Source organism: Galendromus occidentalis, unplaced genomic scaffold (assembly GCF_000255335.2).
Source record: "Galendromus occidentalis unplaced genomic scaffold, Mocc_1.1 scf7180000077442, whole genome shotgun sequence".
Taxonomy (NCBI): Eukaryota; Metazoa; Arthropoda; class Arachnida; order Mesostigmata; family Phytoseiidae; genus Galendromus; species Galendromus occidentalis.
This window is the reverse complement of record NW_003805430.1, coordinates 408,763-474,417: the sequence shown is the minus strand read 5'-3', so window position 1 is coordinate 474,417 and position 65,655 is coordinate 408,763. Positions and strand designations below refer to the sequence as shown.

Genomic DNA, 65,655 nt, shown 5'->3' with positions numbered 1-65,655 from the left:
CCGGAAGGCCGACTCGAGACAGCTTTCTGTGACACAGGTTTTCGGATGCGCTGATAGTAATCCTTAACAGCTTCAAGCGACAAGGTGGCGATTCGCGTAGCCCGACTTGGTGGCCAACGCTCTTTCATTTTTTGAGCCCTCGGTGACGTGGGCTTTCCTCCTTCCTCATCGAACGTCAAACGGCACTTCAGAGACGAATACGGAGTCAACAAGGAAGAAAGCGTTTCCTTTTCGCCGAATGAAGTTGCTGCCACGAATCAAGGAAGTTGACAAGGCGACGTAATTTACGGTTAGGCGTGACTATCTGTCAATCGTGCTCGACAGACCAGGGATCGCACTCGGAGGGCCGAAGCCCGCGTTCCGGAGGTGAGTGCCGCACACCGCCGTTTACGGATCGCCTTGACGGATTCCGGATCGGGCGCCTAATTTGGGACATCGGGTTTCAGTCGTGGGAGCAGTGAGCTACCACGGCTCCGAATGTTTCCGAGAGGTATTCAGGCTCATGGAATTCAAGTTGATAGAATGGCGCCCTTGCGTCGAAGCGTCTTTCAGTGGAAATCTCGGTACTTTCCAGATCCTACGACCATGGCGAGTTTATATCTGAGTACATGTCGAGCCCCCGTGAACATAGCCGTGATCAAGTACTGGGGCAAGGAAGACGAGCGTCTCATAATCCCAACTAACGACTCGTTGTCGCTCACTCTGTCCATCGACGATCTTTGCGCTACAACCACGATCGCCGCCTCCCCAGACTTCAGCAAGGACCGATTATGGCTCAATGGCAAGGTTCGGAATCGCACTGATCGAGACAAGGGATTCCCCTCTTTTCCGCCGGCAATGCGGACTCGCTCTAATAATCGAATTCTCTTCTCCATGTTTCAGGAAGAGTCCACGTCAACGGAGAGGATACAGAACTGTCTGCGCGCCATCCGGGAAGCTGCCGCTTCGAGGTCTTCATCACCAAACCCGGAATGGAAACTCAAGATAATCTCAGAAAACAATTTTCCAACGGCTGCGGGACTCGCGAGTTCAGCGGCGGGCTACGCCTGTCTGGTAGCGTCCCTGAAGAATCTCTACGGCTTAGAGGGAAACTACTCATCTGTGGCCCGGAAGGGTTCCGGATCTGCTTGTCGCAGCATGTTCGGCGGCTTCGTTCGCTGGCATAAAGGTTAGAGTCCATGTAGCTCTTGAACTCCCCTGAAATTCAATTTCCCCCGACCCAAACGTAGCATTTTGCTGTAGCTCGTGGTAATTCTTTCCCATGTTGGAGATTTCCTAAATCGAGATTCATTTTCTGAAGGGATTCAACCCGATGGCGAAGATTCGATAGCGGTGCAGGTAGCCCCATCCTCCTTCTGGCCTGAAATACGTGTGATCATTTGCGTTGTCAACGATGTTAAAAAAGACACCGGAAGCACGAGTGGAATGCAGAGGTGAACCTAGGACTCGACTAATTCCGCGGAATAATTTCTCGGGATCCTCCGGAATGCAACTTACGATATGTTAATCATGCTGTTTATTTCTATTCTAGGTCGGTAGAGACATCAGAATTGCTGAAGTACCGCATAGCAGAAGTGGTTCCGCGGCGAATAGAGTTCATGGCGAAAGCCATCGCTGAGAAAGATTTCGACACTTTCGCTCGGATAACAATGCAGGACTCGAATCAATTCCATGCAATCTGCCAAGACACTTATCCACCGATAAGATACATGAATCAGACATCGTGGGATATCGTTTCGATGGTTCACAAATACAACTCAAAGCACGGCAGTAACAAGCTGGCCTACACCTTCGACGCAGGTCCCAACGCCTTCTTATTCTGTTTAGAGGAAAATGTACCGGAAATTGTCGAGGTTAGCAATCGGAATCAATTTTGCGCTTGATGCCGGGGATCGGAATTGGGAGGGTTCCGACCTCCGCTCATCACCGTCCCACCACTATACCCAGAGAAAATTCCTCCCACAGGTTTTACGGACGCAGTTCCCGTCGGATAGCACCGACTTCATACGAGGAATGTACTCGGACGACATCGCTAGGAAAACGAATCTGAGCAGTGCCCTCGCTTGTGAACTCACCCCGCTCCCGCCAGGGAGCCTGAAATACGTCATCACGACTCGAGCTGGTGAGGGACCGACTCCTATACAAGAACATCTCACCATCGAATGACTGAGATCCGGCTCGTTGATACTCGAGAGACCGCACACCCAGAGTGTGCATTGAATTGACTTGTTGTGAAATGAAATATGGGGCGGCTTCCACAGTATTTACCCGTGTTGGAGCGATCTAGGATAATCACCGGATTTTATCATTCTCCGAACGACTCTATGCGTCGCCGGTGGTTATCCTTCATATCCATGTAAGCATTCGCTAGAAGACGTCATAAATAAACAGTACCCAGGTCGTCCCAGAGGACTCGTGAACTTCTTCTCTCTCAGATTTCTCGATTTCCTCATCAGCTCACGGGACAGAGAACATTGGGACGGTTATTGTCGGATTTGAGCCTACTGACCTTGCGAGAATCTCTTCTCGGTATCGTCGGAATCTGAGCCCGAAATTAATCGTGGAAAGGATATGTCCACGAACGAGGCGAAGACCATTCGGCACGATCCGATCAGTTCCGATGCCTATATGCCACATTTTGGGAGGGAACTCCGCCCCCATGGGCGCCAATGTAAAATCCCCTATCTGATAGTAGTGCCTAATATGCGGGACTCTGGAGTGCCTTTTCTTTCCAATGAGCGCGGATCCGCGGCATGCGACCGTTTCCGTACATAGGATGGCACCAACTCTATCAAATAATGACGGGATGCTCCTGAGATGAGCTCTTTCAGATGCCCTGTAGCTTTCCCCATTCGGGAAGAAGGAGGGGCAAGGTATATGTAGAGTTCTCGCTCAGGCTCCCGAGCTTCACAACTCCCCTCCGAAAGAGGATCTGACACCAACCGCATCCGTCGCCAACACTCTCCTGGACGACATCATTATCCGACTTTCGATCCATGCTTCAATTCGAGACTTCGCCGGTGCTGTGATTCAGAAAAGCTTCAGTGGCTGTTGGGAGCCTCATTTGGGCTGCGGGGAAACAGAGACGCGAAATGCATCTTGAGTGACACCCAGCAAACGTGACTCATTCAAGAATGCGTATGTCGCGGGAACCGCTCCATTCCATTGGCGTCCGCCAGAAAAATTCAGGAACCCGTCCGCGGAATAAATACTTTAATATTCTCATTGTTATACAATCTCTGGCGACAGCATGTGCGAATCGAACTCACACAGCTTGAGCATCAGATGGTGGCTTCCTGCGTCTCCGATCATTTTTCCGACTCTCCGGATCGTTTGCCTCAAGCCACGTCCACTCCTATATCCGTTGAATAAATTTCGACATGTGACTGACTGAGTCAGGAATTCACAAACCCAACTTATCCCGCACTAGGTCATGAGTCATGATTGTCATTCTCCGAAATGTGAAAAACGACTTCATTCTCACCCCGGAAGATCTCTGACCTCCGGCTTGCGAAGCTATGGGCGCGAGTTGACTCGCCACCTGAATTTCTTCCGTTTCCTCCGGTCGAAAGCTCCTTCGAGCGCTCCTTATAAACATGCGACTATTTCCTTATCGTTTTTGAGAGTTCTCGGGAACGCAAAGGTGGTGTAGCCGAGTAACGCTGTGATCAAGACGGTCTGAACGGCGCTGACAGCGACCGCAGTCTCGTACGTGAAGAAGTCGAGCAGTATGTTTGCGACTAGGGGACCAATCGTCCCACCAACTGCGGTCGCAGGGACGAAAATAGCTCCCAGAGCGGCGTGCGTTTCCTTGGTTTCCTTTTCATTCGATAGATATCTGAGGGAATGAAGGTAAGAGCACACGAAGGCAGGTCCGGCGCCCAAGCCCAAGAGCATCTGGGCCGCGATGACGATCTCCTTGGTTTGCTTAAGCGGAATCAAGGGTCCCTGGAGTACAAGGGCGAACAGGACGATCAACTGACACGGCAGAACCAGGTGTCTGGGATCGGATATCTTCTTCGAGGTAAAGCCAAGGAGCAAGCTGGACAGAGCGTACACCCCCCCGACGAATAAGAATAGGACGCCGGACTGGCTTGCACTCATCCCGAATTTGTGGTTCAATCGGAGAGCGAGCGTCGACTCGTTGAACGACAGCAGAACGAAAGAACTGATCGTACACAGGACGTTCACAATCACCGGGAACTTCAACGTTTTCCGTATGCCGCCATCCCCTACGGAGCATCCGTCGGCCTCGTTGATCTCCCTTGGTTGGGGGAAGAAGCACAGGCCGAGGGCCGCCAAGAGGAGCAAGGTGCTCCCCAGCACCCAGAACGGCAAGCAGAAGCCACCGATGTCGAAGAGGATTCCGCTGACTGCCGGACCCGCGACCACCGAAAATCCGTAGATGGTCTCTAGGACCGGTATGATGATGTGGCTGATTTCGCTCAATTCGAGCCCGGTGATCACGTACGGCATCACGAAGCCTACCGCGCATCCGAAGGCTTCGAGAAGTCGGATGGTCAGCGAACCAATGAAAAACGGCAATCCGGGTCCTAATTTGTAGACGAGGGATAAGGCGAGACAGAATGTCGCGTCGACCGTCCATGCGACCAACATGATGTTCTTATCCTTGAAGTATTTCATATCGACAATGTTCGCGGTGAGAGGCGACACGAATACCATGACGAAACAATTAGCTCCCATGATGACTCCGTATTCGGCCGACGACAGTCCTTTCACTTCGAGCGCGTATATGTTGAAGAACGAGGTCATGTGGGAATAGTTTGCTCCTTGGAGCAGGAAACCGAAGCACACGAACAACAGAACACAAGAGGCACGTTTCCAGGAAAGACCTTTCGGAGACGCTGGGACGTCCAATCCCGTCTCTGGCGAGGTATCGGTGATCATAGCCATTTTTCGGCTCGTTCCCTGTTACCGGAGCGTCGGTGGTCAACAATTGATTTTTCCTACCAGTTTCACATGGGTCGTTGGTATGTGGAATGAAATATGTTGCGGAAGGCGAGACTGGCGCTAGACCTTGAGACTGCTCCCATGAGAGACCGCTCAAATGGATTATGCGGGAAAGCGAACATGCGAATTCAGATATTAGAGCGCGGATGTTTTTGTGCAACTCTCGCAGAAGCTGTTTGATAGCTGACAGGAGGAGAACATCTGGCCAATCACATAGTTGATATACATATACAGCGAGGCTTTGATCCGATTTGAGAACAGTCGTAAAACACTCTCCACGGCCCCGGAGCGTCGACGCCCCTCGCGGGCTCCCAAAGTAGACTTCCTCTGAATCGAGCAATCCTTCGCATGCGTACAGGCCTCACTTGAGGCTGATGGGGGCTCGTTAAACTTCGCCGATATCCGGGCTTTGACGTCCAGGACCTGGGAGCTCCTCCGAATAGTCGCATAGCATAACTCCGGTGAGTCGAGTCTGCCTCCTCAAGATTCCGTTCAAGGGGGCCAATCGAAAGATGAGAGTGTCCTGAACGCACGCCCTCCAGAAAATCCACTCGGTGAATAGTTGTTCAGGAAAATTCCGTTCGCTATCGTGACTGGACAAGCGGTCTGCGCCGTATGTCCCGCGATGAATTCGCTTTTTGTGAATGCAGACCATCGGTAGATGGACGCGTTAGTACAGAACGTCGGAGTTCGCTCCTCACGACGTGAAACTGAACTTCCAATACCTTCGGGGTTCCCCAGACGGAGAGCCTGATATCGGGTTCTCCACTCACCTCTTGGGAGCTCGAGAACACGATTTCATCACCACCAGCCTGGAGTAATCTCCTCATCCGGCTTCAACCCGCTTCCCGGATCGGGGGTTTTCTGAATCGTTTTCTTCGCACGTCGCTCTAAGCTTCTCAGGATCTAAACGACTCCACCCCATCTCTCGATGAGACGATACGCATCCGAGAGCTCCTCGGAGAAACTCTCCAGGGCCGGAAGTGAGTCTGCAGGTCCAGCAAAATGTTCGCTCGAGCGCATTGTCAATAAGTTCAATCACCTCCTCTGACAGCATCACCGCGGATGGGCCAGCTGTCGAGTATTCTTTGACTCTGCCTTATACTGAGTTACGTGTATCTGAGAATCTGCGGTATGGGCACAGACCGCATCCCGAACGCACAAGCTCCCGTGCTTCCTTCTAGGATTCAGTCAAAAGTTCCAGAATAATCCGGGAATAGCATAGCGGAGCCAATCTCCTCCTCTACTTCAGCCCTTTGATGACTATCCCGGCAAGATTCAGTTGCGCGCTGATCCTCAAGTGGCAGAGAATCACTTTCAGCTCCTCTATCTTGAATGGCAATGCTGTGCCGAATTCACAAGCTCGGGCAGGAACAGCTCCGATCTGCTGGACGTCGGCCTAGTTCTGGCATCCTCTTACGATTGAGCAGTTCTGTGCTGAGAGACTCGGACGCGAGAGATCCTCCAAAAAAGGTACTCTGAACGGCTCATAGGAAGCCTCGACTCCAGCCGTCCAGCCAACAGGTTCTGACGCTTCCTACTCTCCTGTTGGTTCGAATACGTAAGTGCAACATCTGATTCATACCGAGAAAGCCGGCCGCATTGACACGAATTCTCAACACCGTAAGGCAGAGATTGATTCGACACCGGCGAACTCCGTGATCCGCGGGACTGAGAAGTTACTGTACGAGGGTCCGCTTCACTCGGCCCTCCGAAGCGAAAAGAGCTTCTTGGCTCGGAGACCTCCCTCGAGCTGCGAAGCTTTCATGCCTGTCCCCGACATCCGAGTCCCGTGGAAGGATAGGATGGTCGGAAGGAGCCCCGTGAAGTTTAGATGGGACAGCATATCCGACGAGTCTAATATTAAAATGAAGAAATTCTATCCATCCCAGCTTCGAGAGTCCTGCGTTGAGTTTACTGCTTGTCATTTATTACGATTGGCACATCAAGACTTATAAGTGGAGTCGGACATGTATAATTTGTTCATTACTCGCCTGATCTAATGGAATCCAAAACCCAGCCCTGGGTCCATCGACACCCGCAGAATATCTCAGTAAATGCGCCACGCCTTAGACTCCATCTCGGATAAGCTATCGTACAATTATTCGAGAACTGGCCTATTCCCAACGAACATTGGAGAGTACGCACGTCCAGAGCCTCTATGCTTCAATGATACAATATGTTTTCATTCAAAGTTCGAGTGCAAAAAAAACAGGAGACATCGTTCTGAGGAAGGAGCCAGGTTCTTGAATCGGTCGTACAATCCGGGCAATCCTGAAATCTGCAACGCGCGACATCGGTGGAGAGCCACCATCTGGAATGGATTCCCTCTAATCCGTAGTCGATTTTGGATGATTGCGCAAAGAAGGAAAGTTAGCTCAATTCCATCGCCGACCGAGGATCTGCTCTTTGTGAATGGAGATCAACAGATGCGCATTCCTCTGTGAGCTGCGGAGATCTGGCTCGCAGGAAGCGAGGTCATTAGACATCTGCACTCTTTTGGAAACTCCTAGGACCGAGACAAATCGTTCCCAGCAACAGAATCGTAGCTGCCGCCGCCTGTAGCGCACCGATAGCGACTGTAGTCTCGTATGAGGAATAATCGAGAGCGATGTTGCTGGCTATGGGTCCGATTACTCCACTGATCGCAAAAGCGGGAACGAAGATCGCGGCCAAGGCTGCATGCGTATCTTTCTTCTCCCCCCAGTCCGAGAGGAACCTCAAGGCATGCAAGTAACAGCAACCGAATGCGGGTCCCGCCCCCACTCCTAAGAGTATTTGAGCCAGGACGAGGGTCATTTCCGTTTGCTTGATCGAAATCAGAGGTCCCTGCAGCACCAGAGCGGCTAGCATAACCATTTGCCCGCCAAAAACAAAGTACCTGGGATCGGGCATTTTTTTCGAGAGAAACCCGGAGATCAAACTCGTCACGGCGTGCGCTCCTCCCACGGCGAAAAAGAGCAAGCCCGACTGGGTTGCATCATAACCGAACTTGACATTCAGGTGCTGGGCGAGCGTCGATTCGTTGAAGGTGATCAGTAGGTGAACACTCATCGTACAGAGTACGTCCACGATCACAGTGAAGTTGAGCACGAACCATAGGCTCCTACTCCGAGGTGCTTCAGTCCTTCGTTTGCGTGGCTCAGGCAGGAAACACACTGCGAGGAACGTCCAAACGAGCAGGGCTGTTCCCAGGACCCAGAAAGGTAGCGGAAAGCCTCCGATGTCGAAAAGCAAACCACTCATCACAGGACCCGCAACGACCGCCCAGCCGTAGACCGTATCCAATACGGGAACCATTATGTGACTCATCCCGTTGAGTTCAGACCCGCTGAACACGTACGGCATCACGAAGCCTATCGAGCAAGCGGATGCTTCGAGAATCCGAATGATGAGGGATCCGCAGAAGAACGGGCGGCCCGGCCTCAGTTTGTATACGGCAGACATCATAAGACAGAATAACGCATCGATAGTCCAGGCAGCGAGCAGAAGTGACTTGTCATTGACTAAGCGTAGACTGACGAGTTTGGCTGCGAGAGGCGACACGAACACCATGACGAAGTTATACGAACCCATGATAATCCCATATTGTGTCGAGGATAGCTTCTTCTCCTCGAGCGCGTAGACATTGAAGAATGAAGTGAGGTGAGAATAATTTGCGCTCTGCAGGAGAAGACCGAAGCCGATGAACGCAACTACGAGTAACGCACGCCTCGACTCAACACCGCGTGTAGCGGTCGGGGCTCCAGCCGCTGTGTCGATGGTCGGTGTCATCACAGAGTGGTTCTAGTCTGAGTGGGTATGGCCCTGGAGGAATAAGGGAACACCAAGCAGCTGCACTTGAGGGACTGGGTTACCCGAGACTCCCCTAGATGTCAGTCATTTGCGACCCTTGGACGAAATCAGGGTAGATTCTGCGCTCACTTTGAAGGGACAATTTGCACGGATCGAGCAAAAACGCAGAGCTCCATGAAATTGGCTGATCCGAATCTTTCAGCCCTGGGCCCTGGGAGAGTGCTCCAAAACGAGCAGATACCCGAAAAGAAAGTCATTCCGGTCTTGCGCGAAGCCTTTCGCTCGGAGTCTCGATGTCCCTCTGACCCTGCGGGAGGAGACAGTCGGGTCGAGTCGAGCCGTCATCGGTGAATCTTGATTCTGCCCGCGAAACGAGACAGAGTCTGACGTACCCATCAATTATTGTTGGTCGCCGTCTCTGCCCTGCAGCTTATCGATAGTCCGATAGTCATTAGACACAGGAGGAAGCAGTAGGATTATGAGCGGAACACGAACACTTGTGAATGGAATTGCAATCACCACGCATTCTTTCTCAGATTCGTCAGGAAAAGGGGGCGAGACCTCCATATCCTGGAAGCAAACTCTAGCCCTCAGCTGGCTGTCGTAGAACTCCTTTGGTCAATACCTGAATTCGGAAACAGCGAAGGGCAACAAAGTCCAATCCACAGATGAAGTCGGAGCAAGGCTCGGACTCAATCATGGGGAGAAACAAAGAACTTGGAAGAGCGTCGTCCGATCGTGACCAGAGCTGTGCGCCGCGCCCCGAGATCGCCATCGCCAAGCTCTGAGCACGGTGTCCTGCGGCGGAACGGCGCACCGTCATGATCCCCATGGTAAAAAGTCTGGAGACCTTTTGAAAGATTTTGGAAGACTTTCGGAGCGAATCGAGGGAATACAGAAGAAAGTGTTCATCAAAGTCAGAGAAAGAGAACCTGGGCCGAGCTCGATGCGCTCGCTTGATGATGAGAATCGTAGAAGACACCTCATCTCATCCGAGAATCGAGACGATTCATAACTTTTTCTGTCGACCCCTCGCCGCACATCAAGAGACGAAATAGGAATGACGAGCCTGCCGTCTCGTCTTTTCATACACGATAATCGATGAATCTTGCAGAATTAGTGACTTAAGAATAAATGAACCAAACTTGTGCTCGCTCTTCGATTCCTACTTTCGCCATTCCGAAGCTTACTCCTTTTTTCGTGCCCTAGCTCACTCCTTGGGATCTACTTTCCCCATGGAGGTCGCTCCGGGTAAGAGAGCACCGCGGCGCGCCGTGAGTCTCAAGTCCGCTGAAAAACGCCGCCCCCGCCTCTTTTTTCGCCTGTCGTCGCCGCCGCGAAAAATCAGATGGCGCATTGCACTGATCGTGACGCTTCCTGTATATACGCGGAGTTCAGTGCACAGAGCCGCGAAGCATCGCTTCCTCGCCGGTGATATTCTCTGGAGCCGGTGGGAATGGAGCAGTCAGGAATTCGGAAAGTTCTGCGCTCATTTTCCTCTCCGGGCGACGAACAGAGACTCGAGATGAGATGATAATTCCAAATCTCGGACAGTTACTCTCCGGAACGCTCTGTCAGTTCGCTGATGTTTCCGCTGCGATCACTATGTAATCGAGGCAAGGATTCGAATTACGATGATCCCACGTTCTGTTGTTCCATTTTAGGATCGGCTCCTCCTCGCATCCCCTCAGGATATTGGACAGGGAACCCGGGTTACCCCCGTTCAGGGTTTTGAGAGACAGTCCGGGTGCTCCCAAGGATCGGAGGGTACCACCCAGCAACAAACCACGTAGGTTTTGCTAGATTCACCTGTAGCTATGCGTCTGAGGCATTCTGGAGCGCTACTATCTCGATATGGCGGTGGTGCGTCGGGCTGTCGTCCCTCCTCCCATCCGGAGCTATCGAAATCATTCGATTCCATCCACCAGCCGAGCGATGGAAATCCCGAACGCGGAGGGTAATGGTACCCGCTTGGGGTAGGTTCTAACATCGGGCATCAAGGGAAAGGGAATTGCATCTCTTGTGTTAGGCATGAAGTATCACTGAACTGAACGCTTCCGAATCTGGAGCATTTCGCAATTTCAAGAGCGGGAAGGTCAAACGTCCCTGAATCTTCCCGAGGAGCGTGTGGGTTTCGGCTGGGCTTCTCTGTGCCATATCCGAAGCGAGGCATCCATTCTGAGAACAAGCTTGTGGAGATCAGATCACAGATGGCCAGCTGAAAGGCAGGCAGTCAGCAGTTCTCGCTTCAGGACATGAGACGGGAGTCATAATTTACGGTTACCGATGAGATCGGACTCCTTGTCGAGTGAGCTACTCCTAAAGCTTGGCTTATTGGATCAGTCGGAATTGTTCTGCCTGTGTGACAGTATTTCCCTATATTCTCCCGGCGGGAGAATCGGTCGGCAAGCACTTGTTGGCACAGAAGTGCCGCGAACAGCTTACCCACAACACGGGTAGTCCCAAACATTCGAGAAACCCTCTGAAGCAGAAATCTGATTTGAATATTCTTCCGTAGTCGACTTCATCCTTGGACTGCTTCGGATTTGAGTACGAATTAAATCCTCCTCTGCCTTCGCCGTCGAAAGAAGGGCTTCGATTGCATGCTCATCCTCTCCCTCGAGCAAGCCAACGCTCGTGTGGTGGAAATCCCCGTCTATGGGGGAAAGACTCGATCGCTTAGAGTTTGGAGATCGGCGATTGACGACGCCGAGAAAACATCGAAGGACTCGGGCCGCGGGATCCCATTACCGTCTACGGAAGGGATCCCCATCTATTCCCAAGCCTCCGAGAAGGATTGCCCGTCTGTCAGAGAAAGTCTGTGTTTCATTTTTTTTGTTCTCTAATCGAGTCCGAATACGGTCTCCCCAATATGAGAGCATATCAGAGCAGTTCCCGCCTGTGAGAGGGTGCCGTGCCGCTGGAGAATGCCAATGAATTGAAGGGAACGATCCATCCATTCCATACCATATATAAACGCCGCGCGTCTGTCACGTTGGGGTCTAGGGCAGCTACCCAAGGCAAGGGCAAGGCAAGGCATCCGAGCGCTCTTCATTGCCCCTCAGGCCAAATTTGGTTCTGAGGGGTTGCATCTCAGTGCCAGAATTCGCCCTCAGAAGTGCGGAACATGACGTCATCGAGTCCCCCTCGCCATACCACAGTGCCGGCGAGAGCGTTTCCCTTCCCACCCATGACTCGCCGCCGCGGCCAAAACCGTCGCAGATTCGCGCACTCAAGAATCACCGCGAGCAGATTCCGTCGCCGCGGCAAAAGGCGTCGTTTTTTCATGCTTCCGCCGCCGCGCACTCAGGGCTAACTGCGGATGACCGTGAAGCATGCGGTTCCTACCTTATTTTCCCTAGACATACTCCTTTGTATATCGTCCGCTCGCCGGGCATCCTCTATTACTTTTTCTTTTTACTTTTTAATTTCCTTTAGAAAAGCTTCCAAGTTTCTGATCGTTTCAACACGCAGTCAGAGCGCATATTCGAGGCCTAAATAAACTCCTAACGGTTAATCGAGCTCCTCCGACTCCAAGAATATTTTACTTTTGAGTGTACCCTAAAGTGTCTGTCTTGAGAATATTATTCTGTTCCGTGTTCCTCGAGAAGTTTGTGTTTCACAATGGATTCAGCGATTGAAGAACCGATCGCCTCTCGAACTCGCTCAGGTTCAAGATCTTTTCCGACGCAGGGAGAATTGAGGCAACGTCAACACAGAGGTACACTATCAGCGGACAACCGTGAACGGATTCGCGAAGCTGATCGCATGCAACATCGACAGAGAACACGTCAGAAGGGCAGAAGGGCACAGCAGCGGGCTCTCGAAGCGATCTCCGTCAATCGCCCTCCCTGCTGGGAGTAATCGCCCTACGCAACGTGTTCCGAAGTTCTCTGTTGACTTCCTCCGAGTGTTCGAATGTTCAATGCTTCACATTGCAAGGAATGCCCGAGACGGTGACACCGGGAGCAATGTATGCGCCAGCAGCGCGAGGGCGCGCCGAACGCTGGTGCATCAATATACGGGGCTAAGTCTACCAGATAGGTAGCCAAGGGCAGCTCCGAACTCGCCTCTGGAATAGAATGTGGCTCGCTGAGAGAAAAGTCTTTCATCAAGCATCGACGAATACCAGAACAACTTCGCACTTTATCCACAAATCAGCATGTGTTTTCAGAAAGGAGCGCTCTGCTCCGATGTGTATATATGATATGAGTTTAGAACACATGGTGGCTTTTTGAAACAGCTAGGCTCCTGGACATGAATAATAGAACGGAGGGCGCACAACCTGGCGGATGAAAGTGGTTTGCGCCAAACTTTGCCAAATATTTTCGTCGAGCGCCCTTTCCGGGGCCCGGAAACCGAGGGATTTCGTCATACCGACTTCTATCGAGAATTCTCTTCATGCTACTGGTAAATCGCTCCGAAGAACCATCCGACCAGGGCTCCGGATTCGATAGTCATGCATACCCGCTCTATAGATTCTGGGGAATGAAGGATATCGATCGAGAATCATGGCTGATATCTCAAGTCAACGTTTTATTCACGTTTTATTACAACCGTTCTATCCTACCGCTCTTCGTCCGTAGACTTTCCTCAACGGCGATAAGAGAATTCGTCGCTGGCGAGCTCATCGCGTCAAAACAAGACCCTGGATCGAAATCCTATGAGACCTCCCAGACGGGATCCGTTGAAAACTTGTCTCGGCTTTTCCCTTGTGCATCTTGCATCATCAGCTCAGCGGTCAAAGTCTTTTTGAATATTCTGTTCGACGACCGATCGCTTTTGATCTCACCCCAATGATATCTCAATAACTTTACTACTAGCTTCACTAAAATATCAATTGCATAACCACGGCTCAGACGAATAAATATATTTACATGCCGAGAAGATGAGGAGGCGATTCGTGGCGGATCCATCAGACGCGACAGCCATCCATACGTCCTAGAAATTGGGATCCGCCGGCGCCCTTGTTCCCTACAGGGTACCTTGCACGAAGACTAAGGATCGGTCTTCCGATCCGGACTCCACGATCAGTCCGCGTCTCCCTCCAGGAAATATTCGCTCTTCGTTTACAAGACGTGCTCACCAGGAGTAGATGAGGAGGGAGTAAATCCGATCCCTCAATTCCTTCGGGCGGATCCAGTACTATGGAAGGTCGCGAAGGCCAGTAAAGCTGTCACGAGCAAGGTCTGAACGGCGCTCACAGCTACCGCGGTCTCATACGACCAATAGTCGAGCAGGACGTTCGCCACGAGAGGTCCAATGGTGCCGCCTATCGCAGTGGCTGGAGTGAATATTGCTCCTAAAGCAGCATGCGTTTCTTTACTTTCGTCGCCATTCGAAATATACCTGAGAGAATGTAAATAAGAGCAAACGAACGCGGGTCCGGCGCCGAGTCCTAGGAGCATCTGAGCCAAGATGACAACGCCCCTCGTTTGCTCCACAGGAATCAAAGGTCCTTGAAGGAGGAGAGCGAACAGTATGATGACTTGACACGGGAGAACGAGATGACGTGGGTCTGAAATCCTTCTCGATATGTAACCAAGAAATAGACTCGAAAAGGCGTACAGCCCTCCCGCGTATAAGAAGAGCAGACCGCACTCGGTAGCGCTCATTCCGAACTTCGAATTGAGCCGCAAGGCGAGGGTCGACTCATTGAATGACAGCAAAACGAAAGAACTGACGGTGCACAGCACGTTCACCACGACGGGGAACTTCAAGACCCTCCTCAGACTACCCCCTCCGGACGTTTTCTCTTCGACGTCAGACCTCTCGTCGGGTTCGGGGAAAAAACATATGCCGAGAAACATCAAGGTCATCAACGCGCCGCCGAGAACCCGGAAGGGGAGAGGGAAACCCCCGAGATCGAATAGTATACCGCTGATCGCAGGACCAGCCACGACCGCCAGTCCGTATATTGTCTCCAAAACCGGAATGATTATATGATTGATCTCATTAAGTTCAAGCCCAGTGATCACATACGGCATCACAAAGCCCACCGCGGTCCCGAAGGCTTCGAGGATGCGAAGAGTCAGGGATCCGAAGAAAAATGGATATCCGGGACCAAGTTTGTACGCGAAGGAGAACAAGAAACAAAATACCGCGTCGATGGTCCATGCGACGAACATGATGTTTTTATCCTTGAAGTATCTCAGATCAACGAGTTTCGCTGTGACCGGTGAAACGAATATCATGACGAAGCAGTTGGCCCCCATGATGACACCGTATTGGGCCGATGATAGATCTTTCTCCTCGAGCGCGTACACATTGAAGAATGACGTCATGTGGGTATAGTTTGCACCTTGCAGAAGGAAACCTGTGCATATGAAGGCAAGAACACAGGAAGCCCTCCCCCGAGAAAGGCCCCGTGGCGACACAGGAACGGTCCCTTGGATGTGTTTGGGAATTTCGGGGGAGGTCGATCCGCTCGGATTCTCGAACACCTGAATTCCAGTTGTGTCGAGAGATCGTGAGTCGTTTTCCATGATGATTATCGCCCTTATTGAAGCACCGATCGCGAGGACTGTAACGAGAGAAGGAACGATCTGAACGAACGGCGTAGGCTTTACTCAGGTGCGGAAGATGCGATTCGGAGCTCTTATCGAAAGTCAAAGGCTGAGCTAGATGGGTACAGCATGTCGGACACGGCTTTCCGGCGATTTGCAGATCCCAAGTAGGGGAGAACAGCTCACGGATCGAGCTCCAAACGTTCTCGCTATGGGTGCACAATAGCCAGACGAGTCTATTTTTTGGGAAATCCTGTCGTGGTGGATCAAATTCGGTTTCATTCTTGTCACTGCGATACCCTATCGCCTGATGGCGCCCGCATATGAAGCAGACGATTCGCGCTGGCAAAACATCGAGAACACCACCTTATTCCCTGCCTCTTTGGAGAAAGCGCCAGGCGAATTCGGGGAAACCGAGGATGGTGTTCCGTAAGGTCGACGCTGATAGATACTCGAAATCTTTGAGGATCAAATAACCGTCATTCAATTCAGGACAATCGCTGGGTGTTCGCGTGCTGGGCTTCAGCTCTTTCAAATTTTCATCCTCAGGCAGACTGGAAACCGTTCGACTTGGTAGTCAGAGATCAGCCTCACGTTCAAGACTTGTGAGACGGAGTCTCACGGTCAGATATTGGACCGACCACAGAAAGAGGCCTTCGCTCTGCCGACTGGACTCGGAGTAGGCTCCCCCTTCACCGGAGCTCCGGTTCCCGCGTGCAGAGGCAAACGATCGGTATCTCAAGGCTCTGAGCGAATAATCCAGCCCGGTCCGATCGGGGAAAGGGACACTTCTTGACCAAAAATCTTGTTTCCTCTCTACAGCCTGAATATACCGACCGTCTTACTTTCCTTCTGCTCCTTCCGGAAGCATCCTTCGCCAGAGGCTCCGGACATACGGTGAAGGAATCCGCTAGAGAGCATAATGCTGAAGGGAATCTGCTCTCCCACAACTGAATGGATATCAGACCTATGCAAAGACCCAATCTGCCCCCCTCCCCCCATAAAAATCCTACGGACGCCCTTGGACATATGGGCGGTCTGTCCCCTGTTTCCGCAACGAGCAGGCGCCCGGTCGATAGCCTCTCGGGATTCGAGCCTGATCAACTGGGGAACAGGAAGAAACAAAAACAAAATGAAGAATTAATGATCGAATCGAGCAAGGATGAGCCACCTCCGGCGGAAACGATTTCGTGGAAGAAGTCGGGAGCTCCTCTTCAAGTAACCGAATCAGGAAAGAGAGACACATCTGCCACGCTAGGAATGCTGATGAACGCGTCGCAAGCGAAAACTGAGGATGTCTCGCTGGGAATTTTTTCCTTGAAGCTCAGCGATCGCAAAAGCGATTCTGGAAGGGAAACTCATGAGGAGCGCGTCCTCTGGAAGCTCCGCGTCGCATCGGTTGCATGCGAGCTTGCTCAAGTGATGGAAAGAGAACTTCTTTTAGGGACCCTCAGACTCCGCATACAAGCTACTTTCTAGATAAGTGGGCGAATGGTGACCCGATTCCATTCGAGGCGGAAATTGACTATCCAGTTCCCGATCCGTGTGATGGTGCGAGAACTCCCGACCACTGAGGGGAAGAAGGTGCTCGTCAAGGACAGGGTCTCCGGTGCGGGATGATGCCCGGGTGATATTCATGCGCGTAAGCGTCTAGAACAGGCCGTCCCGGTCTAATCTCGTGTCCTCACGCTTCGCCATAGCGACAGCTCCTGACTCCATATCCTCTTGAAACCGTTGCTCGGTGATCTCGTCATCGATCAATGGGAGTTCCGTCTCTGCGATAGGCCGGGATGGTTCTTCCGCTGAATCGCTCACTCAGCGGTTCCCTAAGGGAGCAGTATAATCCAAAGGTTTTCGATTGATCTCTCCGGTACCGAACGATCTCGGCTGTAAACCTGGCCCATGCGCGGGAGTCTCAGCGACCATCGTCAGCAGAATTCATTCGCGAAAAAATCGATTAGCGGCTGTATCGCCGCCCGCTCCTTGTTCTGCGAAGCGGGGTCAGACCCGGATTTATTACAGGTGCAGAATTGAATATTCTTAACCAAGAAAACGTTCGTTCCGATGCTCTTGGAATGACACTCGAAGACGCCGCTGATTACCGCCGTATTCAATTCGCAGCTAACACACGATGTTCTCGGGTTCGCAAGTCACCGTGTCTCGTTCGGAATCGGCCTTCAGAAGCAAATGCTCACCGAATCGAATCTCGTGATCGCGTCTCGGGTGCTGACTGTGAATTTCATCTTTGCCGGATAGAAATCTCGCTGTGAAATCTCTCGATCAGCTCAGCTGTAGTATGACTTCGCCGTAGTCTATTACATATTTAATTTCATATTTCATGCAGACTGCAGACTCCATAGTCAGCATTCAAAAAGACTTTTTTGACACTCAAAGTCGAGAAGGAATGATAGATTGAGCCGGCCAGCCAGCCTGGAGCCAGTCCAGAGTCAATGCTTCGCAGAATGAACAGCTGGAACTCCATCTCAGGGGGCTTGAGTCCATTGTACTCTCTCGGAGGAATGTGGAGCTTCGCCGTGGGGGGAGCCTCGACAGAGCCAAACGGATCATCTTTTCCTTTCAGCTCTATTGACACCAAAACAAATTGTGCACAGAAGTAGGATCGATACGGCCGCGCCCTGTACCGCGCAGAGAGCGACCGTCGTAGCGTACGAGAAATATTCGAGGGCAATGTTGCTGGCGATCGGCCCGATAAATCCCCCAATCGCAAAGGCAGGAACGAAAATTGCCGCTAGAGCAGCGTGCGTTTATTTTTTCTCATCTCCATCCGAGAGGTGCCACAAAGCATGCAGGTAACAGCAACCGAACGCTGGACCGGCTCCCGCACCCAAGAGCATTTGAGCTATGATGAGGGTCGTTTCCGTTTGTTCCATTGGAATCAGAGGTCCCTGTAGAACTAGGGCGACAAGGGTTACGATTTGACCGCATAGCACGAAATGGCGGGGATCAGGGACTTTTTTCGAAAGGAATCCGAAGATCAAACTCATTGCAGCGTAGACACCCCCCACTGCGAAAAACAACAATCCGGACTGGGTCGCGTCGTAGCCGAAATTCTTATTGAGGTGCCGAGCGAGCGTTGACTCATTGAATGTGATCAGTATGTACACACTTATCGTGCACAGCACGTCTACGATCACAGGGAATTCCAGTACATTCCATAGGCTCGCACCTCCGCTTGTCTGCTCCTCTTCGTTTCCCTTTTTCACTGGTGTAGGGAGGAAACACCCCGCCAAGAGTGTCCAACACAGCAAGGCTGCTCCCAATACCCAAAATGGCAAGGAGAAGCCCCCGGTATCGAATAGATATCCACTCAACGATGGCCCTACTACGACCGCCCATCCGTAAATGGTATCCAGTACCGGGATCATAATGTGATTGATCTCGTTTAGTTCTATCCCGGTGAATACGTATGGCATCACGAAACCCATTGCCCCTCCGAAAGCCTCGAGAATCCGGATCGCTAGAGCTCCGACGAAAAATGGAGTTCCCGCTCCAAAATTACACACGAACGACATGATCAGGCAGAATATCGCGTCGAAAGTCCAAGCGAATAACATGAGGCTTTTGTCCCCGATCAAGTTCCGAGCGACGATGTTCGCCGTCAGAGGCGACACGAATACCATTACGAAATTGTAGGACCCCATTATGATGCCATACTGGGTCGAAGAAAGTCCTTTCTTCTCGAGTGCGTAAACATTGAAGAATGATGTGACGTGAGAATAGTTTGCACTTTGTAGAAGGAAACCGAAACTTATGAAGACGATTACGAGAGAAGCCCGTCCCCATTTCAGGCCGCTCGGAGCGGCCGCTTTCCCTGCCATTTTCCTCTCCGGGACCTCCAGGATGGCCGTCATGTCTAGGTAGCCCGAATCTGGCGAGGCGCCTCAATAAGGAAAGAACGGGAAGCGCTCGATATGCCTGGCGCTGGGAGACGTCCTCCTCGGAACCACCCTCAAGGCGGGGCCTGATGTCCGATGATGACAGTTTCTGCAATCATTTATCGGCAGCGAATGAAGCAATAATCGAGGGGTCTAGCGAGGGCAAGTTGTGAGAATCCTTTGAAGGCGCTCGCGAGAGAGTGTTCCAAGCCGTGCAGGAAATCAAATGGAAGCTGGTCCAAGTTTCGGATGACGGCATGCGGTACGGTTGTGGATCGTCTTCCGACTCTGCGAGAATAGAACGGGCGGTCAAGTTAAAATTGGTCTTCTCCGCAATAATCATCCGATTTCCCCCGCGGAAACTATCGCCACCGGGCAAGAATGAGTCGATCGATGCCCATGGGAACAGGCAGGTGATGCGAGAGAAATACTTTGAGTCGTGACGGTGCGCTGAAGGCGCCGATTCAAGCAGGAGAGGATCATTCGAACGCCGGATTCCGCGCCGGTGCAACAAGTATCGCGACAAGCATTCGGACACCAGCTCGAACTTACCTATCGATATTCGTTGAGCGTCGCCTCTCCCAAAACATCAATTTCACGAACTTGATTGGGCTGTGATGCGAACGCGCGACTCGTGAGCGGGGAAGATGCGCGATCTCTAGCTGAAACCTGTCTGGCGCCTGTGGTGACTGAGAGGGCGAGCACAACGAAGTCTTTCTCAGGTTCGTCGGGGAAGGGGCGAGATGACCGCACTCTGGAAATTGCCCTGAATCCCCGGCTGATATCTGCGCTGTACCGAAACTGCACTGCTCACCTTCCGGAATGAGAGACTGCTTCGCGAGCCGTGGGCCATAACGCCCAGTGTACATGGAGATTGGGTCGATTCGAAAAGAGGCGGGAAACGCGAGCAAGAAGCTCACTCGTAGTACGGAGCGAGGGAGTCGAACAACAGAATTCAGAAAAACGGAAACGGGATCGTTGGGTGACAGGGAGGCGACACGGAGACAGGAAGGGGATTGAATGCTGAGGAAAGAATGAATTTCTAGGGGGAACGATCTCCGTCATTCGCGGGTTAGCACAGAACGGTTGAGGAACCTAATCTTCTTCCCGAGAGGAAAATTATTCAAGACGCCTGGTCCGAGGCCAGCGGAACTTTCCGTGCGACGGATTGTAGGACGATAGAGAACGCGGGTTTCAGGAGGAAAGCCATGCAGGCTGTAGCTTGGGTAAAGTTTGAGTTCGTTTGGATAATCAAAGGCTGGCGTGTTGTACCTTTTGAAGAATCGGCTGAAGGTAGCAATGACATATCGTCGTTCTTCCAGCGAGAGCCCGTCTATACTATGAGAGTTCCGAGACTCCCGGAATGATATTCGCACTCTCCTCTCGCGACCGGTAACTCACGATCTGATGGGTCCAGAAAGCAAAGTCTGAGCAAGGAGAAGTTTGCAGAAAGTCGTTTATGTCATGTGCGAGATAGGACACCGTCCTAATAGCTTCCGTCATGAGAGAGAAATCGCTTTGATCCAATGACCTCTCACTTTGGGGAAAACGCGATTCTTACGTATCCGAGCAGAGCAACGGAGAGACACTCCTCGGGAGTCGGGATCTATAATAATCGGACGACCGAATGCACCGGGAATCCCAGTCATGCCCAGTCATCAGGACATGCCTCTTCGGATCGCCTGGTTCTTCCCTGGGAAGAACTAACTGAGACCCGCTTGCCGTCCGGATTGAATGCTCGAGATACGCCACCGCTGTCTCTGCCGCGGCAAACGACTCGTAAGTTTCTCGTTATAGTACCCTTCTGCACGTTGGGAGCCCATATGAGACCGTTCGGAGATGCATCCGGATACCGAGCCTTCTGATGTCAGGGTAGAGGCGGGGAATCCATCGCAGAGAGGAGATGCTCGCCTGTTAGTCTGGAAACTAGAGACAGACAGTCAGTCAGGAGTGGGGAGCTGTCTATATCAAGCTGAGCGCCAAAGGGACCTAGCCACTATTTCGACTTACATTCCGGACGTTTTGTTACAACTAAACTCGCGGGGATAGGGCGACGCCCGCCTTGTGACTAGGTGTTCCGCTCCGAATGACATGTGAAGACATCACCGAAGGCGGGGCAAATTCAAATTCTCAGAAAATCAGCCCCTGCCCGCAATTCAGGAGCTCGAGCAGATGTTCTCGGAGCTCCTGAGCTCGAGCTTGAGCCCTAAGTTCGGGTGTACTCGTCACTTTTTTATTCGCCTCAATTGGGAGGCCTCCCTATCCAAGGACTCGTGATTGTCAAGGGTCTCATCAAGAGCCTTGCATCCATCGAATCCGGCCGCCGGAATTCCCGACACAGAAAAAATTTGGATAAGGAAACTGTGCATCGACGGAGTTCGATTGGAAACCCTATTCCCGCTGGACAGGAGCAAACAACTTGGTTTACAAGCTGACAAACACCACCCTACGCATCGGGGATTCAGAGCGAAATTCCAGAGGCCTGGCGATCATCGAAGCTTCCCGAGCACCGAATACAAAGCGGAATCAGGTTTGAGGGCTGTTGGTAGCGGTTTAGCAGCGATTTGCACATCCCTGCCGCGTCTTAATATTCAGCCGGTGTATTCGCTCACTATCTATGAACTACAGCTTCTGTGGTCGAGTCGAGTCTGTGCGGAGGTTCTGCGGGATTAGAGCGCTCAGAGAATGTCAGCGTAAGACTTTCTCAGCATTTCTGGTCTAGATCGATTCGGTACGCTTTCGTAGGACACGTATCTCTTGGGAAGGATTATTTAAAAATTCTCATTCGCAAGAAATCTGGCAGCTCGGCTCCTATGCGCAGATTATATCATGACGCAGAGAAAAAGATTCTTTCGGGACCACGTGAGAGTGAAGCGATACCAAGAAGAAGGTGCCTGATAGTCCGGAGCTAACCTTGATCATCCGTCGCATCGACCAGATTACTAATATCATGATGTGATCAGACTGGCTTTCCCATCGCTACTGGTGGCTGGAAGTTAGTAGCGTCCGAGACTTGGAGATACGTTCCTTGATAACGCAGATGAGAAAGTCGAATAAAATCAGGCAGGCGGAATGAGGCAGACCTCGATCGTAATTCGAATGGATGATGCCCAGTGATTTTACTCATAAGAACTCAGTGCTTGTTTGCTTCCCGAACGACAGCCTCGGTGGAGTTCTCTGCCGATAGAGGATAGGACCCGAATCACAATGACGTCAGCGCCAAGACTACCTCGGCGGAATCGTCTTCCTCGCCGATGGTTGACCAGGCTCATCTTCGCTCGATCAATCACTTGTATCAGCCGCTTCCTCGGAAAAAAAAACCAGAACCAATCCTCTGTTCCCACATGGAGAAAGAAACAAACGAGAAATTCCAAGACTAGAGCGTAGAATTCCTCATGGAGTTTTCACGTTGAGGACTTCTGAGCATAAAACTCACGTAGCGCTCAGCCATGACTCTCGAGATGAAGACATGAAGGAAGCTCGATTCTACGGATAATGGGCACAACTCCGCGAGAGGTTCGGTGGATGGTTCTCGCGGGGCGATCCGGGCAGATGATATCGGAGCAGGCGGGCGCCCAGGATTATTCTGGGGGGAGGCAGGGCCATTGTCTTGGTAGGGGCCGACCAACCACCGACTATGATGAGCCTCAACGTGAAGCCTTACGGGCCGGAGCGAGATCTTGGATGGAGGGGGGCGAGGGGCCATGCAATATAGCTGAGCTCGGCGCGTGCCGCTGCGCCAGGGGAATGATCTTCCAACGAGCCGCATTGCGGGGCAGAGAGCGATTGTAGATATTCGACACCAAGCCGCGGTTTGTTTCATTTCCGAATCTCCAAACATTTGATAATTTCGGTCTATCCTCCTTATCCCATCGATCAGCAAGCGACGGTCAAGTTTTCCGGTAACTTTCTCCAGGAATTCCCGGCATTGCCATTCATGGAAGAATACTTAATTGTTCCCATCATAGATTTCTTTCCTGCTCATGCGGCTTCACACTGTGGCCCGATCGCATTCGCTCCGGGAGGATTTATCTGCCCGTCTCTACAGAAGGGCGTCCACAACGGCGATCAGATCCATCCATTTCCGGGATGTCGGCTTTCTTGATTGGATTTCGATTGAATCGAATCTCAGTACCGTCCGCTCATGCTAGAGGGGCCAGCGCTTAGTGGGGCCGACCGGTTTTTCGGGCCAGAATCCGACCCCCGATTCGTTCTCGCACTCAGCTCGATCGGGTGCTCAGCGGAACAATGGTCCGCCTGAAGAGACCAGCCTTCACTATATTTCAAGAACTTCACTGTAGCAAACTTCACTATATTTCAAGAACTTCACTGTAGCAAACTTCACTATATTTCAAGAACTTCTCAGCGAGAACGGCTCGACGGCCCTATGGACGCTCCCGCCAACGTCAGAGGGCTTTTTCGAGCTCTGTCAATCAGTCGAGCAAGAGCCTTCGGCAGTGGTTCTGCTATATGCAGCCATCTCGGTCGCGCTCTGTGGCGAACACCATAGAGGTCACCAAGAATCCACTTTGTGCGAATCTCTTCGATTACGGGCACATTAGCACCGCGATTAGAAAGCGAGCTGAGTGTTGCCGCCGGTCGGACGATTTGAGCGAGGTACCGCGCGTTGGATAGATAATAAATGACGGTAGCTACATGAGATCAGCAGCCCACCGTCCGAGCTCCGTTTTCACACTCGCAGTAGTAATGCTGAATCGCTGTGATTCCGATTGAAAACGGGACACAGCCCACGTAGCACCGGTGTTTTTCAGCCCCCTCATGACGGGACTGAACTTGGACTTTGAGGATGTGGCTCTTCTCGCGACGGTACTTCAGCGTAAGCTTGCCATCTTCATTCATCATCTCGGTTGTATACGAGAGTGCCTGACAGAGCTGATAAGTGCCTGTGAAGAGGACCTTTAGATCATCTTCATACAGCTCCGGGAAGTCCTCAACCGAGTGGGGGTTCACTTCGATCCATGGTCGCCGCACTGCATTCCAGTTATTCACTCGAACTTCCTCTCCCAGGGAGTTCGGAACATTTCTCATCTCTTTCATGCGCTCCACCTATTCGCGGAACATGCTCTCATCAGAGGTCCGACGCTTCCCGAAGCGGTTTTTCAAGTAACACGCGATCCGGAGCATCGTTCCGATCCTCGGAAGTAAATCATTGTCCACTCGATGGTCGAAAATCCTAAAGGTGTGTTTGATGATGCCGTGAACGGCTTCCACAGCCCACCGAATTCCAGCCGTCATCTGACTTCAGAGGGAACAAGACGACGCGCAGCCGTTGAACCGCAAACGAAACACAAGCTCTCAGTTCTGGCAACTCTGTTGAAGGGCACTCCGATGAGTTTGACCGCTTCAGGTTGTTGGAGTGATTGTTGAGCTGCCTTCGGATGACCAAGCATTCCCGCTCTCTATATGAATAAAGTCTCGAGATAGTAATTTATTCTTCCGGAAGAACGAAGCAACAACTGCTATCTCTCTATTGAAACCTCAACGGGTTATGGGTTATGGGGCCAGAGCGTTTGGGTAGAGAAAGTCAAATAGAGACTGAGCAGTTGGCCGAGGGATGGACCTAGCAAAGCACCTATGGAAGCGGAAGATTCGGCACTGGATGTCATCGATAAGAAGTTGGTCAGACCCGAGGCTCCACAAGGTGGTGCTACGAAAGATCAGTTGAAGTACACCTCAAAGAGCGACCTACATCGTGAAGCGAATAGCTATGCGAAATCGATCATCTCGAGTGCTGTGACAGACAGTGTTTATCAGAAGATCATGGATAGAGAAACAGCGGCTGACGCATGGGAGGCGCTGGAGAAGCTATCCGAAGCTTCATCTAAGGATCAATTATTCAAGATCTGCACGGACTTCTCGCGTTCAATTGGACTCCTGACTCCTGATGTAGATGTGTCAACGCACACGGCAAAACTATCGAGTCTGTTCATGGAGCCCAACAATGGACCACGAGCCAGGCGAGAGAATCAGCTCCCAGAGATGCTTCTGATGTGCAAAGTCTTGCGAATTCTGCCTACGACCTTTGAAAATTTCTGGTCTAGCTGGATGCTCTTATCGAAAGATACGGAGAAAAGCTTTGAAGAACTAGTCTCGCAGCTATGTAGGTGCGAACGGAACTTCAAGAATGTTCCGGAAACGGATAGACCTGGAGCCTGAAGCCTTAGAATTGAGGGGATCGGAAGTAGTCCGAAGAAAGAAGATTGGCTCTTGTAATCATAGCAAGAAGAGGGTCACTGGATCAGAGAATGCCGTAAATGGATAGCTGATTGGAAGCCCAACAACACCGTTAATGAACCAGAAAGGGGCAGCATGGCTCTAGCAATATCGGAAGAGGTTTGCGAAACTTCTGCAGGAGATCCTGATCGTTGGTGGGTAGACAACGGGGCTACACAGCATGTAAACTGTAAACCATTGCTCCAAGTACTTCACGAACTTCCAGAGCTATGAAAACTACACTCATGCACGGGCAGCTGAAAGACACTTTCTGAAGGCAAAAGGGAAAGTGTTGGAGTAGTTATTGAGCTGCCTTCGGATGACCAAGCATTCCGGCTCTCTATATAAGTAAAGTCTCGAGATAGTAACCTACGCTCTCGGAGGAACGAAGCAACGAATGCTATCTTCCTATTGAAATCAAGACAATCAATCACAAATCAAAATCAATCATTAGCGTGGCCGCGAACGAGGGCCTCCATCTCGGACATTCGATGTCACCACCGCCTTCCTGTATGGTGAATAGGAAGAGCAGATATATGTATATGCAGCCACATGGAACAGGCCCCCGTTGTTGGGATAAGAGGTTCATTACAAAGCTCAAGAAACTCGAACTTAGTGAGAGCGAGTCAGATCCTTGTCTCTTTATCCGGGAATCAGGAAAAGAAGAGTTGCTCCTCGCCATCTACGTCGATGACGGCTTGCTCGCCGATTCCAACGAGTCTGCCCTTATAGAGTGGCTCGCAGGCTTGCGACTTCAATTCAAGATAACGTCGAAGGACGCAACTTATTTCCTGGTGATAGATATCAAGAGAGATGGCGATAACATAAAACTCAGCCAGCCTCTGCAAGCCAGAAAGATTTTAGAAAAGTTCAACTTTGGTGAAAGCAGGCCCCTTACGACTCCGATGATCCGCGAATCAGGGAAAGATGCAGATGAAGGCAAGTGTTCTGATTCGGAAGCTCCCGAAACCTTCCCTTATCGTCAAGCCGTAGAAGCGATATCGTGTTTGATGCTCGGCTCGAAACCGGATCTTTCATTCAGCATTGGGGTTCCTTCGAGAACGCTCGAAAATCCCTCGAAAGAAAATGCTGTCATGCTGAAACGAGTTCTTCGATACATTGCCGGGACTATTGACTTCGGGATCACCTATTTCGGAACTAGAGCCGTTGCAACTCTGCATGGTTATAGCGGTTCAGATTATGGAGGTTGTCTCCACACCAAACGATCCACCTCAGGTGTAGTGACCATGTTTGTGGGTGGAGCCATTTCTTAGTTCAGTCAAAGTCAAAGCTGAAATACTTGCTGCGAGCGACGCAGCTGAAGAGATGATATGGCTCAAGAAGCTGTTCAAAGAGAAAACTTCGTATGATGGGATTCCAACGATTTTTGTGGACAATGCCGCCGCGGTAAAGTCGTCCATGAATGCCGAATTCCCTCGAAGGACTAAGCACATTTTCCTTCGGCATTCCGTTGTCAGGGAAAAAGTAGTCGAGGCAGAGCTGAAAGTACAGCAGATTACGTCTAAAAGGCAGCTAAAAGGAGAACTGCGGACTGGTGCAATTGGATCCGTGGGAACGCGAAGACCTCTAAAAATTTGTCCCAAGCGATTCCAGCTTGGTCATCATATTTTTTTCGGAAAAATCACGGAGAAATGATTTTCCCAGACGAAAATCGATCTGTATCTCATGGAAAGAAATATCTCAGGACGGTGATTGGTACATGGTTTTGTAGCCTGTGTTCCCAGATTCCGGACGCGACCAAGCGCGAGTCTCTAGCTTATTCCATTCTCGCGCAATGACCGTTCAAAGATTTCAGGTGTTTTCAGGGGTCCGAACACACTTTAATTTTCCTTCCGCATACCATTCGGAATTGAAAAGCGATTGAGATGATCTGAGTGGGTCAATATGCTCCTAAAGAGTGTGGCATTACGCCACGCAATCCATCGCGGGAATCGGAGTCGTGGCCGAACATCCCCTTACCCAGCTCTACCCTTCCATCTCGGCTTTTCTCGTTGCGTCTTGCGTCATTCGCTCAGCGGTCAGAGTCACATTGAATATTCTGTTCGAAGACCGATCGCTTCAGATCCCACCCCAGTGATATCTCAATAACTGTACTACTAGCTTCAGTAAAATATCCATAAAATAACCACGGCTCAGAGGAATAAATATATTTACATGCCGAGGAGATGAGGAAGCAACTCGTTGTGGACCCATCAGACGCGACAGCCATCCATAAATCCGAGGAATTAGGATCCGCCGGCGCCCTCGTTCTCTACAGCGTACCTTGCACGAAGACTAAGGATCGGTTTTCAACTTCCTCGGGCGGTTCCAGTACTATGGAAAGTCGCGAAGGCTAGTAATGCTGTCACGAGCAAGGTCTGAACGGCGCTCACAGCTACCGCGGTCTCATACGACCAATAGTCGAGCAGTACGTTCGCCATGAGAGGTCCAATGGCGCCGCCTATCGCGGTGGCTGAGGTGAACATTGCTCCTAGAGCAGCGTGCGTTTCTTTGCTTTCGTCGCCATTCGAAATATACTTAAGAGAATGTAAATAAGAGCAAACGAACGCGGGTCCGGCGCCGAGTCCTAGGAGCATCTGAGCCAAGAGAACAACGCCCCTCGTTTGCTCTACAGGAATCAAAGGTCCTTGAAGGAGGAGAGCAAACAGTATGATGATTTGAAACGGGAGAACGAGATGACGTGGGTCTGAAATCCTTCTCGATGTGTAACCAAGAAATAGACTCGAAGAGGCGTACAGCCCTCCCGCGTATAAGAAGAGCAGACCGCACTCGGTAGCGCTCATTGCGAACTTCGAATTGAGCCGCAAGGCGAGTGTCGACTCATTGAACGACAGCAAAACGAAAGAACTGACGGTGCACAGCACGTTCACCACGACGGGGAACTTCAAGACCCTCCTCAGACTACCCCCTCCGGACGTTTTCTCTTCGACGTCAGACCTCTCGTCGGGTTCGGGGAAAAAACATATGCCGAGACACATCAAGGTCATCAACGCGCCGCCGAGAACCCGGAAGGGGAGAGGGAAACCCCCGAGATCGAATAGTATACCGCTGATCGCAGGACCAGCCACGACCGCCAGTCCGTCTAGTGTCTCCAAAACCGGAATGATTATGTGATTGATCTCATTAAGTTCAAGCCCAGTGATCACATACGGCATCACAAAGCCCACCGCGGTCCCGAAGGCTTCGAGGATGCGAAGAGTCAGGGATCCGAAGAAAAATGGATATCCGGGACCGAAATTGTACGCGAAGGAGAACACGAAACAAAATACCGCGTCGATGGTCCATGCGACGAACATGATGTTCTTATCCTTGAAGTATCTCAGTTCGACGAGCTTCGCTGTGACCGGTGAGACGAATATCATGATGAAGCAGTTGGCCCCCATGATGACGCCGTACTGAGCCGATGATAGATTTTTCTCCTCGAGGGCGTAGACATTGAAGAATGACGTCATGTGGGTATAGTTCGCACCTTGCAGAAGGAAACCTGTGCATATAAAGGCAAGAACACAAGAAGCCCTCCCCCAAGAAAGACCCCGTGGCGACACAGAAACGGTCGCTTGGCTGTTTTTGGGAATTTCGGGGGAGGTCGACCCGTTCGGGAGTATTCCGCTCGGATTCTCGAACACCTGAACTTCAGTTGTTTCGAGAGATCTTGAGTCGTTCCCCATGATGATTCTCGCCCTTATTGAAGCACCGATCGCGAAAACTGTAACGAGAGAAAGAACGATCTGAACGAACGGCGTAGGCTTTACTCAGGTGCTGAAGATGCAATTCGAAGCTCTAATCGAAAGTCAAAGGGTAAGCTAGATGAGCACAGCATGTCGGATACGGCGATTCGCAGATCCCAACTCGGGAGTACATCACACGGATCGAGCTTCAAACGTTCCCGCTGCGGGTGCACAGCCAGACGAGTCTCTTTCTTGGGCAATTCTGTCGCTTCTTGAAGAGAGTTTGGGACGGTATGGCGTCTCTACGGTGACGAAGTATCATCAGACGGAATCGATAAGGTACGTGAAGATCGGTTCCTGAGTTTGTTGCCGAAGACCCGCTCTTCTTGCCCAACCTCTACAAGTCTGTGCGAGAAAAGCGAGCGCCAGCTCGAAAGGCCAAAAGCAGAATTGAAGGTACGGCGGCGTTTGCCTTCATGGTGATTTTTCCTCCGATCAACGGGCTTCGGCAGAGAGCTCCTCGGCCGTTTCGCTGTCGATTGTTGATCAACTCGAGACTTTGGTATCGATGGCTTTGCAATAACTTTCGGCGGCATCCCCTACAACGCTTGCTTCATTGTTCTTGGGATTAATGAATGGGGAACTTCCGATTTATATCCGGACCGAGGAAGCTTGATTTCCTAGCGGAGAAAAATATTCCAGAGTATCTTTATCAGTTGACGAAGGTAATTGGAGTTCTTTCTAGAGTACAATCTAAATAAGCCGAGAATGCTGGGAAAATCGACTCTGAGTTCACGGGAGAATAGTGTTAGGTGACATCGATTTAAAAATAGACACATCGTTTTCAGATTTCTGTCTGACAACCCCCGTTCTCCCCGTTTCCCCGTTCCCCCGTTCTCCCGCTCCCCCGCTCCCCCGCTCCCCCGTCCTCCCGTTCTCCCGTTCTCCCGTTTCCCCGTTCTCCCGTTTCCCCGTTCTCCCGTTTCCCCGCTCTCCCGTTTCCCCGTTCTCCCGTTCCCCCGTTCTCCCGTTTCCCCGTTCTCCCGTTTCCCCGTTCTCCCGTTTCCCCGTTCTCCCGTTTCCTCGTTCTCCCGCTTCCCCGCTCTCCCGTTTCCCCGTTTTCCCGTTCCGCCGTTCTCCCGTTTCCCGGTTTTCCGTTGGCCGTTTGACCGTTCTCCCGTTTCGCCGTTTGCCCGTTCCATATACCTTATTTTCTCCTCGCTGATTGGGAACAACGACGTCGGCATGAATCACTCGGCGCTTAATTAGCCCGAGGGTTCCATTCATGCAAATAAGGAGGCTTCGTAAGGACTCAGGGACTCACAGAATCCTTGGGCTGATTATCAATATTCCCATCGACGCACCGACGCTCATCTCTAGTTTGCCTAGGAGTTCAGCGGATGATCAGAATTTCAATGTTTCATTTGAGAGAAACATGATTCACAAAAGCTCTGTGTATTCTGGTGTAGTGAAAAAAGATGATCTCCAAGCTTGGCTAGGATATTTAATTCTGGGTATTATCCGTTAATTGAAGTAATGAGACGATCCAACAGGAAGTAATCCTCAATTTTGACCAAGATAAGGAATGTACATCGTCTCAAGGTAAATTTGGAATTAAGAACTTGGAATACAAGCTGACAAACACTACCCTACGCATCGAGGATTCAGAGCAAAATACTAGAGGCCTGGCGTTCATCAGAGCTTCCCGAGCACCGAATATCTTGGAAAGCGGAATCAGGTTTGAGGGCTGTTGGTAGTGGTTTAGCAGCGATTCGCACATCCCTGCCGCGTCTTAATATTCAGCCGGTGCGTTCGCTCACTATCTATCGACTACATCACGGCGAGCTTACCTTCGGTGCCGGGTGAAATCAACGACCTCGCCTAATAAAGGAGTGATGCCCCAGGAAAAACTTCCTGGGTGAGTACAGGGAGGATCGACGCTCATTTCCACGGAGGAAATAGCAAGAGGAATCTGCAGGATTAGAGCTCTCAGAGAATGTCAGCGTGAAACTTTCTCAGCAGTTTTGGTCCAGATCGATTCGGTACGCTTCCGTAGGACACGGATCTCATGGCTTCATCCAAGCTATTGCAGCTCAAGGGACCAGCGTATCACATGGAGTCGACAGAGCGAGTTTCTCCGCCAGTATCCCTGTCTTTTGGGAAGGATTATTTAAAAATTCTCATTCGCAAGAAGTCTGGCAGCTCGGCTCCTATGCGCAGATGATATCGTGACGCAGAGAAAACATTCCTTCGGAAAAACCGTGTGAGTGAAGCGATACATACGCTTGTTCCATAAAAAGATCGATGTAGACAAATACAATAGGATAGTAGTATCCCCGGAACGGTCATCGGTAGCTATCGACACATTCACTGGTTATCGCAAGAACTCATCGACTCATCGATGCTCGCTCCACAGTTCATGAAATGTCTCCTGCTGACTGAGAGTGGAAATTAGGTATATCCTCCACCGTTGGCTTCAAATCAACCCCACATGATAACTTGTAATATTGATGTAAATGACGGTATTGTCAACGAGGCCATTGGAACACTGAGGTATGTATATAGAATTTTCTAATGGTGATAATGATATCAATGAGGACACTGATGCGAGACCGTATTGCCTCTGGCTAGAATTATTCGCAGCGAAAAACGTAGATTTTACGTGCCGAACTCTGACGTCAAACGTTCCTCAATCAAAATCGGTATTTCTTGTGAGTATAAACAGTCTTTCTGAAGATGTTTGACCATCGGACTTTTCTTCGATAGAGGTTTCGTTTCTGAGAAAATTGACTCACAAATTTTTTACCAATCCGACCCCCTACCCTAACCCCAGAGCGTAATCCTACGCTACTGGTGGTTGGAGGCTGGTAGCGACCGAGTCTTGGAGATACGTTCCTTGATGAGAAAGTCGAATAAATTCAGGCAGGCGGAATGAGGCGGACTTGCTACCATGTAATTCGAATGGATGATGCCCAGTGATTTTATTCTGAAGAACTCAGCGCTTGTTTGCTTCTCGAACGACAGCCTCGGTGGAGTCCCCTGCCGATGGAGGATAGGACCCGAATCACAATGACGTCAGAGCCAAGACTACCTCGGCGGAATCGTCTTCCTCGCCGATGGTTGACCTGGCTCATCTTTGCTTGGTCAATAACTTGTATCAGCCGCTTCCTCGGAAAATACGTCAGAACCATTGGTCAACTCGGAAAGAGCTTTCCGACCCGGTTTCCGGGCTGACATCTTCCAATCCTCTGTTTCCACATGGAGAGAGAAACAAAGGAGAAATTCCAAGACTAGAGCGTGGAATTCCTCATGCAGTTTTCCCGTCGAGGACTTCTGAGAATAAAACTCACGTAGCGCTCAGCTATGACTCTCGAGATACCTATATTTAGAATAGATTGAAATTCATTGTGAGAATCACGGAGGGCTCCGGCGGACGGGACATGAAGGAAGCTCGATTCTACGGATAATGGGCACAATGCCCCGAGAGGTTCGGTGGATGGTTCTCGCTGGGCGATCCGGGAAGATGGAATAAGAGCAGGCGGGCGCCAAGGATTATTCTGGGGGAGGCGGGGCCATTGTCTTGGTAGGGGCCGACCAACCACCAACAATGGTGAGCCTCAACGTGGAGCCTTACGGGCCGGAGCGAGATCTTAGATGGAGGGGGGCGAGGGGCCATTCCATATAGCTGAGCTCGGCGCGCACCGCTGCGCCCGGGGAATGATCTTCCAACGAGCCGCTTTGCCGAGCACAGTGCGATTGTAGATATTCGACACTAGGCCGCGGTTTGTTTCATTTCCGAATCTCCAAACATTTGATAATTTCGGTCTAACCTCCTTATCCCGTCAATCAGCAAGCGACGGCAAGTTTCCCGGGAACTTCCCCCAGAAATTCCCGGCATTGCCGTTCATTGAAGAATACTTAATTTTCCCCATCATACATTTCTTTTCTGCTCATGCTGCTTCACACTGTGGCCCGATCGCATTCGCTCCGGGAGGATTTATCTGCCCGTCTCTACAGAAGGGCGTCAACGACGGCGATCAGATTCATCCATTTCCGGGATGTCGGCTTTCTTGATTGGATTTCGATTGTATCGAATCTTACAATCAGTACCGTCCGCTCATACAGGAGGGACCAGCGCTTAGTGGGGCCGACTGTTTTTTCGGCCAGAATCCGACCCCCGATTCGTTCTCGCACTCAGCTCAGTGCTCAGTGGAACAATGGTCCGCCGAAAGAGACCAGCATGGAACTTCACTATATTTCAGGAACTTTTCAGCGTCTCGGTCGAGACGACGATCCGGTCCGCGACGCTCGACAGTGGGCCGATGCGGATTCTACAGGGATCGTATTGACGGGCTCCAATCATTCGGAGCTCATGAATGCAGAACTTCTGTGGCGAACACCATACAGGGCACCAAGAATCCATTTTGTGCGAGAATTGAGCTAAACATCTATCTCAGGCAAGAATATGGGCCTATGCTAGATCTGCGCATGATTCTTAATGAAGAAGAATGGGGCAACTTGACGTGGGTGCTGTTTCGTGCGCCGCATAGAATGAACGCTCTCGTCGGAGCCTGAGCACCGCGTATGTATTCTAGATTCTCTAGAAATGAGTCGATTGCCGAATGCACTCCCAACATACGATCCAGGATGTTCAATCGGTGATCCCTGCAACCTGCAACTCTCTCTCTCTGACAGTGTGCTTGGACGGACCGCCGGTGCCGCTTGTACGGTTCAGAACGGCTCGGTCTCGCTGTGATCGCATTGACAGACGATAGTTTATCTCCGGAACATCTATACTCAAGGAAAGAGACCTGCGCTCTGAGAGGTGACCATGATAAGATCGCTAGGATCGAGCCTCAAGCCTAGGTGGAACCAGGATGCTTCGTCGCGATTCGCGATCTAGTCGCTTCTGGGTCATTCCGCTGCACAGGCCTTGCGGCATGATCGTTGGTCACATTGCGAAAACTTGAGATGTCATTTTACCGCTGATCCATCGGAGTCGCAGGCAAGATCTCTACGATTGAAATTTCGCGACCGCCTCCCTCGCGGATCACCTCCTCCGGGGAGGGCGAGTCCGATACTCGTTGCTCAGAGTCACACCCACGTCAACCGATAATTCTCATGGGTTCAACCGAATGATTTTCTAATTCGAGGTGAGAGTATTTCATGTACGTTGTTCCGATGACCTTAGAGTTGAGGCGATTCCCAAGTCCGCAGAGGCGCTCTTGGAGGGAGGTCCGAGGTCCGAAACAGCAACATTGCTTTCTCTCAAGCTGCCGCCTCGATTCATCTCTCGAAGAGATCGATGCTCGACTTTACCGAGATCACTCTTATCCTCAGGTTACGGAGCAACGGTCACGAGTGATCATCTCGAAGCGGGTTATTTTCTTGTCCTACTTCCATCGGATACGTTTCCGTCGTAAAACGTGCGCTGCGCCGCTGGTTTTGAATTTTGGCGCCTTCGGAACATCGCCAAGTCTTCTCCCTGCCGGGCCCACCCAACAGCCATTCACATTCGGCAGAATTTGAGCTTGAAATCCTTCCCGGATCCCCGAATAGCCATCCTGGCCTCTAGGGCCAAGCATCATGTGAGTTAGTATTTGCAATTTAAGTTCGGCTCGTACCGGCTACTCGGGAAGCGATCTCGACAAGCGGGTCGATCTGCTTGGACGTGGACTGGCCATGATAGTAGAGCCCACTCAGATCCAACGCGGATGTCTCACGACCAGAAAAACAATGCGGTCGGAGTTCGACGGGAGGAATCCCAGCAATGCTCGTAAGATAGGTTTCCCGAGCCATTCGCAAGACGTCAAAGCTTCTCGGTATCGACCGGAGCTCCGTCGTTTCGTTCAGTTCGACTCCCCAACAGCCCGTGCCGTGTCCACCATTGTGCGAGCAGGGATGAAGAGTGCCACAAGTATGCTTCCCGGCGCAAGCGTTCCGGCGACATCCTGAAGATGGATTCCGAGGGGGAACTTTCTGGGAAGTCTCAGAATAATTGCTCGGCATGGTGTCTGCTGCTAGCAGCTCCCAATCGAGTAAGGCAGTTCGCAATCCGGCACCATTTCTCTGTTAAGAGTGTGTGCTAATTGTTTTCACGGATTTTCCGAGTGGCGTGAAGCGCAGCCTCCATTTTCAAGACAACACGTTGTTATCTTCGCCGCTGGGAGGTCAATATCTCTCTATCGACGACAGCACGAATTTTCTATCCGTGATTGCGCTCCCGCCGCTACCTGCTGCTGTTGCTCCTGCTGGGAGCTAGTCGAATCCTCGTGAATGAGAGGAGATTCGCTCTGCTAATTCTTACATCCCCATATCCCATTAGATATGCGGGCGGGTCGGATTCTTACGAGCATTGAATGTTCGATCGCTGGCTCGACTGATAGACGACACACACATCGGAGCATAGAACGGCGGGGATACGGAAAGGCAGAGGGACGTACGGACGAGGGGACAGACTGAGCAAGCAACTGCGAGTACACGGCACGTCGTCGTCGGCGCCGCAGCCACCAATGATTCGACAACGGATATGCTGATGCGGACCATTCGATCTGGAAAACTGCTATCATGCGCAATATGTACTGAATCCGGATCGCCACTCGGCAATGGAGCTTCTAGGAACCACCAGCGCCGCGATCGGTTGTGTACGTACGCCACAGAAACTGATATTCGGTTGAAAAAAAACGAGTGTTCCATAACCACAGCTCACTGTGCGAAGTTCTGGATGTCTCCGTGATTGTTCCTCCACTTGTGCAGCATACGCCGTCGGAGTTCGGATAAATGTGCTCGATTATTCCTGTGACGCTGCCGGTCTTACAGCTGCACGCTTCTGAGCCGCCGGGTTGCCCTCCACTTTTCGGATCAGCGGCAATAAAATCGATTTCCGACTAGGATAGCGCGTTGTTGGTCGGTGGGCCTTGGTTCGCCAAGACAAGGAAGAAATCTTCGCGAGAGCCGAGCATATACTCCCACCTCGACCACGATTAGCGATGTACCATGGTATCGAAGCCTATTCGTCAGATCTATGAAAGGATAGCTCCCAGCTCTTGTCTCGGAGCTTTTCCAGAGGGGACAATCTCTCCCCCGGAGGTGCAGTCAATGACCATGTCAATGAGAGTAGCTCGGTAGCCGTTTAGCTTTCGGGAATCCTCCTGGAAAGGTGCCTGAAGCCCCAATCCCCTTCTCTCGTTGCAGGGGCCGGCCGCAGGGGACGTGCAAGGTGTTGGTCTCCCGAATTTCAGCCAATACGAATAAGAAAGAAATTCACTCGCTACTTTCCACATTCGGGAATATAATTTCTTGTGAAGTCCGCCAAAATCAAGACAAAGATAGATCTGCGTATTACCGACTCCTCGTCACGTTCGAGGCAACCGAGCAAGCACAGCAAGCTGTACGAAACCTCTCGAATTATAGATACGGAGGTTCTTTCTTGCGACTCGAATATTATAATCCAAATTTTGGTGATATGAACGGGGGACCGAACCCTCACCACATCAAGTGAGTTGCTGCTCGTATCTGTGGTATCGGTGTGAATCTCCTCGGCTATGCCACGGAGGACGGCTGCATGAATCGGGATCCCCTCGGATATGTCATCTAGGTCGCAGATTCACGAGTTGATAGAAATTTCAGACGACACAACGGTCACATGGCAGGCCGCGGGAACACTGGAATGCCGAACGGTGGCCATGCCGGAGACCACGGCGGCCACGTCGGCGGTCACCGGGGGAGCGGAGGTTCAATGATGAACGGAGGCCACATGAACGGCTCGATGAGGTCGCCCATGGCCGGACCAGGTGGCTACTACTCCGGGCATGTGGGCCATCCCCCTCCGAAAGAGCTCCCGGTGAGGATGCTTGTGCCTTCAGAAATGGTTGGAGCCATCATCGGTAAAAGTGGAGCTACCATCACGTCGATTACTCAGCAAAGCCAAGCGAAAGTCGAGGTGAACAAGAAGAACGCCGGAGGCATCTTCGCCGATGGCCAAGTGGATAAAGTAATTAACATTCACGGAACAAACGAAGCTTGTTCGCAAGCGTGTAAAAGGATCCTCGAAGTCATGCTCCAAGAATCCCAGCAGCCCGCTACGAACACGATGAACGGCGGAACGTCACGTAGACGCGACGAGCCGATCACATTGAGGTTGCTCGCTCACAACAATCTCGTCGGCAGGGTGATCGGTCGAAGCGGGATCGTAATCAAAAAAATCATGGAGGAGACAAACGCCAAGATTAACGTCTCACAAATGACCGATCCCCGGGAACGGGTGATCGTGATCAGGGGCAATCTCGAAGAAATGAGCAAGGCCCAGCAGCAGATCACTTCGAAGATGCGACAGTGTTACGAACAAGATCTTCAGCAGGCAATGATGGGCGGTTACGGCGGACCCGACCTAGGACCCCCACCGCAACAGATTCCCCCCGCGCTGTCGTATCCATTCCATCGGCCGCCGTTACCTCCGCCGCCGCCGATAACGCATCCCTACCACGGCGGTCCGAACGGTCATCACGGTGGACCGCATCATCCGTCGAGTTTCGGGCCGCCGGGAGGACCCTACGGTCGCATCGGGATGTCTTCCCCCTCTGGTCATTTTTACCCAATGGGAGACGGTAGCGTCGAAGTCGCTCACGTTTGGGTGCCTTCGTGCACTGTGGGCGCCATCATCGGGACGGGTGGTTCGTCGATTCGGGAAATGATCAGAGCATCTGGCTGCAGTATTAAGGTGTCGCAGACCAATGCCAAGGATGAGAAGAAAACGAAAATCGACGAGTCTGTCGCAAAACAGAACGGATCCGAGAACCCCGGTGACTCGCCCTCGTCTTCGTCGGTAGCGACCGAGGGTGGTCACAGCACAAAACGGGACGGCGGCAGCGTAGCATCCCTTCCGAATCCGTCGGATCGCCGAGTCACGGTCACGGGCTCCGGTGAAGCTCAGTGGAAAGCTCAGTGTCTTCTGTATCGTAAAGTGTTCATGGAAGCTGTACAGCACCTTGATCTCAATCCGGACGTTTCGAACGACCCCCAGATCCAGCAGGGCCACCTCAGAATCGAAATTAATGTCCCCAGTAATCAGGTGAGGAAATACCGAACTCTTCGTCCCTTGCTTACGTCGTAGGGAAAACCGCTGGGAATGACTTAAGATTTCAGAGCGCATAGCCAGGGATAATTGAACTTGATTGATGTCGATCACAGGTTGGCCGGATCATCGGCAGAGGTGGCTCAACTGTCAAAGACATGCAGAGACAAAGCGGTGCCATCATCAAGCTTCCTGAAGAAACGTCTAGACGAGCTGGATCTCCGGACGAGGCTGTCGAAACCCCCCTATACATTATTGGGGACTTCTACGCTGTTCAAGCAGCTCAAAGGCGAATCCGTGCCCTTATTGCCAGGACTCCTCCAGGTGAGCCCCCTTCCCCCCGCGATGAGTCCCGGCAGAGAGTCGGGATTATCCCAGACCCGATCCGGGATCCTCGCTCATGGCCAGGACGATTGCCGAATGATCGCTTGATCTTGAGAATTCTTTCCCATTAATTCGTAATCAATTTCAGGGGGTCCCACAGCCAACGGCTCTCATGCCAAGAAACACGTGGAAGAGACAGCGACTCAGAAGGTTGAAGGCGAATGTGATCAGTCCGAGAGTCAATGCTAAAAGAAAAACCCGTGATACAAAGGCAGTTCCGCTCTCATAGAAGATGCCAAGCGGCTAACTACCTTTAGGAAAGCAGCGAGTGTGAGGAGAGAGTTGGAGAGACGACGGTGGACACGGTCGCTTCAGGGCCGTCATGCGAGATTCTCACGCTTTCTGCGTCGTGAAACAGTCCCACATGATCTACGTTATTGGAAGCGGAATTCAGTCGATGTTGGGGGCAACTGTTTCTGAAGCAGGAACGGGGCGGCCGTTTTTGGTGAGGAGAATCGTAATTTCGTTGAATGTTTCGGGGCCGAGCCTGGCAAATGGCTGAGGCTCTCCATGGAATGGCGTAATTGGACTCCGGCATGCTCCCATGGTTTAGGAGCTTCGATTCGACAATGGTCTGTTGGCGTTAGCTTTAAATACATTATCTGGGAAAGCAAAGGGTCTTGGAGTAGAAGGATGAGGTGGAGGGGGGAACTTCTTTGGCTGAATCTAAGTCGGGGCGACGAGACTCTCGCGGAGACGTTTTTGTCCCGTGGGAATTTTCGTGCGTCACTCGGACGGGATTCATTCCTGACGGAGAATATCACGGAGACTGCCGACAGACTCATGGACTCCGGAGAGTGTCTGTGCTTGTGGGAAGCTACTCGATTACCTGAAAGCTAGCCCTTACACAAACAAATCACCCGTTGTTGACGAACGGACCGGAGCTGCGAGAATGAGGTGGTCCATGTTGCGATGGTACAAATATGTCCGTAGGAGCCTACGTACAAAGCTTGACCGCCCTTGTGCTGGTGATTTCAAGAAGTGATGTCAACAACGCCAACAGGTCGGTCTGCTATGGTTCGGTCAATTAGTATGAGCCGTCAGGGAATAACGATACAGTACAAATTGTGCAATTTGGTCCGTTTCCTGCGGTCGATTCATCGTGCTGTGACTGGCTAAATGCTTGATGGTAAGGTTCCCACACCGACAGAATAGCAAATATTTATTTGCGCGAGTCACACACGGGCCTTGGTGAGAGCTGACCAATGCAGACCGACGGAGAGAAAGATTCCAATTTGTGCGGAGGTCTCAATTACGCTGTTACTACCAACACTGATGATAACCCAATATGGAACCTGATTATTAAGATTCATCATAGCTGAAAAGATATCGTTATCAAGAATGAGGTAAATATTTGATGGAACTCTACGGATCAGCTGCTATTCCGACCGATATCGATTTCGAAAAAGATTCCAAGAGCAGACATCATTTCTTTCATTATCGAATCCGGACCCATTTCTGAGACCTGAGGAGAACAGGGGAGTCAGGTCTCCTGTCTCGTCGGGCTTGAAGTCAATATTTTGCTCCTGCACGATGGATGGCCTCATCCGCAGTCGCATTGCAGTCTTCGATTGTAATTGATGTCATCGGTGTTTTTCCGCTGCCAAGCTCGATGGGACTGCCAGCCTGATTCCCCGATTCGAATAATCGAATGGGCATCGATCGATCCCGGGGAGGCTTCGCGCATTTAAGAAGGGAAAAAAAGAGAATCAATGACAGCTACGACATTCGCTGTTTGCGGCAGGCGAATGAGGATAAAATCTGCGATGTTTCGGGGGCCCGAGCTCCCAAATCCGACTGGAGACGAAAGGAGATCCTGCTCCAGACTCGAACAGAGCAGATTCGAAGGTCGAGCTGTCCCGGTCACCTCCATCCACTGACGGATGGTTTCCATCGGGAGGCCGTCGAGAGGCGGCGGACTCAATGAGAATGGAGCAGTCGTCCCTCAACTGAACCCCGATTGAAGCATAACCGGTCACGATACAAATAACATTAACAACCCCTAGATAACGGAAAAAAGAAAGAGAAACAATGATTGTCAGAGCTAAAAAAATGAACAGGCGGAAGCCGACGAGCTACCTATTGAACCGTACTCTCGACATGAGTTACTTTGAGCGCTGATGAGTTTTCGCCAACACAAAACATTTCGAATACCGATAATTTCACTTCTCGCGAACTGCGTTTAGATAAAAAAAATGATGGTACTGATTGTATTTGATCGATACAGCATTGTCTATAGTTAGCGATTCAACTCTGCAACGATGACGGCGGGTGCATCGACGATGCTCTGGGGAACTAACCGACTGATCACCGAATTGAGTGGTCAACGGTCAACTCCATCCCACACTCAGCCAGCGATCTTCGAGATACAGCTGGATGAGGTCCGGAGCAGGGGGAGGCACTCTCTGTCATCGGTGTGAGCATTTAAGCCTCCGCTGCGAAAACAAGCATTCTATCGCCTCCCCGATTTCGCCGTGAGCCGGAATGAAAACCACACGACTAAGCAAAACTCGAGATGATCGCGGAGAAAAGTGTAACAATATGATGTCAATGAAGGTTGAGGAAATTCATTATTATCATTATGATTGTCAAGATCTTTCCTCGGAAGGGAAACCACATGATTATTCTACGTCTATTTGGAAAGTACTGTCTTCATGTCATACTGAATCGGTCAACCGATACCTACCACTTATTTGTCCTACCGTATAGCTTGGTAACAAGTCTAAATAAAGGAAATAAATTGAACGTGCCGCCCCGAAACTAATGGCCCCCTCACTTGTCTCGACTCATCGGCAGAAACCAGGAGAATGCCCCAAAGCGGTTCACGTTTCGTCAGAAAACGTCGGCCCGAGCAGATGCTGTCGCGAGATCGCAACTCTCCGGAGTTCTGGAGATACTATGCCGAATGGGAAAGTTCTCGAACACGGATGACACATTCGAATAAGTAGAACAATGGGCGGGGAGAACCCCGAGACTCTTGCCCGATCGAGCGAGTTCCCGCCGGCACACGGCGAAACCTCAGGGATCCCATCCCAAACTTTGCTTTCCCCAGTCCCGTCATGGAATTCAGCACGCGCTCAATAACAGCATGATATATGAACTCAAGCAACGGTCGGACAACACCCTCCCCTCAAGGTACTGCGAATTCCTGGCGGCGGTAGATGAATCCATAATGCCAGAATGATTGGAATTTCCCGGATGGAGAACTTCGAATGAAGGAGAGCGAAGCTCGAGATATTTGGGCTGGGCAGGAGAGAGAATCACTGTGATCTCAAAGAATACAGTAGGCAGGATCTCTTCGAAAGCCGCACAATTTATTTAGATGTTCGAGGGGTACATCATGATTCGGACGCGGTTGCCCATTGCCTTAGCGGGCAAGTTGACGCGGAACTTTGCGCGAACGACACCGGAGTTTCCATGAGTGCGGAAAACGCGACCCCAGATCGAGCGGACTTGCGTCAACTGATGGCGATCCCTGCCAGGTGCCCTCTTGGGGTTCTTCGCCTTATAAAGGTAAACGCATCGCTTGCCAACATAGAAGTTAGCAGCCTTGCGACGGTGGCAGCCTGCGGAAGGAGAAATGGGATTTCAATATGACATCGACTCTAACGAAGGCCGACTATAGGAAGCCTTCTGTGAACACACATCTCCATTGAGTACGAAAATCCTGGCTCGCTGAGCTTCGCCGCGAGTTCCCCTTCGGTCACGCGCTCCCGAAGTGTGGCAACAAGCAGAAAACATACCTTCGATCTTGAGAAGGGCCGTGTGCACTCGTTGATTCCTCTGTCCGCGACGGAATCCTGTGAAGACGGCTTTAGCGTGGAGCCGAACCTTCGGCGTGGGGTTTACGTGACGGACCTCTGGGTCAGAAGACACTTCAGCAGGCTTCTTGACTGCCGCAGGCTTTTTCGGAGCCGCAGCAGCCACCGGAGGTGTCTTCTTTGTCGCCTTTTTGGCTGTGTCGGCCATTCTCGCTGAAAAGTTTCGGAACACGACAACTTAGCGAACACCGGAGTCTCAAGAATGCTGTTGTCACTTCGGCGGTAGAGTCCGACCTGCGATTTCCGGCCAAGACCCACGATTCGGGACATCCGATTTGAATTCTGAGCCCGAAATCGCACCGGAGTCACAGCCGAATAATAAGTAGCAGCCACAACTCAGACAACGTGTGCCGATCGGCTTCCTCTGGAGCGCCGGCTGTATCCACACAAATCGGAGGCGAATCTCCCGATTCTCGAATCAAAAACTTCATCCATTTGTAACGACAGCATTAGCTCGCTCCACTGCGGCGCGTTTCATGAGTTTCACCTCATAATTACCACAAATTCGATCGAAAATAATCACAACGCACCGTACCTAGGGACCAATATGGCTGAAAAGGATGATTTTAGCCGGAAAAGAGAATGTTTTGGTTTCGCATCGTCTGTTTGTGTTCACCGGAAGTGGGATCGGCGAGTGCGGCATTTTCAAAAAATCGAACGCGCGCCTCCATCGTCCCCTGCTCAGCTGATTCTTCCGGAGGCGTGCTCGTCATCGATCGGTTCCTAAAATCTGGGTTACGGATGAAACTGTGACGCAACGCCGCCGTGACGACTCTAGTCGGAGCCGGATCTTGTTTGACAGCCCTTCTCCGATCGAGAATCGTCGGGAACCTGACAGCGGAAATCACGGAGATGCGGTGCGCGTTTCCGTTCACTGCTGTCTTTCAGAGGAGTCACAGGGTGTCAAAACTGTACGGCATCAGAACCTTGTGCCAACGCGCCTCCTCCAAGGAAGAAGAGACTCCTCTACTGAAGCAATTACGCAGGCGCATAATAGCCAATGGTCCCATAACGGTACACGACTACATGCGAGAAGTTCTCGTGAACCCGCAAGCTGGCTATTACATGCATAGAGATGTCTTCGGACAAGCGGGAGACTTCACCACGTCGCCAGAAGTTTCTCAGATGTTCGGTGAGATGATTGGTGTGTGGATGCTCAACGAATGGTTCAAGGCCGGGATGCCTCAACCCGTCCAGTTGGTCGAAACGGGACCAGGTCGTGGCACGCTAATGAGTGATATCATCCGAGTTTTCTCCAAATACAATGAGCTCATCGAATCGCTGCACGTGCGCCTGGTTGAAGTTTCGCCTCATCTCGCCCGTGTTCAAGAGGAGTGTCTCTGTGGTACCTCCACAGCTTCGAATTGGACTGGTGACGCGTTCAAAACGTCGACTTCGAGGAATGGTATCCCGATCAGTTGGTACCGGGATATCCAATTGGTTCCGAAAGCCTTCAGTTTTTTTCTAGCGCACGAGTTCCTCGATGCTCTGCCTGTACACAAGTTCCAACGAACCGAGAGCGGGTGGCGAGAAATTCTCGTGGATATTTGCGAGAGTCCTGATTCGCCGCTGCATTTGAAAATGGTTCTTACACCCAGTCGCTCGCCAGCCACGATGCTTATTCCTGAGGGAGAAGAGCGCAAGCACCTTGAGATCTGTCCTCAAGCCGGAGTGTTCGTCGAACACCTCGCCGAGAGATTGGAGGAATCGGGAGGGGTGTCGCTCATCGTAGACTATGGCCATATGGGGGAAAAAGAAGATACTTTTAGAGCATTCAAGAACCATCAGCTGCACGATCCACTCTCGCTTCCCGGCTCAGCTGATCTGACAGCAGATGTAGACTTCGAATATTTGAGACGTTGTGTCGAAGGCAAAGCCTACACGTTCGGACCTGTATCACAGGGGAAGTACCTGACAAGCATGGGCATCGGAGTCCGCTTGAGGAAACTCCTCGAAGTAACCCGCGATCGCAAGGAAGCGGAAAATCTCTTATCGGCCTATGACATGTTAGTGAGCCCCCAGAAGATGGGGGAACGTTTCAAGTTTTTCGCAATGTTCCCGAAAGCAATGACGCAGCTCCTCGAAAGCAATCCCCCAGCGGGCTTCTAGGTGAATCTTTCCGAGCGAAGTATTGGCGAGTCTACTCGGGATCGGGTACTGATCATCAGCGTCGTCACTGATCGAAAGCGGCGGAGACAACCATGCGTCAGGTTTTTAAACCTCTTGTTGATTCCTTCAGAATTATATCTCAGGCTGGATAGGGATATCAATAGCGGGAGACTCTCAACAAGATTATTATGGATGATTCGACAAAAGCTTTATTGACCCTTGGTTCGCCATCATCGATTCGACATTCTCAAAATAAGTCGATGATGTCATGGATTTATTAGAAGACTAGCTAAAGTGGAACATATTCAGTACGCTAACTTAGAATAACATTAAAACAGTGTGTCTGAAATTCCAAGAATTTTGAACATAAATATGTACAAATTCGCACTCGACGCGTCTCCGCCTGGGCATCGCGTTTGGGAAAGGAGCGGCCGAGGTTAATAAATCTCACTTAAATAGAGTCCATTGCATCAGTAGCCTTCTCATGATCAATTCACAGGAAACAGCTCACAAACCCGCTCTCACGCAGTAGCTCATCCTCCGGCCTCAGAGTACTCTTCAGGACGCAGAGATTGACTCTCATGCTGGGTATACATTCCGATAAATAACATTTCATGCAAACAGTCCGTCTGCGATTATTACAGCTTGTTCGAATCGCCTCGCATCTTCTGGAGTTGATCGGCAGAGAACGCTTGTCAGCGTCAGCATCTTCCGGTCGCTCCTGAGGTCCAATGATTCGTCTAATAATCTCACCTTCATCGGCAACTTTGTTCTCTTAACATAGCGCGACATCAACGATGATTCGATGATAATGGTAATAATTAGTCGGTGATTGGTAACAGTCACAAAGAAACAATTGCAAGCAGAAAGGGGAATATACGTTTGTGACAAGCAACTCGATGACCGCGACTGGTGCGGCCTCTCGCCATTGATCAGCTTCGGTTTCTCTGTCAACTCGTCAGGATTGTGGTCCCAGCTCAGTCAGAGCCGACGACTAGCGATCCTGAGAGTTTACGACAGGCCATCTGCTGCTACCGCAGATTCCGAACTGTTTACGATTGCTCGAGTCGCCGTTTGATTATGTGACTCTGATATGGAATGTTTTGAAATCACGCTTCTTCGGGACATTTTTTGTCGGTGATACATTTGATGACTTTGAGGCCGCTGATCGTAGTGCCCGTCAAGAAGCCAGCGATGCCGAAAGCCATGATGAGGATGTTCTTCGCGAGCAATAAATACCACTTCTTCTTAGAGATATCTTCGTCGAAATACGTGAACAGCTCAATGAGGGGCGGAATTATCAAAGCCAGAGTTGAGGACGCGACGGCTCCCACCAACGAGATGAATATTTTCAAGTCTGGAATGATGATGCCCAAGAAAACTGCAACGGGAGTCGACGTATCGTATTAGACATCTGTCGCGTGGAAATTCTGTACTGCCCGAGGTCGAGGGCTCGATATATGACGCAAGAGAATCGTCCATGCGCAAATCGAGGGGATTCTACTCACATGTGAAGAACACAAACAATGTTCGGAGTCCCCATTCCATGTAGACCAATTGCCTTTCGGGATATCGGCTGCTCAGCGATAGCTTCTCCTTGATCCAGGGCCAGATGATTTTGATCGGAACGTACAGTTGGAGCCCGTATGACAGGAATATCGACACTGCGAACATTCCCTTGATCGCTTCTCCCAGAGCACCCTGTGATTTGAAGTTCAGTGTGATTGAGTCCTGAATGTCGTTCCCGTACTTGAGGTATCCGAAGAAGCCCATGGCCGTGTAGAGTAAGACCACGAGCGACATTCCAGTGTTCATGACGCCGAACGTTCCGGCGAAGTCTTCCGGGTGTCTCATTTCGTTTTCAAGAGGGAGTACCTGCATGGAATCCTCGAAGCTGAGTAATCGAAAACTACAGAGACTTCTTTTCCGAGGGTCCGGGGTCATCTCCATATGAATTTATATCTGTGGCTCTCGACCGCTCTATGGCAAGTACACGAAATGCGGATGCGGCACTCACGATTCCAATTCCTTCGAAGGCGTAGATCGCAGTTCCGAAATAGAGCGGAAGCTCCGCCAAGGAGCCTGTCAAGTGCACTTTGGGATTGTGGATTGACGGCAGACCGTCTTTGAAGATCATATAGAATATCATAACCATTCCAACTGCCTGGAGGGCGTTCGCGAATGAACTCGCGTAGGAAAGAGTTTTCAAACTTCTGATGAAATTGTAGATAATCATCACAGGGAGAACCATTGCGAGGTAGAATTTTGTGCCGAAATCAGCACTGGGTCCCACGGTGTCTGTCGGAGGGATAATCGCTCGTTTAGATTCCGCTTCTCATAGATATCACGTCGCGACACCCTCATGGTCGCAGACCGCAAGATTTTGCCGACGCCTCGCAGATGGATTCCCAAATGAACCATGAGATGGTTCACGGAGCTCGACTCGGAAGTTCGCACACAAATTATACACAGGTATACTCACTCTTCATGATCTCTTCGATGCTCTTAGCAACGAACAGGAAATATACGCAGCAGAACCCAAATTGAGTCATTATCAGGAAACCGTTGATCATTTTCGAGGCGTGTTTGGCGAAGGGTCTGACGGCGTAGGGTCCTGTCGCCACTGCTTCCCGAGTAACTCCGGCGAAATCGAGAGAACGGACTCCTTTTCTGCAGGATTCGGGGTCGAGGGATATTAAAACGGAGGCATTTGATTCATCGGAATCAAAACGGGGACGGACGTTCAATCTCAAATCATTGTCAACACCGATGCTCCCTCTCGAGGAACCCTGGATCGAGTGCTAATGGAAGACAGATTGCTGTCTGACCGCATGCTTCTCCGCGTCGATGCACTCATAAGAGTTTAACCCTAGCTAACCTTTTTGATAGAATCCGATTGCACTCTAGCAGCATGTGCATGCAGTGGATGCATATGACACCGATGAGGACCACCCCGATCGAGCCTACCAGGAGACCAGCGTTCTTGATCGCTGAGGGCATTGCCAGCACACCGGTACCGATGTTGCCCTTCAGAAGATGCATCATTGTCTGCCCATTACTGAAAAAACGATTACGTCCATTCAGTAGGTACTCCAGCAGTTGGATCAATCGTCAGGAGACTTTCGACAGCGCGGCGTGACACCATCCGGAAAGCTACCCGGGACTTCGAAACCTTCTTCGGGAAATATCCAATCTCTCTCAGAGGCTATATGAGCGATAGGCCCCCCTCAGAGAGGGGGTTCTTCCGGAGAATTCGAGGTTGGCCCGAGCTGCGCTCTGTCTTGAGCGGCATCCGAGAGATCAGCCCCGTGGCCCCCTCCCCCCCCAGCTCCTCTCCGACCCCTGTTCGCGACTCCGGTCGTTATGCATTCCTGATTTTCGTGGGATCAACGATTAGTGTCCCTGCGAACTCAGTGTCGAGAGAAGAGCCCGATAAGCGCTGCTCTAGAACAATCGGTTTGAGAATATCAGCGAATCAGCGGAATACTCACGAGGTTAGAGAGTGATGCGCTTCTTCGTCTCCTGGCGTAGAATCGTTCGAAGAATTCCCAGGTTTGCCGCTTTCCACCGAGGCCACGGAGCCGGCTCGCAGGAGCGAATCCATTTCTCGCTTGTTCTTTCCGGCCATCGCCTGTGAATACATTCCTGTTCTAAGAACAAAGGTCTCATCCGCCGCTTTCTTCCGAGCCGGGGATTTCACATTCGGAGTCATGATAGTCGGCCGATCCCCGCAACGCTGATAGGTGTCCCTTCCTCAGATTCCAGTATGGAGGATACTTCGAGAGTTGTTGCAGAGGCCGTGCACGTGAATCGTCATGTCGCTGCCCGTCCAATAACTCAAGGCAACGCTCGCGCACGGCACCGTATACGCCCGTACAAGGACTCGATCCCAGATTGTGTAAGTTTTCGCTCGTTTGGAGAAAGATCATCCACAAATGATAAGAACGAATGGCGATGCGTCGTACGTCTTGGCGCGCAAACGTGCCGATACAAGGGAGGAGAGATCAACAAACTCGCGACTTGACTCACCGGTTTGAAATTTACTTTGGCCCTTGCTTTCTCCAAGTCTATCCTATCATATGCGGTGAGTTTTTCCTCAAAAAACATTTTGACAGCTCTCTTCCGGTTCGCTCCAGATTTATAAATCCTCGATGAGGTATCCCAACTGATGTACAAGATCACAGCTACACAACAAGCACAATTCCGAATTTAGCCAGTCCACGATTGTCACGAATAAGGCACCATGCGAACTCAGGACGCTTGCGGTGGCTACATGAGATCGGTAGGGATTCGGGATTCCAAAGTAAATCTCTGTCGAATACATAAACCTTTAAGTGAAAAGCATTCGCTCAACGAGCAGCAGTTGGAGAGTGGGATGCAAGAGAAAGGGACAACTGTTCAATGGAAGATTCCTCCGGGCGCTTTCGACAAATACTGATACGTGTAACCTAAATCTCGCCCGAAATCTTGTAGTGTTGTTTCTTGGAACTTCCAGGAGTGCAACTTTGAGAGATTTCACCCTGACGCACTACGTATAACATATAGCATGAAGATAGATGTGACATTCCCGCAGATAGCACTGAGAGATAAGAGAAATTAACGTCTACCGAGCTGAGCAGCTGCTTTGGGTTGGAGCCGAATACAGTTCGGTTGACCTTCGATGGTGTTCATCTGCAGGGATCATCTGCATTAGAGAAGTTTCGCCGACGCGTTCTACATAGAGATTCTCGTGGAAAAGGTCGGTTCGTGCCGATCAGGAATCAACTTTCCAGCGAGATCACACGGTCTTTTTCCGGGGCCTAATAAAGCTTGGTCGGGCGGCGCTCAAGGTCTGGCGAGACTCGAAATCGGTTTCGATACACCGGAGAACTTGACGAGTGTCTCGGGGATAACCGACCGAACCGCCTTCCGCGAGAAGATACCGGGATCTCCTGGCCCCTGGGATACTGAGACTGGGTTCGGGCGCAGTCTCTCTCGACTCTCGTTTATGAAAAACGGGAAAAAAGGAAGAATTGAGAAGAACATATCAAACTCGTGGAGAGATAAATCGCCAGACCCACGAGTTCTTTGTCCGTATTGATCTTATCGAAACGGCTTTCGGAGCAATCACTGTGCGACGCTTGATTTCAGATATTTTCAGGGCGTTTCCAAGTATCGTTTTGACAGCGGTGGCACATGAATTCCACCGTGGTTCGCCTTTCCCCTATGAGAAGCGGAAACGCCTCTGGGAGGCCGGGCTCGCGGGAGAATTCCATGAATGAATTCGCCGAACGAGCCGACAGTCTACGTCGCGCACTCGGTTGTCAGAGACGATCGGTGGAAGCAAGGGACAGTCATCATTGGACAGCCATGATACCCCGGAAGTAATGGCAGGATTTTGAGTGAGGGAGAAAATTGGGAACAGTCGTCCACAATTATGCATGGATCCAACGAGCATTGGTAGCGAGGGTAAATTATTCGGGGGAAGCGCTTCCGCGAGGGAACCGTTGAGATAGTTATCAAGCCGATTCTCGCTAGCCCGCGGAAAGAGCGTAATCCCTCAGCTGAGCGGCACGTGGGAATGTAAAGCCATGAGCCACGAGTTCGTATCGAACGAGTTCCTCTGCTGTGCGTCAGCCAGCGGAGATGTCATGTTTGCATTTTCTCGGACAGGGCAGATAATTCCGCTGAGCCTACTAGATGAATCAAGAGATTCCTTCGAGTTGCCAGCGGGCCGGCCGAGCTGGACATCGCCTCAGATTACCGGCGTCAGGTATCAAATGCGTTTGCCTTCTCCATCAGAGGCAAATCGACCTTACTGATTAAATCAAGAGGAATAGTTCGAATTCTTAGCGGATGAAACACTGGTATGTCGAGCGTCTTAACGCTTTTAGTCGAACCTGCCGGGAATAATCCGAAGGTTGATTTTTACGTGTTTTTCATCGTTAAGATCGAGTTAACGTCACGTTTGCGATATCGAACGATACCTGGTTGGGCGCCAGTCATGTCAGATATATCCCGAACCAAGAGAACGGTGGGTAATATTACTCACGATCGTGCGCATTCATTCTCCGACACCCGAAATGTGGTTCCATTCCAGGGACTGCCCGTCGATATTCCTAGTCCTTCAGGTGTAGACCCGACGAATTCCCCTCGCGCACGGTTATCAACGTCGGGGTCATAACGAACATACGAAGATCCCGCGGGATGCTCGATCGGGAAGGGCCCGGGAATTTTTCCCCATTGCCCGTAAGACCCTGCTCGCTTCTGTGAATATCTACGTTATCACGCTTCTGGCTAGACGTGCATGGCCAGTCCAACTCCCCGCCCTGGGTTGCCGCATCGAACCGGCTTGCCATGAGTTCTAGATGTCGGACTGCGACTTGAGAACTTCTCCCTGCGCATGATGAGCTCGGAACGAGCCTCGCGGCTCGAGCCTGTCGAATCGCGCGTCATGAATGAGAGACCCTAAGCTTCTGATAGACTTACAGTGTTGAAGCCGACTTGGTCCGCGGAAAAAGATACAGTGGTGAAGACGCGCTGCCTTCCTCCTTCTCCTTCTCCTTCCGGAGAACTTTGAGTGTTCCGAGATTCGGCCGGAGGGTCTTCTATTGGCGCGATCGCAGTCATTGTGCGGCTCTAATTTCCAGAGAGCGAATCGGCAGGTATCACAGGGATCAGGTAGGTTGTGCCGTCCTACTCTGCACGCTTGACACTCGAAGGAATAGGTGCCTGCACCCGACGAACTTGAAACGCCTACGGGAAAGGGTGATTCGGCGGCCTTTTGGATCAGCGTCTTTTCGCCTGAATTCGGCACTCTGAATCGTCGGGCGCTTTCCGGAAGTTTTGCCACAAATCGTGCTCGAATCCGAAAGTTTTTGTTGTTCTTGAATAACGTCATTGTCGAGCATCGTGAATAGCGGAAAATCACGAGGAGTTACTCGACGGCGGACAGGGGAATGTGGAACAAAAACAAACATGCATACTGCTATAGAGCAACTGCGGAACTGATGCAAGTCTCCCGCAAGGTTACGCTGTGCTTTGACTGCGCCGTGTTTCCGCTTCATCAGCTCCGCGCAACGTGAGATCACAGAGACCGACACCTCGAGCGAGGGAGACCGCCTTCCGCGCTCGGGAAAAATCCGAAGAAACCATGCGAAACGTCATGTCCGGTCGCTTCTCTGTTCACGATCCCTGTCTCGGTGGCGGGATAATCTCCGCCGCGATGAAACTTCTCAAAACGCCCAATGCTGGATCATTCCGTAATCGGCCACGCTCCAAAGGGTCGTCGTCGCTTGTTCGCTGCGCTCGAGGAGCCAAACGAAGATAACGCCTCAGTTTTCCATGACTCTTGACAGCTTTCGGTTCCGTTCCTCTTGTCCTCATATAGCCTGACTGGACCATATCGTGAACGATGGTATCAGGGTCAGGCTCCCGCTTTATATGAGGGACATAAAGTCCCGATAATAACAAGGAGAGAACCATTGCGAAGGTCGATGATGAGCTTTTATTCGAAAACATTTTGAGCCGCGAAGTTTCGTCAAGACCCATCAGTGACGGGACGAGAGCCGAATCTCCACAAGCGTACGCAGTTCACCGAGCAAAATTTCTTGTCATCGGCTGTCAGCTGGTTTGTTGTACATTCCTTCAGGCAGCTGTCACAGACGAAGACTTTAGATTGCAGGGCGGTTCGATCCAAGCGATTGGTTTTGGATGATGTGGAGGGCTTCTTCTTGGAGCTCCCCTTGGAAACCTTCGGCTCGGAAACTTTCTCTGGAATGCCTGCTTTCGCGAAATCCAAAGACGTCGGATGAGCGAGACGGTACTCGATCAGGAGCTGACGGACCGTGTTGTTCATCGCAACAGCGTACGGCGTCTGCTGCTTCTTATCGGTCACCGTGAGATCCGGTTGCAATTCGAGGATCTTCCTCAGCATTTCAACTCGCCCGCGACGGCAGCACAAGTGCAACACGGTATTGCGAGAATCGTCGATCGGCTGAGAGAAAACGCCGCGCAGCTCTCCGCTCGGCGCTCTTTGGAGGAGGGCTTCAAATTCGTCCTGGTTGTTTCCGGTGCAAGCGAGGAAAAATTCTTCGTGCAACTCTTTCTTGCAGTCAGCCCCCCGGACTGGTTTTCTCGGAGGAGTCTTGCGCGGTGAGTTTGGAGTTTCGTCGGAGTCTGAATCTTCGTGAGACCGGGATTCTGTCTGCGCCGTTCGCGGTACGTGTTCTCTCTCGGGTTTTTCCTTCTTGGTGCATACGGCCTTCGTTTCATAGTAGCGGATCGGGTTCTTCACAATCAAGATCGTCGTAAGGTGATCGTGAATTCTCTTGAGCTCTTTCTGTGTCGGGCGACGGGTGACCATGGGTATGGTGCGTGTTCTCGGGTCGGTTTTGCTGAACGGAGGATTCTTGCCTCCGAAGAGAATCTCGCGGTTCGACCGAAGAGCTCTGTACATTATTAAGTCACACTGGTCCAGCTGTGCGTTCCATGACGTCAGACAATCACGGGCTTTCTGTGCGAGTGACACTTCGTTGTACATGCGTAGACTGGCCCCAGCTGACTGAGGTGCGTTTCCTTGATTGTTCACCGAGCTCTGAGAGCCGCCCTGCTTTCTGCGCACCGTATACGAGTGGAAAGTTTTACTCTGCAAAATTCTGCCGTTGTGGAAGATTGCGGCCGCGAAGTGTCCGCCACCTATCATAATCAGGGCTATGCGCAGATTATTCTCCAGAATTGAATTCACCCGCGCCATGAGCTCCGCTTCGGTGAGTGATTCGTTCTTTGTTTCGATGAGCACACGATTGATCTCAATCACTTCCCTGTTGCTGTTCATGAAGAGCAACTTCCCGGCATCATGAACGATTTCTACGCTTTCCTCTGACTCGCTATCCGTCGCCGAAATACTCTCACAATCGCTTCCTATCGTCTCGAACTCCCCTTCGGTCAGCGCCTTCCCGTTCGCGAGCTTCGCTTTGATATTGAAACGGTGCCAATCGCTCCTATAATGATCCACTTGACTCTCTCGAGATTGGAAATCGAGCTCACATGTGGCACATGTCTTCTCCTTGCATATGACCAGCTGTTCCACCCGTGGAATGAGTGGGACATGGGTCTCTTCACGGTGCTCAAATTTCTGTTGAACGGCCTCAAGATTTTGTAGATGTTGTCGGTACGACGACACATCCCTCAGGAGGAAACTACATGTAGGAGCGGCCATCGATTCGATCTGAAACAACCCCACCTTTATTCGAAGGGCCTTAGGTTTGAGCCAAAGGTCCGCAGACTTACACAGATCACAGAAAACAGGAAGACCGTAATCATTTCCGCCATTTCGAGAGGCTCTATCAGTATCGCAGACTCAGTCAGGAAATCGCACGCGCAAAATGACGCTCCGTGTGATCCAAAACGGAAAACAAGACACGAAGGCCTGATCCCTGGCTGTGCGTGGATTTGAAAAATCTCGAACGAGGAGACCGACTGTGAGGTCACTGCCGCGGACGTCCGGAGGAAAGTTCGAAGGAGAGCACGCTGAGACGTTGCGTCAGGGTCGCTTAGCCAGCTGCACAATCTCTGCGACTGACACCCGGAAATAGGGATGAAGTTGTTGCCAGAAGGCCCAAAGTTGTGCAGCGGAACCCGGCGAATTCGGTCGCTCGCGAAGAATTCGAGCTCCGCGGTTGCGCAGCTGGACTTTCGTCGCTGACTCTGCATTATCTCGTTCCCTGACCTTGATCTTAAAGGTAGAGGCTCGGACAGGGTGTTTTGCCGTAGTAGTTCGCGACTTTCCTATCCAGCAGCTGCTGTGTTCATACGCTCTTTCGTGCGGGGGCAACTCTGGTTCGGATCTCATCGGCTGTCCGGGGAACTTTCCGTTACGACAAAGAGGGAATCCCTGGGTCCAAAAGGGCCTATGCTGAGTTCTGCTCATGAGCACGCGATAGCCTTGACAGAGGAAACGCGGATTAGCGCCTCGGAATTTGAACTGACGCTTTCGGATTCCCGATGACTAATGATCCAGTTTCTCGAATTCATCATTCTGATTTGTGTGGCCGTCAGACAAAGCCGTGGATGGCATTCTCCATAGTGCGCACAGGAAGCGACAAGGAACTCCCTGTCGACAGGATCGAGGCCAAGATCAGGGTACCACTCAAATAAATAAACTCTCCGCTCATTACTGATGATGAGCCGAAAACACTCGGAGGGTGTTGATTTCATTCGAGTGCGTGCGTCTGGACGATCGAGCATGCAACTTTGCCGTTCGAGCAGAATCTCTGGTCATTCGGTGAGTCCGCCAAGCTTGGATACTACTTCGCTAGACCTATTTACGACTGACAATGAAAAAATCATTGCTCCCGCTCCTCGGTCGAAACCTAGACATTTCACTATTGAGAGATGTGACAGAAGTCATCGACTATTGAAAAGCCTCAACATACCGCCGAGATCGTGGCAATTGCGATTTGGGCGCTACTCTGGGATCCGCTTGAAGTTTCCATCTCGAGAAGGTATCACCAGCGGCTCGAACTTTAATCACATCAACCAGTCTTCGAATTGACAATCCGCAAATGGAGCTCCACTACTGAACCGTGAACTCTAATGGTATGAGCATAACGGGGAAGGAAGCACACGAGAAAGGGAACATGGCATAACCTAGAGACGCATAAACTCCAGACTAGAGTAAAAGCGAGATATGTTTGCGCATTCTTCGAACTGTTTACCAGGCCATACGGTATCCGCATGAAACTCCGGCGAATTCCCCCGTGCTCCACGGTTTATGATCGGCAGGTGAAAAGAATCGTTTTATTTACAATCGTCCTCCCATGGGAACGATTAGCCAGAAGATGTTACGTCTACGCATTCCATACATTGTTCCAGTTCGGAGTCGAATTAGGTCGACGATTGGGATTTGGGAAAACTTCCGTCCAAAACATCGGGGAGTCTTCCACTCCGAGTGGAACAGGTGTTTGCAGTGCTCTATCCTAATCTCCCACAGAGGTGGACTAGTCATCACCTAGGAAGCGTCCAAGCAAAAAAACAGTCCATGTGGCATCGTATCTCCCACATACCGGAGGTTGTTCGTTCGAGATGATAGGGAGGCTATCGCCAACGTTTTCCAGCTCCATTTTGAATGTCACCGTATGGAGAGAGACGGGAACGAGCCGTTTCCACCGCTTCCGCCCTAGCCACTCTGGTCGGAAACCACCGGGACGGCGTCAGGTTTCGGCTGAGAACGCACTGCCGCTACTGAGGCCCACGGCTGAGGATCCATCCACCGAGTCGGGGAATGCTTGAAATTTTTTTCCAATGAGCAACAGGGCTTCGGGAAGCTCTTCTGCTTCAGCCTCGCTTCCGCGAGGTGCTGCCCCCTAGCGGAACGTAAAAGTGCAAATTGCGTGTTCTGCGTCCCTGGCGAGATGGGCTCAGGGACTCGGGGGCATCCACTGATCGCCTTGACAGACGAGAGCACATGGGATGCTCATGCCTCGAGAAATTGCGAAATCTCTGATCACGGTCCGCAACGTTCCCCTTTCGGAGACGAGACCACACGCGACACACGTACACTCATGACGACAGACGTAAGGGACCTACCTGAGATCAGTTACGCAACTTAACAAGCTGCAGGGGGTTGTTGAACCCCCGATCGTGTCTTCCCGACCTCTCTGTGGTCGCGAAGTGAGTCAGAAACATATGTTCGGAGGCCGGAGTAGTGCATGTCTCCATCTTGAAAAACAACGCCCCCTGCTGGCTATAAACTGAGACTCGGCGCATGCAGCCGTAGAATCGACTGTCTGATTGAGAGATTAGAATTGCGTCAGTGGCCACATTTGGAGATCAAGGGGGACACCGCCGAGAACTCGAGCACTTCCGATATAATGCCTAATGATGTGACTTGATCCAGGGCCAGATACGGCTCGTGATAACGCGGACGGTGGCCACGACTGAAACTATTCTTTGGGCTGATTCTCATCCCACGTCCCTGAAGAACACGAAGTCTCCGAAATCAGGCCCTGGGAATTCGTGGCTAGGAATTCGACCTCAGCGAGACTTTCTGACTCACCTTTTGAGAGCTCCATGGCAAAAAGCCTCTTTTTTCGTAAGATGCGACCCTTTGACGTTTGTTCCGCGGGACCGTACTTGTTCCCGGGAGAGACTCGCTGTCCATTTCCTCAGAAGGTCGTCGAAAAAAACTTCGCTCAGAGGGAGCAGATGTTTCCCCGCTCAAACGCGGGATACAAAATGAAAAAGGAGCCGCGTTCAGCCGCCGTCGCGGACACGACAGTCGAGAGAGCTATTCAGAGAAGGCACTAACGGTGAGCTGAACGATTCCGCCTCGCCACGCACATGGCTCATTTGGAAGCGGCAAAGAGCCACTTGCCACTTGCATGGAATTCTGAACTTTCAAACTTTGAGAGCGCATTTAGCGCAGCAGAACTAAGAGCGGGAGCGTGCTCTCCGGAGCTCTCAGACCTGATCTGTGAAGCATGAGTAGGACCTGAAGGTTCACATAACGATTCGAAGTCCCAAGAGAACAGCCAGACGACAGGGAAAACAGCATTTCTCCCGAAACATGACATATATTTTCTTTAATTCTAGGGTCTGCTTAGGTTTTCAGATTCGCACACGAGGACTTCTTGATTATCATCGCACCGTCACGACAGTTCGAGGTCACCATACTAAGAATGCAATCAACAGTTCAACCCAGGGCGATTAGCTATACATTGTTTCTCGGCGAGATCAATCGCTGGACATCACAAAATAGAAGTATCTCTATTTCTTTTCTTGAGATAACGAAACGGCTTCAGCTGTGCTTCGGTGTAGCGGAAGATCCTGAGCAGAATCCTCCGCTTTCAACCTTCTTGTCCGAAGTCGGTCATGAAAGCCTTGAGCTTCACCAGATCAGCTTCGTTAACCGTTGGTTTTGACTGAGACAAGCTTAGTTGCACGTCCTTCATGGTGACCTGAGGTAGAGAAAACGCCTAAATTCCCATGGTTCCCCGAGTTTTCGGTACACTTTTCATTTTGTGTATGCTGTGCCCGCCTCCGCCGCCTCTCTAATGCCGGCTGAACTCACCTTTGGTTCGCAAAGTTTCTCTCCGGGCACTCGCATCCAGTTCATCTCCATAGCCCCCCGATCGCCAGGACTGCAGGGCATTAGGAGATCATGAACCGTCTTCGTGGGGTCATCTCTTGAAGGTCCCGAAACTTTCTTGAAGTGGGTGGCGCTTTGAACCTTCCTTACGGGCTGCATGAGAGAGTCCCGAACCACGACGGATATATCGGCGCCTGAATAGCCTTCGGAGATTTCCCCTAATGTTTTGAAGTCCTAGATGAATGGAATCCCAACTCGATTAGCCCTGGATCAGAAATTGAAGTTCCACCGGGGGAACGATGGTAGTCGAGTCGGATGACTTGCCTTTTCCGTCAGAGTGTGGGGGGTGTTTCCAATGTGTAACTTGAACATGACCGTCCGGGCCGGCGCCTCAGGCAGAGGGATGTATATTCTCTTCTCGAAACGACGCCTGATCGCCGCATCCAGAACCCACGGAATGTTGGTCGCTCCCAAAACGAGGATACCTTTGAGCAGAGAAGAACTGAAGTGAATTCGGCTTGACGGACCCGGAGGGAATGCGCCTTCTCAACGGGAGCCCACCTTCATTATCGTTGTTCACACCCTGCATCTGCACCAGGAACTCTGTTTTAATTCTCCGGGTAGCGTCTGCTTCATTGTCTGACCGCGTCGAGCACAACGAATCAATCTCGTCTGAAAATATGATGAGATCGGAGCGATTCTCCGGGTCTTACCCTAGAGACTGGATGATTGGGAATATATATCGTATCGGTTCCGGAACTTACCGATGAAAATGATCGCGGGCTTCCGTGCTCGCGCCATCTCGAATAATCCCCGCACCAATTTCTCGGACTCACCCAGCCACTTGCTTACCTGAAAAATTCAAACACGCGTGAAGACCAGGAGTCGACTCTTACGAGCTGAAATCGATTCATCCGAGGTTTCGATGAGGCTCTCTCTTCCCCCTACCAAATGAGAGCTGGATACTGAGAGAAAGCTCGAGTTCTGGGCTTCAGTCGCCACTGCCTTGGCTAGATATGATTTCCCGGTTCCAGGTGGCCCGAATAAGAGGATTCCTTTCCACGGTGTCCGTTTCCCTAACGAAGGAGAATCGCATCGTTATTTCAGGAGATCCGGAGCCCGGGGTTCCGGCACTGAATTTCGATTTGAGCCGCAAGAAGTACTGCCTAACTCACCAGTGAAGAGATGCGGAAATTTAATTGGTAGAATCACAGCCTCTTTCAACGCTTCCTTCGCCGCCTCCAGCCCGGCCACATCTTCCCATTTGACGTTGGGCGTCTCAACAATCACAGTTCCGTCCAATTGCGACATCAACTTCTTCTTCTCTGGGTCCTCGCTGGAAGAGTGATATTCATATCTCGAAGCTGATGCGAGAGGGTACGAGTTTCCGGGTGAATCCCCGCCCCCGTCAATGGGGAGCGAGAAATTCCATGTATAGGCCCATGATCCCGAAGCCCATGATCCCGAAGCCCAATGCCGGGGAGCTCGCGAGTCTGCTGGGATACTTTTCTTTTCCCCCGAACGGAATCGGGACTCCCCAAGGAGCGATGCAGGCATGAATTGCCATATCTCAAAACACACCTGTTGTCGGAGTTTTCATCGGCATCGTCTTCTTTCACAGGCTTCTTCTTATTTCCGCCGCTGTTCGCGCCTTTGAGATATTCCTTGAGCTTCTCTGCTCTGTCTAAATAAGTCATGCATTTCGTCCTAATGGAGTCCTTCGCCTTATCGTTCTGGGCCTCATATCGTACTGCATGGAGGAAATATTCGACACCATTTTCGTAGTATCGAAGCGCTTCCTCGTAGTTCTTCGCACGATCTTCTTCGGTTGCCTGAGGGGATGAACGATCTCGTTAGCGACTCAATTCTGCCCAAGTTATGCGCACGGTTGGGTTCGGAAGAGGTTCTATGATTCGATAGGACTCATGATACTATTATGATCTCACACAAGTTTTCTAGGGGAACGCTTACCTTGGTCACCAACTCTATGGCTTTCTGGAGAGCCGACCCATTAGACATGGCTAACGGTTGCGGAGATGAAACCCTGACTTCGCCGATTCCGGTGCGGGGTCCACTGCTTCCGGAAAACCAGGGAGGAAAAAACCGCTTTAGTCGCTTCATAGATTCTTACTCCGCGGGGACTCGTGCTCAAGGAGAGAGCTTGACACTTGCCCCACACCGAGCTTGGATGGCTGAATCGATCACTAATGAAGCTGATAAATCGTTGAAACGTCATTCAGTGACTCATTCTCTCGAATGAACATATGATCTAGAATAATTTCGGAAACGGCAGACGCATCTTATATCGTTAAGTTTTCAGTAGACAGACTGATACATCCCATCCTCTCTTCCAGTGACTGGAATACGGAGGATTCCTCTAATCTTTTCATCGTCCCGTCAGGGGACCGACCGTATTGGATATGGATGCGGAATCGCGGAACACGTCTGGTCGGACAGCGAGCCTCACCTCCGAAGAACTTCACGTCACGATTTCACAGTAACGCGCCAGTCCTGGCGGACAACAGTGGAGCTTCGATGTGCGGATCTTCGAATCCGGTGGCTCAGTCTTTCTCCGAGAGAGTTTAACGCTCGATGAGAATTTGTCTCACCACTCACCACCAGACACACCAGACACACACCATACGAAAATAATCACACTCGAGAATGTGTCGTCTGCTCGTCCTTGTTTTTTTCCTCGCTTGAGCGAAACCGATACGGCGCGAACCAGTGGCTTCCTAGAAGGAACCCTACATTCCACCTCCGTACTCTTCGAGCGCTTCTTTCCCTCAAGAATCGTTCTCGTGAGAATCAGGTGTTGGGCGTTTTCCCTAGGGCAGCAGCTCAGATCGCGGAGAGGGAGAGGAGCATTCGCGGTGCGGTCCTGGATTTTAGCACGAGCATGGAGCGCATCCCTCCATAATGATTCGCGCAGCGATTTCTGGAGCAGTCTTCCCGATCCCTCATTGCGCTTCGCAGGAAAGTGTTCGGTGTTCCCAACCTAGGTCTCGAAACCGTGACCTGTGTAAGCGAGAGGCAGCTCATATCCTCGGTATTGAGTGAGCACATCATCACATCTGCGATTCGTTCTAAAGGGGTGGAAGCTGGTCTCGAGAGTCTATCTCTGCGTAGGCAAAATGTAATGCAGGAGAACCACGAGTGAAGTTGCTCATCAAATCGGGGAAACGCTGTGAAGATTCGCTGTAAACGCTCGTGATTCGCGAGACTTGGTGTAAGAAGTCGGTATTTCTCTCAATGAACAAAGACGCATCCGAAAAGGAGGAACCGGGGATTCGGATCCCTACTTCTCTTCCCATAGAGAACGCCAAGGGCGCAGTCCGGCATGCTTTCCCCAGTTGCGCTCTGCCCATGACTGATATGACGTCTGCGTTAGCGAATCACCAGATACGGGAATACCAGAATCGCACTGATGCCGAGCGATTCGTGAGTCGAACGCGGACAAACGAGCTCGAGGGCAACTTCGACGCGGGGTCATTCGGGACGAGTTCCGCAGCGGAAGTGTGGAAAACCGGACGAGTTGGGGTCTTGAGAATGATGGATGAATGTCTCATCATTGAGAGGCGTTACGTTCTCAATCTTCTGAAGAAGATGAAGGGTCGATGGGCATTTGGCTCGGTGTGCGTCGTCCATCTCGAGGCTGCCTCCAAAGATACTGCGGACCTTCATATGGAATTGGAATGTGCGGAGAGGGGCAGTCTCGATTCTCGGTCTATCGATTCCACAGCCGGCAGATATGGTCTCTCACAGATCTCGCGGATGCGATGAGCAGGATGCATGAACCAACCACGCACCATATCCACTACCTGTTGATGACTGGAAACTGCATACAGCAAAGAGCATTTTGGTTTCTGCATTCTCATGGGCTGTGAGTTCGCGAGTCGTCTTGGAAGAACTGCTCGACTGAGCTGCCGGACTGATCTCGACCAGATATCACTCGACCAAAGTCAGGGAGGGACTAGCAATCGAACCGAACTCGCGTGGCAGGGAGAAAATCCGCAGCAACGTGGGCGGAAACTCAAGTGTTCACAGAGGGCACTTTATTTTCGGTGTTTATGGATAAAGGGGAGGAAGCTCAGCGCAGCATCATGCTCCCATACAACGTATTCCTGACTGAGCTTGCACCTTTTATAGGGATCGTATTGAGAACAGATTGAAATCGACAAAGTCCGGAGATCATCGAATGGACGTAATCGAGCACCGGTTTTCATAGGAACAGAAGTTTCTTTCAGTAATCTTCCCTGAATCAGCGATCCTCCCCGTTCCTCTTCGGCGATGAAAGTCGGGCAAAGATTCTCTATGAAGCGGCAATGCTGTTAACGTACATCCTTGCGCACAGGTCTGCAACTGAGGATCATCGGTCCGAGTCTTAAGAGCAGGTCGGATCGCGAAAAACGGTGCGGAACTTGCGTGGGTATTCCAGGGACGGCGCCGGACCGGAATCGCGTCACATTCGTCGTCTCCTTTGCTCGTCTACGAGCTCTTTCAAGCTTTTAAGATAGGCGTCGAGACGTTCCCCTTCCAGAGGCCTACCAAGATTGTTATCTTCACTGCCGACATCTCCCTCTTCTTGGTAGAGTTTTCTGGTAGATGAGAGGATAGGACATCGTCAATTTCCACTCCGTTTGAATATTTAGGCGACGAGCATAGCTTCGTTCTAAGAAGCGTAACCACACGTCCGTTCGTAAGTATCCCGGAGTCTCGTCGCGGAAGAGCGGATGGAGCTCGCGAGCTATAAACGAACACCCACCGTCTCTGTGTTTTTTCAGGATGGGCAGTACCTGGGAAATCCCGCTTCGTGGCTGCGGAGAGAGATTTTGATACATCTCTGAATAGGGAACCGAATTCGATGGGCCCATGGCAGGGCTCCGTAGTCGAAGCGTGCGCACCTCACCTTCACTATCCTTGACTGTCTTCTGCGCTTGCTTTCGACTGACGCATAATCGCCCCCGTCCATGACGATCGTCAGGGAGCGTTTTGTCTTTCTTGAACAGGAGTTTACGGATTTCCTTAATTTTTTCACGCACTGTCGCAATCTCGGCATCCAACCTGAGTAGGAGGCGAAACCTTCCATGAACATCGAATTCAAATATCTAATGACTCCTGAAAGGGGGAGACGCGATCCGTCCGCCGGAGCTGGACTCCGATCGGATTCAAAGTCGAATGAGAGAATCTATTCACCCCTCGATTAGTTGATTTCCCTTAGCTTCAATCGACTTGAGTTGCAGGCGGCACAAGTTGTGATCTCTCATTCTCTGGATCTGCTCCACAGATGCATTGAATGCTTCTTGCGTCGAGGCCAGATTCCGTTGGTGAATAGCCTGGAGTGAAGGAAGAACAGCAACTCCACGCATTCGTCGATACTCTAAGGGAATCGATTTTGAAGGAGGAGTCATCATGTAGATAATTCCGAGGCGTGTTGTAATAGGGCGATAGGGGATCCTCCATCCCCTTGTCGCCGGGAGTGTCGACTGACCGCCAGCTCGCTCTTGCGTGTCTCGAATTCGTCTTGCAGCCTGAGTCTATCCTGGCGAGCCGACTCCTGGTCCGCCTCGATCGCCGCCTGCGTTTCCGCGCATTCTCGCTAAGGGGAGGAACGACCATTTTGATCACGGAGAATCGTCTTCTAAATGACCAAATGGATAAACTCGAACATGATGCATAGAATTACGCACTTCGAGCTGTGCCATGCGCTCTTCGTGCGATACGTTCGATCGTGTCTCGTCCGCGCGGAATTCGCTACACCCCTGCGAGTCTTCTAGGCAGAGCGTACGATACTTCGAAATTTTCCCCACTGAAAGCGCGCTCACAGTAGAATGAGGAGCTCTAAGGGCACGGTAGCATGTCGGTCCTTTTTGTCAATCCTGGACAATCTGATCTTCGTACCGATCCCGGAAACTCGGGCAGATCCACAGTTCCATTGCTCCATCTCATTCTTCAAGATGGCTCTGCTTTCCTCCCCCACTCGGCGTGCTTCCGAGACACTGGTCAGGGAAGCATCCAACTCCTCGAAATACGCTTCCAAGTCGAACTTTCGTCCGGAGCGCACAGGTTGCAAGGCGCGGAGTTCTGGAACCGTCACAACAACGATTGAATCGGGAAGAGAACATCTCAATTCCTGTGGCACCTGATCGATGGTGATCAGCTGATAGCGCACCTTCAACAACTTGAACCGCTTTTTGGAGCACCTCAGCGACTGACTCCATCGTGGCGATAATAATCGGAGACCGCTCTGCCGAATAGCACTTCTCGATGAGCGCACATGTGTCTCGACACGTTCACTGGTGATATCGGGTTGAGACTGAACACCACGACACACGGCGGCGACTCAATCTGCTCGCAGAAGATATCAGAACTCCCATCATGAGCGTGATCCTTCCCAAGAAGCATCGAGTTTCTCGAAATCCTTGTCACCCTGATAGAACTTGTCAAGAAGCGAACATCGACGAATACTCATTCTTGGTGGCATACTCTCGCCGGGAAGCTGCAATCTGTCGCACGGGCTGATGGTCTTTGTACCTTGAAGCTTGGGCATCGGAAATGTTTCTGAGGACTGCTCAGAGAGAAAATAGAGGAAGATCTCAGTGGGTGGATCAGCGGAAGTCATGAGTCATGACTCATGAATGAGGCGACGTGACCAACGACGTGATCGATGCCATGACCGTCTGAGTCAGAGGAATAGGTAGAGGGAAGCACCCGAGACTGCGGAGGAGCTCTCCCAAGTCTGATTCAAGTGCTCGCTCCGAATACTGGCTTGCTAGAGCTATCGTTAGGAATCGACACATATTCTTTGTAGACTAGGTTCTGAGCTGGTGGATTTTCTGCTCGGGGTGAGCTCCTCGATCTCTCCTCATCTATTATCACGACGGAGGTCGCGGAGGGGTCGCGAGTCGCGATAAAAATCCATCACGCCCATGCCACCGTGTCGGAGCCGGAACGCTCTTCCCTCGGCAGTGCTGTGTCACGAGAGCGCAAAAGAATATCCTTAGGGGCGCTCTTGCTCTCGCGCCTTGACACTGAATTAGCGCAGTGATTTTGAACGATTTCCAATCCTCCCGACAAAATGTTTGAGATTACTCGGATAGAAAGGGAACGACTTGAGGTGCCGTGAATATGTTCTGCCGCTCTCCCGGAGGCGGTCGACGAGACACTCGACATGTTGGCGCGAATTATCTAAGAACGTATCTCTCTCAAGAACACTACCCCGTATCCCATCTCCTCAGAATTTCGCACTTACCAGCAGGGGTCCGAACGTCAGGGGTCAGAGTAGATCCGCAATCGTATCGACTACTTGTTTATTTCTTTTTTCCATATGTACAGTACATGTAATCCCCTTCGCCCGCCAAAGTGAAGCTCAAGCGGGGGAGTAATGCTCAGTTCTTCTGGACGCATCTCGGGAATAATTATTATGGGGAGCCACTCTCGCAGGTGCGAATGAGGAATCAATCTACTGTATACTGTGGACAAGAGATGTACCCATTCACTCCCATATATGACCTTTATGTACACATTAATTCAACAAATCGGATTGATTGATCGGGTATAATCCTCGTGCAACGCTCCAGCTACGTCTCGTTATGAGTCGCATCCTTATCCGCTGCGGAGGGAAATCCAGTTTAAGCGATGAGAAACATTCTCCCTCAAACGAAGACTCATTAATGCAAACATGAAAATCCGAGCTCTGCCATACTCACCGTTGTAAGCGTACTCCAGAGCGGACGAAATGGACTTCATGTCGGTCTCGATGATTTTCGCCCAGTTTTCGACGTCGCCGATTTCTTTAAGAGTCTTGTGGAAGTTATCCAGCAGCGACGTCCACTGTTCGGTCTGCCTAAGGAGCTGCTGGCTGTGCGCGTGGAGCTGTTTTGCCTCAGCGTCGAGCTTCTTCTGGTTCAAATACGCTTGCGCAACCCTGGAGATCAGACCAGATGTCTCAACGAATTCAGGTATGTATTCATTGAAATCATGCTTATTCTATCGAGACTACGGGCGCGGGGCGTTTGCTTGGAATGGAAACTCTCAGAATCAAGAACTCACCCGACATTCAAATGATCCATCATCAGGGAGGTGAACTGATTCGTGGCGTTGATCGC

General features: G+C 51.2%; 13 protein-coding genes across 15 annotated transcripts in view; 3 read left to right on the top strand and 10 right to left on the bottom strand.

Moving 5' to 3' along the window:
* The first annotated feature begins 195 nt into the window (after positions 1–195).
* Positions 196–2,407, top strand: Mvd (mevalonate diphosphate decarboxylase). The gene is made up of 6 exons (XM_003743268.2): positions 196–366; positions 575–786; positions 883–1,168; positions 1,301–1,433; positions 1,532–1,853; positions 1,966–2,407. Exons 2-6 carry the CDS (start codon positions 586–588, stop codon positions 2,164–2,166), a joined length of 1,143 nt encoding a protein of 380 aa, XP_003743316.1. The 5' UTR covers positions 196–366; positions 575–585; the 3' UTR covers positions 2,167–2,407.
* Positions 2,408–3,334: 927 nt separating this feature from the next.
* LOC100898415 (MFS-type transporter SLC18B1-like) lies at positions 3,335–4,914 on the bottom strand. Its single transcript, XM_003743336.2, has one exon. It carries the CDS (start codon positions 4,912–4,914, stop codon positions 3,589–3,591), a length of 1,326 nt encoding a protein of 441 aa, XP_003743384.1. The 3' UTR covers positions 3,335–3,588.
* Positions 4,915–7,452: 2,538 nt separating this feature from the next.
* LOC100898266 (MFS-type transporter SLC18B1-like) lies at positions 7,453–8,745 on the bottom strand. Its single transcript, XM_003743335.1, has one exon. The coding sequence runs from the start codon at positions 8,743–8,745 to the stop codon at positions 7,453–7,455; it is 1,293 nt and encodes a 430-aa protein (XP_003743383.1).
* A 5,141-nt stretch (positions 8,746–13,886) lies between these two features.
* Positions 13,887–15,251, bottom strand: LOC100898125 (MFS-type transporter SLC18B1-like). The gene has a single exon (XM_003743334.2). It carries the CDS (start codon positions 15,249–15,251, stop codon positions 13,887–13,889), a length of 1,365 nt encoding a protein of 454 aa, XP_003743382.2.
* A 2,585-nt stretch (positions 15,252–17,836) lies between these two features.
* LOC100897978 (MFS-type transporter SLC18B1) lies at positions 17,837–19,144 on the bottom strand. Its single transcript, XM_003743333.2, is given in 1 exon segment — positions 17,837–19,144. A coding segment is annotated over 1 exon segment (1,308 nt).
* Positions 19,145–23,738: 4,594 nt separating this feature from the next.
* LOC100897687 (MFS-type transporter SLC18B1-like) lies at positions 23,739–29,091 on the bottom strand. The gene is made up of 3 exons (XM_003743332.3): positions 27,738–29,091; positions 23,928–24,072; positions 23,739–23,820 (listed from the first exon to the last, which is right to left on the bottom strand). The coding sequence occupies exons 1-3, from the start codon at positions 29,089–29,091 to the stop codon at positions 23,739–23,741; spliced, it is 1,581 nt and encodes a 526-aa protein (XP_003743380.3).
* Positions 29,092–31,582: 2,491 nt separating this feature from the next.
* On the top strand, positions 31,583–38,980 carry LOC100897540 (IGF-II mRNA-binding protein). Its single transcript, XM_029111474.1, has 5 exons — positions 31,583–31,644; positions 36,286–36,588; positions 36,712–38,161; positions 38,281–38,488; positions 38,637–38,980. The coding sequence occupies exons 1-5, from the start codon at positions 31,583–31,585 to the stop codon at positions 38,735–38,737; spliced, it is 2,124 nt and encodes a 707-aa protein (XP_028967307.1). The 3' UTR covers positions 38,738–38,980.
* A 2,859-nt stretch (positions 38,981–41,839) lies between these two features.
* Positions 41,840–42,951, bottom strand: RpL35A (ribosomal protein L35A). Of its 3 annotated transcripts, none has more exons than XM_018639554.1 (3): positions 42,905–42,951; positions 42,292–42,522; positions 41,840–42,114 (listed from the first exon to the last, which is right to left on the bottom strand). In XM_018639554.1, the coding sequence occupies exons 2-3, from the start codon at positions 42,515–42,517 to the stop codon at positions 41,867–41,869; spliced, it is 474 nt and encodes a 157-aa protein (XP_018495070.1). In that variant the 5' UTR covers positions 42,518–42,522; positions 42,905–42,951; the 3' UTR covers positions 41,840–41,866. The 3 variants fall into 3 exon arrangements, with proteins under 3 accessions (XP_018495070.1, XP_003743311.1, XP_003743312.1); XM_003743263.1 differs by having other exon boundaries at positions 42,900–42,940; XM_003743264.1 differs by having other exon boundaries at positions 42,868–42,918.
* A 360-nt stretch (positions 42,952–43,311) lies between these two features.
* LOC100897393 (protein arginine methyltransferase NDUFAF7, mitochondrial) lies at positions 43,312–44,695 on the top strand. Its single transcript, XM_003743330.2, has one exon. It carries the CDS (start codon positions 43,396–43,398, stop codon positions 44,476–44,478), a length of 1,083 nt encoding a protein of 360 aa, XP_003743378.2. The 5' UTR covers positions 43,312–43,395; the 3' UTR covers positions 44,479–44,695.
* LOC100899130 (proton-coupled amino acid transporter-like protein CG1139) lies at positions 44,665–51,164 on the bottom strand. The gene is made up of 7 exons (XM_003743262.2): positions 50,947–51,164; positions 47,970–48,109; positions 47,357–47,536; positions 46,961–47,148; positions 46,496–46,776; positions 45,987–46,353; positions 44,665–45,859 (listed from the first exon to the last, which is right to left on the bottom strand). The coding sequence occupies exons 1-7, from the start codon at positions 51,085–51,087 to the stop codon at positions 45,588–45,590; spliced, it is 1,569 nt and encodes a 522-aa protein (XP_003743310.1). The 5' UTR covers positions 51,088–51,164; the 3' UTR covers positions 44,665–45,587.
* An 833-nt stretch (positions 51,165–51,997) lies between these two features.
* LOC100897251 (ankyrin repeat and zinc finger domain-containing protein 1) lies at positions 51,998–53,677 on the bottom strand. The gene has a single exon (XM_003743329.1). It carries the CDS (start codon positions 53,675–53,677, stop codon positions 51,998–52,000), a length of 1,680 nt encoding a protein of 559 aa, XP_003743377.1.
* A 3,335-nt stretch (positions 53,678–57,012) lies between these two features.
* LOC100898986 (vacuolar protein sorting-associated protein 4B) lies at positions 57,013–60,196 on the bottom strand. The gene is made up of 10 exons (XM_003743261.1): positions 60,015–60,196; positions 59,519–59,621; positions 59,129–59,379; positions 58,723–58,883; positions 58,496–58,623; positions 58,312–58,399; positions 58,109–58,219; positions 57,872–58,032; positions 57,530–57,781; positions 57,013–57,416 (listed from the first exon to the last, which is right to left on the bottom strand). The coding sequence occupies exons 2-10, from the start codon at positions 59,564–59,566 to the stop codon at positions 57,306–57,308; spliced, it is 1,311 nt and encodes a 436-aa protein (XP_003743309.1). The 5' UTR covers positions 59,567–59,621; positions 60,015–60,196; the 3' UTR covers positions 57,013–57,305.
* A 4,650-nt stretch (positions 60,197–64,846) lies between these two features.
* Positions 64,847–65,655, bottom strand: part of Blos1 (biogenesis of lysosome-related organelles complex 1 subunit 1) — a 2,724-nt gene continuing 1,915 nt past the window's right edge. The window contains exons 3-5 of the mRNA XM_003743260.2: positions 65,600–65,655; positions 65,257–65,474; positions 64,847–65,159 (exon numbers count right to left, since the gene is read on the bottom strand). The exon at positions 65,600–65,655 is cut by the window's right edge and continues 17 nt beyond it. Of these exons, the coding sequence (XP_003743308.1) occupies positions 65,128–65,159; positions 65,257–65,474; positions 65,600–65,655 (306 nt within the window). The 3' untranslated portion in view covers positions 64,847–65,127. The remainder of the gene's footprint in view (positions 65,160–65,256; positions 65,475–65,599) is intronic.

Excerpts from the sequence above, each read along its gene's own strand:
- Mvd (XM_003743268.2), top strand. The coding sequence starts at position 586 with ATGGCGAGTTTATATCTGAGTACATGTCGAGCCCCCGTGAACATAGCC. Across the intron at positions 1,169-1,300 it reads CTTCGTTCGCTGGCATAAAG|GGATTCAACCCGATGGCGAA; the intron begins GTTAGAGTCCAT and ends CATTTTCTGAAG. Across the intron at positions 1,854-1,965 it reads ATGTACCGGAAATTGTCGAG|GTTTTACGGACGCAGTTCCC; the intron begins GTTAGCAATCGG and ends TTCCTCCCACAG.
- LOC100898415 (XM_003743336.2), bottom strand. The coding sequence starts at position 4,914 with ATGGCTATGATCACCGATACCTCGCCAGAGACGGGATTGGACGTCCCA.
- LOC100898266 (XM_003743335.1), bottom strand. The coding sequence starts at position 8,745 with ATGACACCGACCATCGACACAGCGGCTGGAGCCCCGACCGCTACACGC.
- LOC100898125 (XM_003743334.2), bottom strand. The coding sequence starts at position 15,251 with ATGGAAAACGACTCACGATCTCTCGACACAACTGGAATTCAGGTGTTC.
- LOC100897687 (XM_003743332.3), bottom strand. The coding sequence starts at position 29,091 with ATGGGGAACGACTCAAGATCTCTCGAAACAACTGAAGTTCAGGTGTTC. Across the intron at positions 24,073-27,737 it reads AGCCTTCGCGACTTTCCATA|GCACTTATCAGCTCTGTCAG; the intron begins GTACTGGAACCG and ends TCCTCTTCACAG. Across the intron at positions 23,821-23,927 it reads GAGGGGGCTGAAAAACACCG|CTACCGTCATTTATTATCTA; the intron begins GTGCTACGTGGG and ends GATCTCATGTAG.
- LOC100897540 (XM_029111474.1), top strand. The coding sequence starts at position 31,583 with ATGATAACTTGTAATATTGATGTAAATGACGGTATTGTCAACGAGGCC. Across the intron at positions 36,589-36,711 it reads CCGAACCCTCACCACATCAA|AAATTTCAGACGACACAACG; the intron begins GTGAGTTGCTGC and ends ACGAGTTGATAG. Across the intron at positions 38,489-38,636 it reads TATTGCCAGGACTCCTCCAG|GGGGTCCCACAGCCAACGGC; the intron begins GTGAGCCCCCTT and ends AATCAATTTCAG.
- RpL35A (XM_018639554.1), bottom strand. The coding sequence starts at position 42,517 with ATGGCCGACACAGCCAAAAAGGCGACAAAGAAGACACCTCCGGTGGCT. Across the intron at positions 42,115-42,291 it reads GGCCCTTCTCAAGATCGAAG|GCTGCCACCGTCGCAAGGCT; the intron begins GTATGTTTTCTG and ends CTCCTTCCGCAG.
- LOC100897393 (XM_003743330.2), top strand. The coding sequence starts at position 43,396 with ATGCGAGAAGTTCTCGTGAACCCGCAAGCTGGCTATTACATGCATAGA.
- LOC100899130 (XM_003743262.2), bottom strand. The coding sequence starts at position 51,087 with ATGACTGCGATCGCGCCAATAGAAGACCCTCCGGCCGAATCTCGGAAC. Across the intron at positions 48,110-50,946 it reads ACCAAGTCGGCTTCAACACT|GCGATGGCCGGAAAGAACAA; the intron begins GTAAGTCTATCA and ends ATGTATTCACAG. Across the intron at positions 46,354-46,495 it reads CCTTCGAAGGAATTGGAATC|GTACTCCCTCTTGAAAACGA; the intron begins GTGAGTGCCGCA and ends GATTCCATGCAG.
- LOC100897251 (XM_003743329.1), bottom strand. The coding sequence starts at position 53,677 with ATGGCCGCTCCTACATGTAGTTTCCTCCTGAGGGATGTGTCGTCGTAC.
- LOC100898986 (XM_003743261.1), bottom strand. The coding sequence starts at position 59,566 with ATGTCTAATGGGTCGGCTCTCCAGAAAGCCATAGAGTTGGTGACCAAG. Across the intron at positions 58,400-58,495 it reads CAGTATCCAGCTCTCATTTG|GTAAGCAAGTGGCTGGGTGA; the intron begins GTAGGGGGAAGA and ends TGAATTTTTCAG. Across the intron at positions 58,033-58,108 it reads TGTGAACAACGATAATGAAG|GTATCCTCGTTTTGGGAGCG; the intron begins GTGGGCTCCCGT and ends CTCTGCTCAAAG.